Source organism: Tachysurus vachellii, chromosome 25 (genome assembly GCF_030014155.1).
Source record: "Tachysurus vachellii isolate PV-2020 chromosome 25, HZAU_Pvac_v1, whole genome shotgun sequence".
Classification (NCBI taxonomy): domain Eukaryota; kingdom Metazoa; phylum Chordata; class Actinopteri; order Siluriformes; family Bagridae; genus Tachysurus; species Tachysurus vachellii.
Window position 1 is genome coordinate 8,726,358 of NC_083484.1, and position 72,089 is coordinate 8,798,446.

Consider the following 72,089-nt stretch of genomic DNA (forward strand, 5'->3'; position numbering starts at 1 on the left):
GGATGCTCGTATCTCAAAAATTTGCTCGTATATTAAGACAAAAATTTGGTCGAATCACAGCTCGTATCTCAAAAAATTCATATGTCAAAGCACTCGTATCTCGAGGCATCACTGTAAATGACAGATTTTCAGTGAAATATTCAGATTTCATTGGGTACTGGAGCTGAGTTAACGGTCATACCTACATCACTGTCTAACAAAATCAAGCTTTCCATGACTCAGGAGCATATCGCTGCAAATGGTGCTTGGGCGGGATTACATTATGACACCTGCAGAGAATGATAAAGACAATCACAAGTGTGAAGAAATTGTCACCATTCAGAAACAGATCAGCATATCAAAGAAACACCACCACATAATCCTGGCCTGGATCTTCAACCTGTGAGCTGGGAGAAAAAACAGCTGGGTGGGCTGTGACATCAGACAAGAAGGGTTGATGCCACTAGGTACGTCAGCCCAACAAGCAGAACTTAAGGCTCTGATCGAAGCATGCAAATTAGCCCGAGATAAAACAGCAAACATATACAGTCTCTAGATATGAGTTTGGAGTTCATGATTTTGGACAGCTGTGGATACAGAGAGGATTCATGGTGCCAGCTGGAACACCTATTGTCAGGACTCTGCCCGGACTTTGGCCATGTGCCTTTTTGTTTGTTCGGTGTTCATGTGTCTGCCCCGCCCTTGTCTTTTCCTCCCCACCTCTGCACACCTGTCCCTCATGTCTGTTAATTATTTGTACTATTTAGTTGAGCCGCGTTGCCTTGTGCAGTGCGGAATCTTCTGTTGTCTTTGTCTGGTTCGTCTTTGTCCTGTTTTGTGTCTTTTAGTTATAAATCCTGTTTCTGTTAAGCTGTCCTGCATTTGGGTCCATTTTTATCCCGCGTTCATGACACCTATAATGAATGGACAGCTTGTTAGAGAACTTCTAGAAGCTTTTCGCTTGCCAAGGTAAGTCACTATTCTGAAGGTAAAAGCACACACAAAAGACAAAACAGCTGAAGCCAAAGGCAATGCCGTCGCAGACTCCTGCTAAACAAGCTGCAAAAGAAAGCACTGGAAAAGAAAACCAAACAATTCAGATATCAATCAAATGCAGAGAAATTCACCAAAAGATGAAATATGGTCATGGATGAAAAATGGAGCAAAACTACATGATGATTACATCTGTCGATCTGGCACACAAACTGTTTCTCCTGAATGTCTTCTTTCCTATGTAGCTACACAGATCACCTCATTAGGGTGATAACAAAATGATCTACAGGTTTAATCAGGTGTGGAGGAATCCCAAGTCCTGCACACAAGCACAGCATGTAACAAAAAACTGTGCAACATGTGAAAAAAAACAATCCAGGAGCCAGAATCAAAACTCCACCTGTGGGAACACGAGCTCCACTTGGTCCATTCAGACATCTTCAGAAGGAATACATAACATTGCCTAAGTGTGGGAGACTCTACAACGTGCTTGTCATAATAGACAAATTTTCAAGATGGGTGGAAGCATTCCAAACAAACCCTGGCACAGCAACAAAGGCCGCCAAAATACTGGTGAAGTATAGTCCCTGGACAATGGTAAATGACCCAGCGATTGCCATTGGAGGCCAGGTGGGAAGGTCCATTTCAAGTTCTTTTGGTTTAGATAATCTACCTAGAGAGGAGGGATAGGCAGCAGTAGTGTTTATCAGAGTCCAGATATGGCAGGTCTAAATTTTCTAGGCTTTAGCTTGTCGCCTGAGGTTGAAGATTACACCATCTCTGATAAACACTGCCAAATTAAAAAGAGACAGTAATAAATGTAAAAGGTAATAAATGCTTAAATCTGAGTTCTATGGCAAGATACTTTTTGCTTTTTTTCTTGCATCTTTTAGTGCTCCAGAGGACCTATGCTATTCTGCATGTCATCAAGTTGACAACTGCTGGAAGGATCAGACAACACTCATCTGCAGAGTCAACACTACAACAGGACCATGTTCCAAATCAAAAGAATGGCATTACTCCTCATGCAAACAATTTTATTAATCAACACGGTTTTGGGTGACAACAAAAACATTTACATGCAGCTGGTTTTATATACAATTTATTTTTCTTCATTTTATTTATATGTGATCAAAAATGATCAAAGGGGGATTGAAGGATTTTGTGTCTAGTTCTTTCATGCATTATCAATGCCTGACATTCATATGTAATCAACGTCTGATGTTCCTTTGCCCCACCTGTATTTATCATATATCTGTAAAGGGGGAACCAAATGGCTGATTACATTGTGCCTGTGCCAAACCTGTAGTTAAAATAATGGCCTATCTGTAAAGCAATCAACTGATCAATATACAGGATGGCCCTTCTGTCCTGTCCATTGTAAGTTCTCCAGTAGAAGGTACAGTAATCTTAGTAATTTTATTTCAATATAAAATCTCCCTTTTATTGCCAAAATTCTGGACAAAGAAGTTGCCACACAGGTTCATGCTCACCTTAGCGACAATAATCTGGTGGAGACGGTTAGTAGCAGATCGTCCATGGCAAGGATCACGTACCAGTGAGGAATCGAGAGGTTCGGTAGACTTTTTGCCTTAAATGAATGGTTACAGTCATGGTGTCACAATTAGAATTTAACTGGAATGTTTTTTGGGAGCGCCCTAGGGTGTAACGTGCTGATGGCCTGCACCCGAGCAGAGTTGAAGTGAAGTGAAGTGAAGGACATATGGCTAAGTATGGTGACCATACTCAGAATTCGTTCTCTGCATTTAACCCATCCAAAGTGCACACACACACAGCAGTGAAAACACACACACCGTGAACAAACACCCAGAGCAGTTGGCAGCCATTTATGCTGCGGCGCCCGGAGAGCTTGGGAGCAGCCCGGGGAGCACTTGCTCAAGGGCACCTCAGTCGTGGCCGGCCAGAGACTCGAAACCACAACCTTCGGGTTACGAGTCAGGCTCTCTAACCATTAGGCCACGACTGCCCCACTGGAGTGGAAATCCTCTTGGACAACATCTCCAGAGCACTGCACACCCTCTGACTAGTAAACTACAATTTAAGTCTAAATTTTAATAGCCATCCTTCACCTTATCATAAAATTGTTACAAATTCACCCATAGCTCATCCTATAGAAACTGTGCCTGTTGTGAGTAGTAGTGAGATCAAACAAAAACAGTTCCTAAAATTCATCAATTCATGCAATCACATGGGAGCTGGGAAATGAGAGACATATGTAAAGCCCTGCTAACGTCATTTAAATGAACGAGAATCTAATTTATATAGTAAAAGTTTAAAATGTTAACTTTTTTCATGATTCATGTTAGTTGTACTATGCTTTTCCCCAGCAGGTGATAACTCTGACTGCCAGTCACAGGACTATGAATGCTTATACTGCCCTTCCTCTTCTAATTCCTCCTTTGAGGCTCAGTGCTCCCTGATTAAAATGAGCTGGGATAACATCAACGCTAACCTTGGCCCAAAGAGGAGTGGGCCTGTATCCTTGGCCCTTACCTGTCCGTGGAGGCCCAATTGGCTTACTATGCCCTCAGTGCAGAAGAGGCTCAGACACTAAATTCTAGGCCGCTGTGGACAATCCCATACCGACATGGCCTCAGATTTTCTTAAAAGGAGTCCAGGTACAAACCCACAGGCCCAGACAACTTTGAGTCACCGACCACTGGCTCCAGCTCAATCACCTTTCAACAACAGATGTGGTCAAAAGAGTTGTCATTGACATATTCCTCCGGGCCTCGCTGAACAAGGATTATAAAGCAGTGGGGCTGAAAGAAGCTACCTCCTGGGTAGCTTCATTCAGCAGGAGATGTTGGAGGCCCTAGAAAGCATGCTGGCTACCATTGACATTTGATGAGAAGCCCGAAGATAGCTGAACCTGGGCCCCACTGTACCATCCCTTTCTGTAGTCCAGAGCTAGAAGCACTGCTAGTGGGTCTAATTCCATATTTGCCTGTTCCTCTACTCCTAAAACATGGCTGGCCCTGATCCCCACCAAGAGCCCTCAGATTCATGTCCAGAAGGCGATGGCGAACCATGACCTGGTGACCACAGAAAGCATACATGGCTCGGCATGAGAGGGATGCTCAAATGTCTTCTGAAGGTGAGACACCCACTAACTCTAACAAACAGGAAACACCAGGAAACCCAGGAAGCCACATCCCACACAGAACCTGCCGACCACTTTCTTCCTGGTATGATGTGGACTTTTGTGCCAATGCACGGTCCAACGCATACTTAAATACCTAACTGTTGTTAAGATTTGCCCTCAGTTGTAGTGAGTGTCAAGAGAGTTAAAAAGGGAGAGAGATGATAGCTAAGGGGAGATGAGCTTTTGAGTTCCTCAAGCCTGTCTCTAGTCAACAGACATCTCTACTCAACAGACATTCACATGTCAGAACCATAACAATGGACTAGAAGGCAATTCTTGGGTGCTCACTGATGGGAACTAATAATTTTATTAGTACTGTAAAAAATGAAGCAGAAAACACACTGTTTCTGTTGGATGTGCATTTAAGACAAAAACCACCCAGTAGACTCTGAAAGCAATGTAGTGCTAGGCTCATATGGAAGAAAACTTCTAAAGAATTTAACAGTATTTTTATTTTTTTGAAAATTTGTTCCAGTGAGAAATCGCTTAGTGATTTATACCATAAAAAAGTGGTTAATGTGGTGTGAAAAAATACCACTGAGCTACAACAAAAAGTATATAATTGAACATATAGTTCATAAGACATCTAAACCCACAGAAGGCAAAAATGATAAAGACATGCTGTTTTGCAGTACACTACATTTATACAAAACTTATACACAGATACAGAAAGCACAAAAAAGTGGTGCTATGATCTAACATTTCAAAGCCTATTGTCGAACATTTATCATTATTTCTAAGGCAATAGCAACAAAACTTTAAATATGAGAAAGTGCTGCACTGGGCACATAAGATGAATTATAGAGACAAAAAAATTATGAGTTTTAAGTGGAAAACATGAAAACACAGTGCATTTTAGATTACATACTGCGCATATTCAATAATCTTAAGCAAAATTTAAAAAAAAAAAAATGCTCAGATTCAACACACATCCCTAAGCACAGCAATAGTGTTATTCATATAGGAAGATCCGGTTAGAGAAACTTGGGAACCTCAGTCAATTTATTATTTAAAAACTTCCTTTTTCCCCTTCTTTGGTCCCGTTCCATGTTTAGTATGTTGTGGCCAAAACTCTTCATCTGCTTTTGCCTGTAAAGCCCCTTCACACAAACCAATTTTTATGGTCCATGACATCACTCATCAGACTCGTATCTGTGGAAAAAGCATAAAGGAATATGGTATATCTGATAAAAACTGACATCTTAAATCACAGGTTTGTAGATTTCTATGTCTACCAACCGTTATTAAAAAGTAAATAAGAAATGCAATGCAAGTGAGAAAGTTGCACAGGTAAATGTTTTTGATAGCAGTACCATAGTAACATATTAGCATGCTTACTTATTAAATTAACTGTTATAATCTTGTCTTTCTTTTAGCTTTTTTTTTTGTTAATCATGAATATTGTCCAGATAACTATAATTTTGTGTTTTATTAGTGTGAGATTGTTCACTAGGCTTATTGCATACCAATAACATACCAGTATTGACAATAATGCATTTCTATTTCCTATATATACAATCCCCTCTGAAAGCATTGTAACCTCAAGCCATTTATCTGTTTTGCTAAACACAGCAGACATTTGGATTTGAGATCAAACAGGACACAGTAAATCAGTATTTCAGCTTTCATTCCCTGATATATTCCAGGTCTGTTAACTCTATTTGTAAACTAGTGTTTCATCCCACTTGCAGAACAGAAATTGATTTAGAGAAAAATTTTAATCAGTATAAATGAATTATTTTATCGCCACAAAGCTTGTTCTAAGATTAGTAAGGGCAATGTTGGCTTACAGTGTGTAAACCATTTGTAAACCACTGTTTAGCTGCTACTGGGGGTTGCATTTTACACCCCTGCATAATAATAGTAATAAAACAGTGTAACAAACCAGGCAACTGTCTAGTAGAATCAATAACCAGATTTATTTAGCAGGCACACAGGCAGACAAAATTTGAGGATTTTGGATGTTAGATAGATGTGTTCGTGTATCAGCAACGTAAATACAACATCCCTGCTCTTCATCCCAAGCACCATCAATGAATATTTAGCAGCAGCTTCAGCAGACAGAGAAACACATGGGTCATGAGATCGATCCTGACTTGTCCACGTTGCCAGTGAACTGTCCTCCAGTGCTTCATAGGATGATTCAAACCCATTATAGCTGATGCATGGCTTCCAAGTGTGAAAAGTTTGCAAGTTCACCACATGAAAGACAAGTAACTGCTCCAGTGCATCTGATTTTGGGTGGCTTTTTACTCTGACAAAATAATCATTGGTATAAAAAAAAAAAACAGCAATGTCGTTCTAATTGTAGTACAATTTCGATCTGTCCTGACTGGTTTCCAGTGCTGCGCTTGCCTGATCATGCATGTCTTGCAATGACAACCCTAGGGTTGGGGACTCCAGGCTCCTCTATTCCATCCCAGACATGCTGAGTGACCAGGCCCAGTGGAGCTTCTATCTCCCTGACATGCATGTGCTTTTATTGCTATCTTTTAGAATCTTATTAAATCTTTGCTGACTTTTTAAAAATAATCAACAAAGACTAAGATGTAAACTTTCCACATGAGAGACATCCATACAAAATCAACACAAAATAATCGTAAAATAATATAAATAATAGCGGTTTGGTGATCCCAGCAAGACCTCTCTGATAGATGTAGGGGATTTTAGCCTTAAACATTTCAAGGTGTGGTTGCCACCAGCAACTTTGGGAACATTGAAACACAACAGACCATCCGAATGGAGTATTTTGAACAGTCATCAGTGCCCTGTTGGACTGCAGCTTTAATGTTGCAGAGAAGCTTAACTGTCTTAACGTAAGTGGGATGGATTTGGAAGGGTCACTGAAAATAGCATACAGAGACAGCATTGTCATATAGGAGTTCCTATATAGTTCCTAGAACAGCGCATTAGGCACTTTATTTCAGGATCATGGTTTGTGGACAATGTCAAAATCAAAAAAGCCAGTCGATTTGGGATGGGACATCATCCACTAAAGTCCACTGTAAATCAGTGAAGTTTGTAATGTGGAGAACCTAAATGTAAACCCTAAAGTGCCCATATTTATGATTTATGCAGCTCCCTACTGGCACAAGCCTCATCAACATTTATGTTTATGGCATTTGGCGGATGCCATTATCCAGAGCAATGTACACAAAATGCTTTGAAGCCTTTACCAATGAATACATCAACAATGGTTCACCAAGTTAGACTTAGTATAATATTAGACTAATAATCTAATTTTATTTAAAAAAGAAACAGGAAAATCAAACCCGTAGATTAAGTGTTTCAGGAAGAGATAGGTCTTCACCCATCCTTTGAAGATGACTAAGCCAGTGACTCAGCTGTTTGGGCATTTAAGGAAAGTTCATTCCATCACCTTGGTGCAAGAACAGAAAAGAATCTTGATGTATGCCTGCATGGAGCAAATTTCGAACCCCTCCATGTTACCTGATATAAGCGACCTTACAGGTAGGAAGCAAACCATTCCCATGCTGCTCAACGAATTCTAAGACTCCCGAGGGTGGACAAGAGAGAGATAGGCAGACAGTTGATTATAAACAATTAGCTCTGTAGTTGCTGATGCCTGATGGATCAAGAACAGGTTTTCTTAGAATGGGAATGACCTTGCTATCTTGTTGGTAGTTGGCACATGATCTGATGCTATGGATCCATTCGTGATTGTGGTGATGAAGGGCAGGAGGTCTTGTGAGATGGTCAGAAGCATAGTGGAAGGGATTGGATTAAGACTTGACTGCAAAACTTGACTTGTAGAAACTCTTCTACTGCTATTGAAAAATGTGACAAAGGAGTAGGGGAAACCTGCCTGTGCAATGTAGGTCTGGCAGGTTTTCTCAATCTTCCTATTGTAAAATTAAGCAAAGTCTTCAGCAGTCAGATGAAACAGTTGGAGCTGTGTGAAGAGAAAATGTTATGGAGCTTACGAGGAGCTTGTGCAGAAACTTCAAGCTTTTTCTTGTAGAAGTCTTGGCAGAAGTCATATCCAAAGGGAATTTGGACAGGAGCATATTGTAAGAAGTGAGATCGGCGTTGAGTTATGATTTCTTCTACTTTGCTAATCTTAGATTTCTCCAGCCAAGGAGACATCTGACAGCCAAAGAGCAGGATAAGAAGACTCCCTGGGTTTAGTAGACAGATCTCTCTGCATCAACACAGAGTTACAGGCACCTTGCAACTTCTGTGAATACAGGTTGTTTCCCATGGCACCAGATCTGGATGGAATGTGAATGGTGACCAAAGCATGCAACATGAAAAACCAGGGGGAGAGTATGCATGGGACGGTGGCAAAAAAATGATTAAAAACTTGAGGTATAAGTAAAATGATCCTCCATTCCTAAAGAAATTCTCCACTCAAAAACATGGTGCAGTCAATCAGTACTCCTCATCAATATGTTCAATAAAGCATAAAGTCTAAATATTCAGCAGTCCTTGTTGCTTCAAAAAATAATTTTGTTTATACAATCTGCTCATATCATGCCCTTGCACACATAACATCCTGCATTAACAAGCTAATCTCACCAGCTCCCATGATACTGAATAAACAGTCTCGCAACTCTCCTCAGTGCAGGTTCAACGTAGGTTCAGTTGTTTTGGCACCAACTGTAACACTTTACCCCAGGATGGTAGTAGAAATGGAATCAGAGAACTTCACAGCTAGAGTCTTGTATTCAACAAGTTTGATGGCAGGTACACAGACAGCACACTTCTCCCATACATAAGGCAGTTGTTATTGGTAGCCGTACAAATAAAAGAAAAAGGTATGTGTATAATAAACAGGAAGAGCAGACTTATCAACCACATTGAATGCAACAAATTCACACAATTAACTACAGTGCCTTGCAAAAGAATTCATACCCACTGAACTTTTTAACATTTTGACGTTACAACCAAAAACAAAAATGTATTTTATTAGGATTTCATGTGATAGACCAACACAAAGTGGCACATAATTGTGAAGTGGAAGGAAAATGATAAATGGTGTCCAATTTTTTTTATATATAAATAAATATCTGAAAAGTGTGGTGTGCATTTGTATTCAGCCCCACTGAGTTGTAGAACCACTTTTCGCCGCAATTACAGCTGCAAGTCTTTTAGGGTATGTCTCTACCAGCTTTGCACATCTAGAGAGTGAAAATTTTGCCCATTCTTTGCAAAATAGCTCAAGCTCAGTCAGATTGAATGGCAAGCGTCTGTGAACAGCGATTTTCAAGTCTCGCCACAGATTCTCAATTGGATTTAGGTCTGACTTTGACTGGGCCATTCAAACACACGAATATGCTTTGATCTAAACCACTCCATTGTAGCTCTGGCTGTATGTTTAGGGTCATTGTCTTGCTGGAAGGGGAACCTCTGCCCCAGTCTCAAGTCTTTTGCAGACTCTAACAGGTTTTCATCTAAGTTTGCCCTGTATTTGACTCCATCCATCTACCCATCAACTCTGACCAGCTTCCCTGTCCCTGCTGAAGAAAAGCATCCCCACAACATGATGCTGCCACCACCATGTTTCACAGTGGGGATGGTGTGTTCAGGGTGATGTGCAGTGTTAGGTTTCCGCCACACATAACGTATTGAATTTTAGCCAAAAGGTTCAATTTTGGTCTCATCTGACCAGAGCACCTTCTTCCACATGCTTGCTGTGTACCCCACATAGCATCGCAAACTGCAAATGGGATATCTTATGGCTTTCTTTCAGCAATGGCTTTCTTCTTGCCACGCTTCCATAAAGACCAGATTTGCGGAGTGCACGACTAACAGTTGTCCTGTGGACAGATCTCCCACCTGAGCTGTGGATCTCTGCAGCTCCTCCAGAGTTACCAGGGGCCTCTTGGCTGCTTCTCTGATTAATGCTCTCCTTGCACGGCCTGTCAGTTTAGGTGGATGGCCATGTCTTGGTAGGCTTGCAGTTGTATCATACTCTTTCCATTTCCGGAAGATGGATTATACAGTGCTCTGTGAGATGTTCAAGGCATGGGATATTAATTTATAACTTAAAGCAGGGTTAGGTTATAAATTAATATTTATAATATTAATATTTATAAATTAAATTTAATCACAGTATAAATACAGTGATTAAATTACACACAGGTGCACTCTATTTACTAAGTAGGTGACTTCTGAAGGCAGTTGGTTTCACTGGATTTTGGTTAGGGGTATCAGAGTAAAGGGGGATGAATACAAATGCACACCACACTTTTCAGATATTTATTTGTAAAAAATATTTGGACACCATTTATAATATTCATTCCACTTCACAATTATGTGCCACTTTCTTTCGGTCTATTTCATAAAATCCCAATAAAATACATTTTTCTTTGTGGTTGTAACAGGTCAAAATGTGGAAAAGTTCAGTGGGTATGAATTCTTTTGCAAGGCACTGTATGTCATTACCATACAGCATGTAGTATATAATGTCGCTTGAAAGATTGTGAACCCTTTAGAAAGTTCCATATTTCTGCATAAATAGGACCCAAAAACATCAGAGTCCCAAAAGCAGACAAAGTGAACTCAATCAAAAAAAAAAAAATCAAACAATATATTAGACTTGCCATTTTTCTTTTTCTCACCACCCTCATCTCCTGCATTGGCCTTGCTGTTCCAATATTTTAAAGAGAACTGTTTACATAGGCAAACTGATTGTTTAGATACATTTTATATATTAAAATAGGCCTGACCTTTGTAGTCTTTTCCTGAGCTCCTTAATCTGGTCATTCTTCTTATTCAGAATCTCTTTCATGTTCTGATATGCAGCTGTTTGTTGAAACTTCTTATCTAGTTCCTATATAAAGACACAGAAAAGGTATTTTAACAAAACCATATTTTTATGTCAAAGTAATACAGTTTAAAATCATGATGATTTAAATTCTTATTTATTAATAAGATCAGTAACTTTTACATTTTGTAAACTTTTACATACAAAGTTTACATTTATTAAAAAGATCAATAACTATAGTGTAATTATACATACACTATAAATTTAATTATAGTGTTACTATATACAGTATATACTATAGTATTGTGTGTAACATGTACGGATGATGTGATGACTGACAGTTCTGATAAAGCAGTACTTATAGATATGAAGCAGAGAATATAATTATGGTGAGTTTTTAATCAGGACGATTGCCTGGGGAAAGAAACTATTCCTGTGTCTGGCAGTTTTGGTAAACAAAGATCTGTAGCGCCTGCCAGAAAGAAGGAGCTGAAAAAGGTTGTCTCCATGGAGTGAAGAGTCAGTTGTGAATTTCCTGCCTGGTTTCTGGTTCTTCTATGCTACTAGGGAGTGGGCAGGTGGGCACCCCCTAATAATACACCGCCTAGTAATTTGTCAGATTCCGTGGTAGTCTTAAAATTTGTTTAAATATGTATGTGATGAATGGAACAGAATATGTTCAAAATGTCTATGAAAATGACCCTGCTGTAACCTATGCAAACTCAAAATAAAATGAAATGAAGGAATATGATCATGTTAAAAACAGTAGTCTAGACAGTCCTTATCAATCCTTATACCAAAATTATTTTTAGGTGAATTTACTAATTTTGAGAGCTGCATGTAACAGTGGATATGACCTGTGTTCATGTTTCTCAACATGCAAATTCTACGAAAAGCACTGATGTTGGCTCAAAAACCAATAAGTCATGATGATGACAGTGATCAGTGAAGGGTGGTTTCTTTTTATGCCCAAAGGTATACAATTTATGAGAATTACAGGTGCACAATGTTAATTGATTATTATAGTAGGGCTGTAAGTACTCTCTTTGATGCATGAATGTAGAGTCCATTGGGAAATCAGAAGTTTGGGAAAAAAGCTGTGGTTTTTTAAAAGCAAAAAACAGGACACGATAAAACTATGAATCTTAAAATGTTGTTGATTATATTCACTGCTATTAAATAGTCTTTGTCACAAAATAAGCTTTTTTATTACAAGACAGGGTAGAAATTAATGCAAAAATAATTACTTTATTAGGAAAGCTACGGAATATCACAAATGACCATTAACAAAGGGACTTGAAAAACATTTTGGTTTTTACAGTTTTACAGTTATACAGAACTATATTAAATTATAATTTCAGTGTGTAACAACTTTCATAAATTATGATATTCAACAATATTCATTGTATTCTAATGTTATTGTGAGTGATTGAAATATATTTATATGGTTTCATTTTATATGCCCGAAGTTTGAACGAGTCACTGAACGACCAATGTGCAGCAGAAAAGTTTATTATTGGTTTGATATTTACAATTTCACCAAAAGACTAAAAAAAGCAGTTAAATCTATTATTAATTATGCATGACAATAATAGAAATGCTGACAATGCTAAAGAATATCGATGTAAGTTAAATGTGCAATATTGCAATACTAAATGTGCATTGAACCTAAGAAGTGTTCAGTATACCTTCTCAGCGAGGGTGAGCTGATCTTGAACACGGAGCAGCTCATGTTTCGCTGACACCAGGCTGTCCTGTAGCTCCTTCTGTGATGCAGAACTAGCACTGAGTGTCTTCTCAAAATTGATCTGCATGGCTGCCACAGTGCCCTCCAGTTTAGAGATCTCCTGAGCATGCATGGAGTGCTGTACAACCAGAATAAGCCTTCATAAAATTAGTTCGGTTTTATTTTTTATTTTTTATTATTTAAGTTTTTATTTTTTTTTAGTTCAGTTTTTTAGATTTTGGCAATCTAATTTTTGTCTGCCAAAATCTGTATTTGATGAGATGTCTGTAAAGCTTTAGCAAACCAAAATACAGAAACAAACAGGGCAATAAAAAAAAAGAGAAAACAGACGATTTGGACAGGTCCACGCTGCAGATGAATTCAAACATTCCAGTAAAACCCAAACTATCTCACCTAATTACAATAGTTTACTCTAAGAAGCAACGATACAAAGGGAAGGGAAACAGATCTTAGGTTGGATACAGACATACCTGCTGATCTCCATGAATTTTCTGAAGATCATTTAGAGTCCTCTCAGCCTCACATTTCTCATCTAGGGCACTCATGGCCTACAAAACAGCAGAGGCAGTTAAACACAATTTTATGTAAAATATTAAATTATACATAATTTACCTCTTCAGGCAGCGAGCTCAAACACCTTTGACCGATATATACAATCTCATTCCTTAAATGATCAATATAATTCCAGAAAATGTAATGTGCATATCAAGGGAACTTTACAGCTTTACTGTATGAAGGTCTACACCTCTACTTCAGCTACTTTGACCACATTATGCCAATTCCAGCATCAGGTCTGTTTTGAGTGCACTGACGGCAAATTGTATAGGAAGGCTGTACCTAAAGGCAATTCCACCAATTTGGAAAAAGTACACAGCATCAGTGACAGGCTACATCTGCAAGTGCATCAATGACATGACCATCTCCACCACCGAAACCGTGGATGACAATAAAGCTGTGTGTGCTGCTGAAGACCAGAAACTACACTTCAGAAATGGTGACAAAGTGGCCCTAAGAACAGCAAGGACCAAATGGTCCTAAGCCATCAGACAAAGCATGCACACACCCAGAGGATCCACAAGCACTTCAGAGACAGCAGCAACAGCCGGCACATGTGGCAGGACATCCAGGCTATCACCAACTACAGGGCAACTTCACCTGGCTGTGACAGAGATGCCTCTCTTCCTACAGTGCTGAACAATTTGTATGCTTGGCACAGAATGGCATTACAGTGACATTACAGTGGGTAACTCTACAGGGAGTTACCCCACAAAAAGCTGCTATGCCAGATAGCAGATGCCTTCAGTGACATTGAAGTTGTCTTTGTCTCTGAAGGTGCCTTTGACATTGAAGATGATATTGAAGATATTGCCCTGAGCATTGCAGTTATTCCAAAATGTTAAGACCACTACCATCATCCCCATGCCAAATAAGACTTCAGTGTCATGCCTCAATGACTGTTGTTCCAATGCACTCACACCCATCATCATGAAGTGCTTCAAGAGGCCTGTCATGAGGCACATCAAGACACCACTGCCACCCATACTGAAACCCATAGCTTTCCATGAAGTTCTGTTTTAGCCCCACTGCTTGTCTCCAAAAAAGTATTTATTCAGCCACCAATTGTGCAAGTTCTCCCACTTAAAAAATGAGAGAGGCCTGTAATTTTCATCATAGGTACCCATTCAAGCAATTTTTGAAGGGGGACACAAATAATACAGTCTAATTGTACTTATAAAGATATGTCCCCACAGTGAAAAACTTTGCTTTTATCATTATTATAGCATGGAGACTGCATCATTATGGTTATTTTCAAAGTTTTTCTCAGGTTCAATGATAAAGCAGATTTTTCTTCAAAACTATTTATTTATTATAAATTTATTATTATATTTATTTATTTATTGCATTGTTTGTGTTGTTTACAGTTAAGCCATCAACATACAATAAAATATAAACATGACTGTTATTGTGAAAAATATATATAAAATAAGTAATGTTTTGTAACAAAATCAATTATTAAATCAATTTACAGTAACTGCTCTATGCATAAAAACAACAAAAAGGCTTTGGCATGTTAGTTGCAGTGCACTATGCAACAAGCTATTGTAAACAAGCTAACGTTAACTAGATAAGTAATATTTTAATCGCTAATATAGCAGATTCATGGAAAATTACATCGGTAATCAGCATTTTTGCCGCAACTAATTTATAAATGAGTCTACAACAACTACATTAAAGAGAATCGCTTTATTTAAAGTGAATAAAATCCCCTACTTAATGGAGTTCAACATTAATTGAGCTGCAGCCACACACCTGACTCGTGTGTGCAGAGTAGGTGAGATGAACTGGGAAAGCAGGCAGTGGGTCAAATAACTGTGAGGAAGGGGAGGGGAAACGCAACTGTTTCTAAGTGCATTTTTTGCATTTGTTTTTTTTTCTACTTACACAATTATTTAGGTATACATACATATATATTTCACAATAGAGAGTGCGATATTTTTTAAATAATTTTTTTGGGACAATCCTCGGATGGGGGGGACATGTCCCCTCCATCCCCCCGGGATTTACGCCAATGCATTTAACTATGAGAGAAAGAATGGGGTAATAAATCCAGGAAATCACATTGTAGGATTTTTAATGAATTAATTGGTAAATTCCTCCGTAAAATAAGTATTTAGTCACCTACAAAAAAAGCAAGATTTCTGGCTCTCACAGACCTGTAACTTCTTCTGTAAGAGGCCTCCACTCGTTACCTGTATTAATGGCACCTGTTTAAATTCATTATCAGTATAAAAGACACCTGTCCACAACCTCAAACAGTCAGACTCCAAACTCCACTATGGCCAAGACCAAAGAGCTGTCAAAGGACACCAGAAAAAAATTGTAGACCTGCACCAGGCTGGGAAGACTGAATCTGCAATAGGTAAGCAGCTTGGATTGAAGAAATCAACTGTGGGAGCAATTATTAGAAAATTGAAGACATACAAGACCACTGATAATCTCACTCGATCTGGGGCTCCACACAAGATCTCACCCCGTGGGGTCAAAATGATCACAAGAACAGTGAGCAAAAATCCCAGAACCACACGGGGGGGGGGCCTAGTGAATGACCTGCAGAGAGCTGGGACCAAAGTAACAAAGGCTACCATCAGTAAAACACTACGCCACCAGGGACTCAAATCCTGCAGTGCCAGACGTGTCTCCCTGCTTAAGTCAGTACATGTCTGGGCCCGTCTGAAGTTTGCTAGAGAGCATTTGGATGATCCAGAAGAAGATTGGGAGAATGTCATATGGTCAGATGAAACCAAAATAGAACTTTTTGGTAAAAATTCAACTTCTTGTGTTTGGAGGAGAAAGAATGCTGAATTGCATCCAAAGAACACCATACCTACTGTGAAGCATGGGGGTGGAAACATCAAGCTTTGGGGCTGTTTTTCTGCAAAGGGACCAGGACGACTGATCTGTGTAAAGGAAAGAATGAATGGGGCCATGTATTGTGAGATTTTGAGTGAATCTTTCATCTTTCAGCATGACAATGATCCCAAACACACCACCCGGGCAACACAGGAGTGGCTTCGTAAGAAGCATTTCAAGGTCCTGGAGTGGCCTAGCTAGTCTCCAGATCTCAACCCCATAGAAAATCTTTGGAGGGAGTTGAAAATCCATGTTGCCCAGCGACAGCCCCAAAACATCACTGCTCTAGAGGAGATCTGCATGGAGGAATGGGCCAAACTACCAGCAACAGTATGTAAAAACCTTGTGGGGACTTACAGAAAACGTTTGGCCTCTGTCATTGTCAACAAAGGGTATATTACAAAGTATTGAGAAGAACTTTTGCTATTGATCAAATACTTATTTTACAGCATAATTTGCAAATAAATACTTTAAAAATCAAACAATGTGATTTTATGGATTTTTTTTCTCATCTGTCTCTCATAGTTGAAGTGTAGCTATGATGAAAATTACAGGCCTCTGTCATCATTTTAAGTGGGAGAAATTGCAAAATTGGTGGCTGACTAAATACTTTTTTGCCCCAATGTATGCTATTTCTTGGTAGAATTATGCATGAACATATTAGCTTCCACTATTATACTGATGTGTCAACAAAGCCAGATAAGAGACATCAGCTGAATAGGCAGAAATGCTTGTAGAAGCTCCAAACGCAGTAAGGTTTCTGATTACAAAGTAACTCTGGATGGTCACCTTCTTTTATCTGAGAAATATTGCTAAAATACAAAATATAATGTTAATACTTGAATGAAAAATACATGCTCATGCTTTTGTTATCCATAGGTTGGATTGTTGTAATTCTTCATTGGCTGGATGTTCCAGTAGGTGCATAAGCAATCTCCAGTTAAGAGTCCTAAATAGAACCAGAAAATTTCACTCTTATTCATCAGACTGCAATGGCTCCTAGACAAATTTTGAACTACACACTTCTACTGACCTATAAAGCACTGAATGGTATTGTGCGGCTTGCTTAGGTTTGCTGATGGTAAAGTGGGTGGACAGTCCAAGGAAGCCCGGATGTTTGTCACCATCTAGCTCTCCCTTTTAGATATGCTGTCACAGCTAGTCTTGCCAGGACCCTGCCTGCACTTTGCACACAATGTACATTATCTGTGCATAGATAATGAGTACCCTGTTGATGCTGGTTCCTTTCAAAGTTGAATCTTGAATAACATCTAGGAGTTTTTCCTTTAAACCCTTGTCTTAGACATGCTCATTATGGATAAATTTACAATAAAGTTAAAACTTTGTAATTTCTATTCTAAATTTCTATATTTCTGTAAAGCTGATTTTTAGACAATATCCATTGTTAAAATGTGCTATGCAAATAAAATTGGATTGAATTTAACAAGACCAGACCTTGGGGTTCCTGGATAGAGTGTATTCTATCAACCTTTTCTCCTGTGGAACCTGCCAGTAACCCTTGCAGTTGTCCAATGTGGAGATGACCCTGGCTCTTCCAATTCTCTCACATACCTCAGAAAGTTTACCTTTGCACAAGATCAAAGACCCAGGTGTCCTCTCTTGCCACTTCTGAACAATTATAATTTTGAATCCATTGTTCTATCCATGATGGTAAGCTTTCCTGAACCAAATACAGCAATATAGACATAAAGCACGTTACTACCACCATGTTTCAGGGATGTTATAAGGTTTTAATAGTGAAATATCTTTGTGTATTTATCTTGTATTGTTTTGTATTGTCTGTTTGCACTTTATGTGGCTAGGACTCAAGTCCTTAGCTGTATGTTGTTTTTTACCTTGTTTTATGTAGCTTTATGTTATTTGTTGTTGCACCATGGTCCTTGAGAAACGTTGGTTAATTTTAACTGTGTACTGTGTCAGCTATATATGGTTGAAATGACAATAAAAGCTTTCTGACAACTTCCTTTTCAGTATTTTCCTTTCTCCAAAAATAAAGTTACACATGTATATATGTATAACAATAACTACATCATAATATAAGCATTAACTTAATAAAAGGATCAATTGGATGCTTGCTTTAATCATGCATAATATACATGTTGAAGTTGAATTCCTTTTTATTCTTATCTTACTAGCAGACACCTGAAGGCTATGTATTAAAATTGACTTGTAAATATAGTTATTCATGATTCCTTCCACCTTGATAAAAGCATGTTGCTTCTACACTGTGTTGCACTATGGGTATGGTTTACTTTTTTTTGCAGCAAACATATCTTTTGGAATTACAAAATTGGTATTCTTTTTAAACTTGTCTAATCAGATAACTCATTTTGCCACACAGTCTGAGTGATTTACTTACTTGCATGTTTTTGTAAGTGAAAGACAGGAAAAAATATGAGAGAATGCTGTCACATAAACAGAATAATCAATTCTTTTCAGATATTACTGCAGCTCCTTCAATAATGCCTGGTAAGTCTTTGTTATGCCCTTTCATAAATTTTGTAGGGACATCATGTTCTTGGTGATCTCACTATGTTGCTCCACTTTCGCAATTTGTTGATTGTTTTTAAGGTGTTTCATGGTATGTCTAATGGTTAGGAAATGTTTCTATACTCTTCTCTTGATCAATACCTTTCAAAAAGTGAGAAGCATTGAATGCTTTATAATTCTTTGTGGACGATGGCTGTATAAGTCAGACAAAACCAAGATGTGAAGAAAGCCCTGTAGTGATCAGACCTGAAAGACCTGAACATGAGACTGAGTGTGACTGGTTCATTTTGAACATAGCCACACCACCAATTATAAAAAAGTCAGAACAATTTTTTAAACAAGGTTATTGCCACTGCTTGTTCTTGTTCTGCAACAATGTTTAGGTTGGTGGACTTGTCAAAGTAACGTTCACATGAATTCCAGGCCACACAGTATCTCAGCAAAACATTTCCCAAAGCATCTTTAAATTCAGAAATGCTCACTTCAATTGCCTTACCTGGCATTCCAATGTTCTGAGCCTAGCTTTCAGTTTATCATTCTCCTCTTGTAGTCTGGAGATTTCCTGGTAAACAAACCAGGAACCATAATCAACACAGAATCAAATTCATATGAATTTCAACAGCATACAGAAGCAATTTAATAAAAATGAGTGTTAAATTAAATATTAGATTCTTTTTGTATTAAGAGGAGGAAAATCACTTTACCTTGTTGAGCAGCTCTGACACTCCTCCCTCATTTAATGGGGCTAACTTGAGTTTGCCAGTTTCTTGATTTACCTTAAAAAGAACACCCGAGTTGAACCCTGTGGTATGTATAGTTTAGTATGTGCCTAGTCTATCTAGAAGCACATTCTACTAATTGTCTTGCTTAAAATTGGGAGATAATTGTATTGTTCATATGAAATATTTTGTGCACCTCTTTGAATGTCATTAGTATACTTAATTAACTTTCATTTCAAAGATAAATGGAAGCTTAATGACAATAATTCGGTCAATTACTACATGTTATAAAATCATGAAGTGTTATAACAAAAGTATATGATCTAATCGATCATTCCATCACCCAGAGTTTCCCGCAGCACTTTGCAGTTCGGGCGGCCCGCCTAAGCTGGGAAACCCTACCACATTAACTAGGTTGCCCAAAAAAAAAAAAAAAAATTTTGCAGCAGAAAGGCCGTCAAAAGGCCGTGACACAGCCGAAATGAGAGACAGACGTGGTCCGTCACTGTCTGGAGGATAACTAGCCAGTTGATAAAATGCGTGTCCGCAAAATTTTTAATGTTGTTTTGCACTTTCATATTTATTATATGCTATTTAAATTTTATATATAGTGGTAAATAAATAATTGTTAAATGTAGTACAGAGTCTGTGGTCAGAATCTCACAAAGAAGCGCCGACTGGCGCCCCCGGGCCCCACCCACCCGCCGAACCCTACCGCCTTAACTAACAACTTTTCTGCGGGAAACCCTGATCACCACATATTTTATTGATGGTGGAACTGTGAATATTGGGCTCTCTCTGTTATGCTAATTCCAGCATACAGAACATTCGTCAGATTCTATAAACTAGTTCTGAAGCAGGTGAAAACCTGGTCAGCAGGAGCCAGCTCTGCTCTTTAGAACTGCTTTGAATGCACTGACTGAGCACACAGCATCAGTGATCAGCTACATTGGCAAGTGCATCCCATTGGCTGCATTGGCAAGCCATCACCACATTGGCAAGCCATCACCACACGCTCCAACCAGAAGCCATAGATGACTGCTAAAGTGCGTGCGCTGCTGGAGAATAGAGACCTAGCCTTCAGAGCAGGAGACAGGCTGGCTCTAAGAACAGCAAGGGCCAAACTGTCCCGAACCATCAGAGAAGCAATGTGTGCACATGCCCAGACAATCCACATGTGGCAGGGCATACAGGCAATCAGAAACTACAAAACAGCTTCACCTGCCTGTGATAGTGACGCCTCCCACCCAGATGCGCTGAACTACTTCAATACTAGGTTTGAAGTACAGAACAACGTAGCGGCAACGATCCCTCCCGCAACGATCAGGTACTCTGTCTATCCACGGCCAACTTAAGGAGAACTCATTGCAGAGTTAACCCACGGAAGGCTGCTGGACCAGACAACATTCCTGGCAGGGTGCTCAGGGAATGTGTGGATCAGCTAGCAGATGTCTTCACTGACATCTTCAACATTTCCCTGAGCAGCAATGTTGTTCCTATGTGCCTCAAGACAACCATCGTCCCTGTGCCAAAGAAGTCTACAGTGTCCTGCCTCAATAACTATCAATTCCACTTAGACCCATTGTAAAGAAATGCTTTGAGAAGTTCGTCATGAGTCACATCAAGACCCAGTTACCACCCTCACTGGACCCCCTGCAGTTTGCGTATTGTCCAAACCGCTTTACAGACGATGCCATTGCCACGGCCCGTCATTTAGCCCTCACCCACCTGGACAATAAAGACCCTTACATTGGAAGGTCACAGACTTCAGTTGAAGAGAGGCTGAGCCTGCTAGGACTGAACGCCTAACTCTGCAACTAGATCCTGGACTTGGGAGAACTCAGTCAGGATCGAGAACAGCATCTCCAGCACCATTACACTGAGCACTGGAGCCCCTCAGGGCTGCGTGCTCAGCCCACTGCTGTTCACCTTGCTGACTCACGATTGTGTAGCAATGCACAGTTCGAACCATATCATTAAGTTCGCAGATGACATGACCGTGGTGGGTCTCATCAGCAAGAACAAGGAGTCAGTATACACAGAAAATGTGAAACAGCTAACGTCCAGGTGTAGAGCCAACAACTGAATGTTGATTAAAAAAAAAAAAAAAGGAGATGGATTTTGACTTTAGAAGACTTTAGAAGAGCACAGAGCTCTTCACATGATCTCTACAAAGGATTTGTCAATGTTCAGTGGAGAGAGACCAATCAAGAGCACCAAATTTCTTGGTGTTCATCTAGCAGAGAACTTCACCTGTTCACTCAACACCAGCTCCATTATCAAGAAAGCCCAGCAGCATCTCTACTTCTTAAAAAAGCTGAGGAAAGCCCATCTCCATCCCCCCATCCTGACTATGTTTTTCAGAGGGACCATTGAGAGCATCCTGAGCAGCTGCAACACTGTCTGGTATGGGAATTGCACCATCTCAAATCACAAGACATTTCAGCAGATAGTGATCTAAGAGAGCTAAGAAGATCACTGGAGTCTCTGTTCCTTCTATCATGGACATTTACACCACATGCTGCATCTGCAAAGCCAACAGCATTGTGGATGACCCCACACACCCCTCACACACACACTCTTCACCCTCCACCTATATATGGTTGAAATGACAATAAAAGCTTCTTGACTTGACGTGAGCTCACAAATTCCCATTTTATGCCTTTTTTCTTTAATTGTATTAAAGCAAACTACAACCCAAATTCAGAAAAAGTTGGGAAGTTATTTAAATATGAACAAAACTAAAACTAAAGGACTTTCAAATCACATGAGCCAATATTTATTTTCACAATAGAACGTGGATAACAAATTAAATGGAGAAATTTACACTGTTATCCATTTCAATTCTGATGCCTGCTACGGGTCTCAAAAAAGTTGGCATGGGGGCAATAAATGGCTAAATAAGCAAGAAATTCTGAAAGGATTCAGCTGGGAGAACATCTAGCAACTAATTAAGTTAAATGATATCAGGTCTGTAACAATCAATCATTCATTCATCTTCTACCGCTTATCCAAACTAACTCGGGTCACGGGGAGCCTGTGCCTATCTCAGGCATCATTGGGCATCAAGGCAGGATACACCCTGGACGGAGTGCCAACCCATCGCAGGGCACACACACACTCATTCATTCACGCAATCACACACTAGGGACAATTTGTGGCTCCAAGGTGAGGTCACAATGGTGAAGAAGGCCCGACAGAGTCTATACCATCTCAGACATTTGAAGGACTTCAGACTGCACACAAAAGTGCTTAGGAACTTCTACACCTGCACCATTGAGCACACAACCTGGTTTATGAGCAGCACCAAGCATAACAGAGAGAGTGGCAGAAGTCACAGGTATCATGTTAACTTGCTAAATATATGACGCCTGAGAAGGCTATTTGAAACTATAATCTCAAAGACACCAACCTTGATGTTTGTTTTAAAATCAGTCTTCTCAAATGCTGCTACTTGTTCCAGTAATTCTCTGTGAGAGACAAAATGTAAGGGATTACAGGTGGGTCAAAATAGAAATAAAAGTTGAGTTTAAATAATGATATTTGACTTTAAAACATTAATTACATATTGCATATAGCACTATATATACAAAGTATCTACAGAAGTGGGTACACACCTCACATTTTTGTAAATATGTTATTATATCTTTTCATGTGATAACAGTGAAGAAATGACACTTCAGTACAATGTAAAGTAGTGAGTGTACAGCTTGTATAACAGTGTAAATTTGCTGTCCTCTCAAAATAACTCAACACACAGCCATTAATGTCTAAACCGCTGGCCACAAAAAGTGAGTACACCCCAAAGTGAAAATGTCCAAAATGGGCCGAATTTGCCATTTTTTCTCCACACTGCCATGTGACTCGTTAGTATTACAAGGTCTCAGGTTTGAATGGGGAGATGGTGTGATCGCTCTCACTCTAAAATACTGGAAGTACAATATAATATTAAATTTTTGAGGTCAGGCACCGATGTTGGACAAGAAGACCTGGCTCACAATCTTCATTCCAAATGTGTTCAATGGGGTGGAGGTCAACCAGATAAGTGTGATACGCGTGTGTGTGTGTGTATACACACACACACACACACACACACACACACACACACACACACTGCCTTGCAAAAGTATTCATACCCACTGAACTTTTCCACATTTTGACATGTTACAACCAAAGAAAAATTTATTTTATTGGGATTTTATGAAATAGACCGAATTTCTTTTTACAAATAAATATCTGAAAAGTGTGGTGTGCATTTGTATTCAGCCCCCTTTACTCTGATACCCCTAACTAAAATCCACTGTAACCAACTGCCTTCAGAAGTCACCTACTTAGTAAATAGAGTCCACCTGTGTGTAATTTAATCTCAGTATAAATACAGCTGTTCTGTGAAGCCCTCAGAAGTGTGTTAGAGAACATTAGTAAACAAACAGCATCATGAAGACCAAAGAACATACCAGACAGGTCAGGTATAAAGTTGTGGAGAAGTTTATAGCAGGGTTAGATTATAAATTAATATTCCAAGCCTTGAACATCTCATGGAGCACTTTACAATCCATCATCCGGAAATGGAAAGAGTATGGCACAACTGCAAGCCTACCAAGACATGGCCGTCCACCTAAACTGACAGGCCGCCCAAGGAGAGCATTAATCAGAGAAGCAGAGAAGAGGCCCATGGTAACTCTGGAGGAGCTGCAGAGACCAGCTCACAGCTCAGGTGGGAGAATCTGTCCACAGGACAACTATTAGTCGTGCACTCCACAAATCTGTTCTTTATGGAAGAGTGGCAAGAAGAAAGCCATTGCTGAAAGAAAGCCATAAGATATCCCATATGCAGTTTGCAACAAGCCATGTGGGGTACACAGCAAGCATGTGGAAGAAGGTGCTCTGGTCAGATGAGACCAAAATTGAACCTTTTGGCCAAAATTCAAAACGTAACGTGTGGCAGAAACCTAACACTGCACAGCACCATCCCCACCGTGAAACATGGCAGCATCATGTTGTGGGGATGCTTTACTTCAGCAGGGACAGGGAAGTTGGTCCGAGTTGATGGGAAGATGGATGGATCCAAATTACAGGGCAATCTTTGATGAAAAGCTGTTATAGTCTGCAAAAGACTTGAGACTGGGGCAGAGGTTCACCTTCCAGCATGACAATGACCCTAAACATACAGGCAGAGCTACAATGGAGTGGTTTAGATGAAAGAATATTCATGTGTTAGACTGGCCCTGTCAAAGTCAGACCTAAATCCAATTGAGAATCTGTGGCGAGAATCTGTGAGAGCTTGAGCTATTTTGCAAAGAACAATGGACAAAAAATCCACTGTCACCAATGTGCAAAGCTGGTAGAGACATACCCCAAAAGACTTGCAGCTGTAATTGCAGTGAAAAGTGGTTCTACAACTCAGTGGGGCTGAATACAAATGCACTCCACACTTTTCAGATATTTATTTGTAAAAAATAATTGACACCATATCATTTTCCTTCCACTTCACAATTATGTGCCACTTTGTGTTGGTCTATCACATAAAATCCTAATAAAATACATTTTTGTTTGTGGTTGTAATGTGTCAAAATGTGAAAAAGTTCAGTACTCAAAAAAGATTTATATGGGCACTATCTATCTATCTATCTATCTATCTATCTATCGATACATGTATACAGTACATACATACACACAGTGGTGTGAAAAAGTATTTGCCCACTTCCTGATTTTGTCACACTTTAATGAACAGGAACACTGACCTTAACTGAGGCAATTAAGGCCTGCAGTTCTTTGGATGCCATTGTGGGGTCTTTTGTGACACCTTGGAGGAGAGTCGTCGCTGCACTCTTGGGGTAATTTTGGTCGGTTGGCCACTCATATTTTCACCATTTCTGAATAATGGCTCTCACTGTGGTTCGCTGGAGTCCCAAAGCTTTAGAAATGGCTTTATAAACTTTTCCAGACTGATAGAGCTCAATTATTTCTCTCTCATTTGTTTCTGAATTCCTTTGGATCTCGGCATGATGTGTAGATTTTGAGGATCTTTTGGTCTACTTCACTTTGTCAGTCAGGTCTTATTTAAGAGAGTTCTTGATTGTGAACTGGTGTGGCAATAATCAGGCCTGGGTGTGGCTAGAGAAATTGAACTCAGGTGTGATAAACCACAGTTAAGTTATGTTAACATGTGGGTTTGGATTTTGTTTTCCCTTAATAATAAAAACCTTCATTTCAAAGCTACATGTTGTGTTTACTTGTGTTATCTTTGACTAATATTTAGATTAATTTGATGATCTGAAACATTAAAGTGTGACAAACATGCAAAAAAAAAAAAATCAGGAAGGGGGCCAACACTTTTTCACATTGTATATACACACAAATACATACACACATACATTATATAAATACATACACACATACAAATATAATATATATGTATATACACATTTAAATATATATATATGTGTATATATAAACACACACACACACACATGCATACAGATATCCCACTAAAGCCAAAATATTTTAAGTTGGTCTTACTCACTCTCACTCATTTTCTACCGCTTATCCGAACAACCTCGGGGGAACTATCTCAGGCGTCATCGGGCATCAAGGCAGGATACACCCTGGACGGAGTGCCAACCCATCGCAGGGCACACACACACTCATTCACTCACGCAATCACACACTACGGACAATTTTCCAGAGATGCCAATCAACCTACCATGCATGTCTTTGGACTGGGGGAGGAAACCGGAATAGGGGAGAGTGGGGTAAGATGAGCCAGTTTTTACTTATGTGGATCTCCAGGCAAGGGAAATTTAGACAGAAGTACAATGAAGTACAATGAATGTTAATTTGTGATGTTCCCTATCAACTGAAAATATAAGAATGCACCTATGACATAGAGCCTTGAAAATATGACCTCAGAAAAAAAAGTGTTCATGTGACTCAACTTACCCCAGGCTAGGGGTAAGTTGATACCAGTCAGTGGGTAAACTGAGCCATTCGGGGATAAATTGACCATTCTATTTTATGCAAGTATAATACAAAAAACTTTTTTTTAAAAAGTCATTTAACAATACACTTACCTTTCCAAACAATGTTAGTTATTAAAGCTACCTCAAACAACATAAAACAAACCAATTAAAGTTGAATTTTACCTTTAATCTTTTATTTTTTGTATTGGTGAACAATAGATTTAAACATTTCTGTTAAGTGAAGGTAGCATAGCTTTCAGGAACAAGAAATATGGTTATATGCTGCATTTCTTATGCTATCAAGCCATGTCCAATCACACACATATACACACACACATGAACGCGTTTGGCAGAAAGAACGTCCCATCAGTGTGTTCAACAGTTTCACAATTTTAACTTCATTGCCCTCAAGGCTTTCAACACAGCCAATATAATGGTAACTAGGCTGCTGACTTTTGGGAAAGGGTAGAATTTCAGTGGGAGACACATATCCAGGGGAGGTGAGGAGTGAATTTACCCCACATGTTGAAGAACATGCCTGTGAAGGCAACTCAGCAGAGGTGGAGGTTGAAGCCATGGGTTGATCCTCTTCAGAAGTGAAGCACCAGCACATCAGGGTTTGGTTTGTCTGACACCATGGATGGTTCAAACTCTGCAACAGAGAAAATATCTCTGTTGTAAGGAAAAATCCTTGTGGACCTGAATCCAGAACAGATATTCCATGGTGTCATTGCTGACATGAAAGCCTCGTTCGCACATACAGGGATGTGGTATATGCTGGCTGTTTTGCCTGGGTAAGATCTCATCCAACCATCAAGAGCTCTGTTGTAATAGGTCTTGAATGGACCATAGACACTCTTGTCCAGAAGCTGCAGGCGATGAGATGTGTGGGTTGGAATTGTGAGCATAACAATCCTTTTTCTCTTTGCTAAATCCAGTGCCCTCAGTGAAATATGGGCCTCATGGTTATCAAGGAGTAGCAGTATGGGATGGTCAGAGGAGCACTTGGTATCCAGATGTTCAAGGAACTCCGCAAAGGTGTCTTCATTGATCCAACCACTGGTTCAATTTACCCCACATCATCTGGCTCACTTTGCCCCATAGCCACCATTTTGGTAAAAACGGCCTAGCTTAGCAATTCAGGCTAACCTTTAGCTTAATGATTCACATGGTTTTATATGTTGACAAATCACCAACATGTACCATACACAACTTTAGACGTAGATAAATTTGCTTTGGCACAACAGCTAGTATACCTGCAATGCAGAAAATTAACTTTAACAAGCAAATAAGTGTTTTTGTGGAAAAAAACAACTTATCTCTTGTCTCATGTGCTTCTCCTCTTCACAACAAATTATAAATTATGGAGTCCTTCAGAATGTATGGTCAAATGACACCAAATTTGCACAGTTCCCTAGAAACAGAGGGTGGGTCAACTTATCCACTGGGTCATCTTATCCCACTCTCCCCTACCCGGAGGAAACCCCCGAGGCATGGGGAGAACATGCAAACTCCACATACACATGGCGGAGGCGGGAATCGAACCCCCAACCCTGGAGGTATACGTGCTAACCACTAAGCCACCATGCCCCTAGTTGGTCTTATTCGTCTGCAAATTATTTTTCCAATAGTCCCCTGGATTGTCCACATGATCTTTAGCAAACTTCATGGGCAGGACTGTTGGAGAGTAGTGGCTTTCTCTTTGCAATTAACATTAGCCAAAGAAAGAGAGGCCTTTAGTTAATTAGAAGTTAACCTGGGTTCCTTTCTGACCTAACAGACTATTGCATGTCTTCTGGGGAGAGTAGCAATGGTCTAAAATTTCCTCCATTTGTACAGAATCTATCTGCCTATATATGTGGAGTCCAAACTCTTTAGGGATGTTTTTGTAACCTTTTGTAACCTCCAGCCCAATGAGCAACAATAACTTTATTTTTTAAGTCCTCAGAAATTTCTCTAGTTTGTGTCATGATCCACTTCCATAAAAACACATTGTGAATATCAGACTTGATATATCCCTGTTATTTAAGTAAAACAGGGCACTCACAGACACCTGATTGTGATAATTATTTGAAAACAAATAGACTCTAATTTGACCATAAAATTTGATACTAATGTTAGAGGTTCACATACTTTTGCCTCTCACAGATATATAATATTGGAACATCTTGAATAAATAAAATTACCAAGTATAATATATTTTTCTGATTTGTTTGATTTTATTCACTTTGTCTGTTTTAAGACTTGTGTAAAAATTTGCTGATCTTTTGGGTCATATTTATGCAGAAATAGAGAAATATCTAAAGGTTTCACAAAACCTTTTAAGTGACACTGTATAAACAACACACACACACACACACACACACGCACACACACACACACACACACACTCACACAGTGGACTACACACCCTCACGAGTGCAGCTTTTTAAATATAAAAACAGAAATAACAACATAAATGCCATACTTGTTGCATCTTTATGGAATAATCCATTAATTTTCTACCGCTTATCCGAACCCAGAGAAAAAAGATTAATTATTGGAATATTTTAAATAAAATACCTACCACAGACTGATCGCATGTCTGAACACCCCTTCCAACTAATACATTGTGGAAGCAAATTTTGCCTTTATTACAGCATCAAGTCTTTGTGAATAAGTCTTGATTAATTTCACACATCTGATCTTTGGGACTTTATCCCACTCTGAAGTTCCTTCAAATTGCAAGGCTATTTTCCATGATGGGATTGATGTCTGAGCTCAGACTGGGCCATTCCAGGACTTTGATTTTCCTTTTCTGAAGCCATGTCTTTGTTGATTTTGATTTGAGCTTTGGGTCATTTTCATTTTGGAATGTGAAATTCTTCTTCATTTTCAGCTTTTTGAGGACAGAAGGTTTTGTAGATCTTGGTTTTTGAAGCTATTTATTTTCCCATATATCTTGACAAGCGCCCCTGTTCCAGCTGAAAAGAAGCAGCCCCAAAGCATAATGCTACCTTCCCACCATGCACCAAACATACCTTTCCGAATTAAGGCCAAAAAACTTCAACCTGCCTTGTCAGACCATAACACATTTTTATACATGGTTTGAAGTGACTAAATTAATCTTTGGGCATAATTCAACTGGGCTTGCCTATTTTATTTTTTGTAAGAAACAGCTTCCATCTTGCCATCCTATCACACAGCCCAGAATACAGGAGAATACAGATGTTAGTCACCTGCCAGAAATTCCTGTAGTTCTTTGTGGTGCCACATTTTGGTAGCCTTTGGAAGTTTTCTCCTCATCCTCTCATAAAATTTGGAGGGTTATCCAGATTCTACAACTCAGTGGGGCTGAATACAAATGCACTCCACACTTTTCAGATATTTATTTGTAAAAAATAATTGACACCATATCATTTTCCTTCCACTTCACAATTATGTGCCACTTTGTGTTGGTCTATCACATAAAATCCTAATAAAATACATTTTTGTTTGTGGTTGTAATGTGTCAAAATGTGAAAAAGTTCAGTACTCAAAAAAGATTTATATGGGCACTATCTATCTATCTATCTATCTATCTATCTATCTATCTATCTATCGATACATGTATACAGTACATACATACACACAGTGGTGTGAAAAAGTATTTGCCCACTTCCTGATTTTGTCACACTTTAATGAACAGGAACACTGACCTTAACTGAGGCAATTAAGGCCTGCAGTTCTTTGGATGCCATTGTGGGGTCTTTTGTGACACCTTGGAGGAGAGTCGTCGCTGCACTCTTGGGGTAATTTTGGTCGGTTGGCCACTCATATTTTCACCATTTCTGAATAATGGCTCTCACTGTGGTTCGCTGGAGTCCCAAAGCTTTAGAAATGGCTTTATAAACTTTTCCAGACTGATAGAGCTCAATTATTTCTCTCTCATTTGTTTCTGAATTCCTTTGGATCTCGGCATGATGTGTAGATTTTGAGGATCTTTTGGTCTACTTCACTTTGTCAGTCAGGTCTTATTTAAGAGAGTTCTTGATTGTGAACTGGTGTGGCAATAATCAGGCCTGGGTGTGGCTAGAGAAATTGAACTCAGGTGTGATAAACCACAGTTAAGTTATGTTAACATGTGGGTTTGGATTTTGTTTTCCCTTAATAATAAAAACCTTCATTTCAAAGCTACATGTTGTGTTTACTTGTGTTATCTTTGACTAATATTTAGATTAATTTGATGATCTGAAACATTAAAGTGTGACAAACATGCAAAAAAAAAAAAATCAGGAAGGGGGCCAACACTTTTTCACATTGTATATACACACAAATACATACACACATACATTATATAAATACATACACACATACAAATATAATATATATGTATATACACATTTAAATATATATATATGTGTATATATAAACACACACACACACACATGCATACAGATATCCCACTAAAGCCAAAATATTTTAAGTTGGTCTTACTCACTCTCACTCATTTTCTACCGCTTATCCGAACAACCTCGGGGGAACTATCTCAGGCGTCATCGGGCATCAAGGCAGGATACACCCTGGACGGAGTGCCAACCCATCGCAGGGCACACACACACTCATTCACTCACGCAATCACACACTACGGACAATTTTCCAGAGATGCCAATCAACCTACCATGCATGTCTTTGGACTGGGGGAGGAAACCGGAGTAGGGGAGAGTGGGGTAAGATGAGCCAGTTTTTACTTATGTGGATCTCCAGGCAAGGGAAATTTAGACAGAAGTACAATGAAGTACAATGAATGTTAATTTGTGATGTTCCCTATCAACTGAAAATATAAGAATGCACCTATGACATAGAGCCTTGAAAATATGACCTCAGAAAAAAAAGTGTTCATGTGACTCAACTTACCCCAGGCTAGGGGTAAGTTGATACCAGTCAGTGGGTAAACTGAGCCATTCGGGGATAAATTGACCATTCTATTTTATGCAAGTATAATACAAAAAACTTTTTTTTTAAAAAGTCATTTAACAATACACTTACCTTTCCAAACAATGTTAGTTATTAAAGCTACCTCAAACAACATAAAACAAACCAATTAAAGTTGAATTTTACCTTTAATCTTTTATTTTTTGTATTGGTGAACAATAGATTTAAACATTTCTGTTAAGTGAAGGTAGCATAGCTTTCAGGAACAAGAAATATGGTTATATGCTGCATTTCTTATGCAATCAAGCCATGTCCAATCACACACATATACACACACACATGAACGCGTTTGGCAGAAAGAACGTCCCATCAGTGTGTTCAACAGTTTCACAATTTTAACTTCATTGCCCTCAAGGCTTTCAACACAGCCAATATAATGGTAACTAGGCTGCTGACTTTTGGGAAAGGGTAGAATTTCAGTGGGAGACACATATCCAGGGGAGGTGAGGAGTGAATTTACCCCACATGTTGAAGAACATGCCTGTGAAGGCAACTCAGCAGAGGTGGAGGTTGAAGCCATGGGTTGATCCTCTTCAGAAGTGAAGCACCAGCACATCAGGGTTTGGTTTGTCTGACACCATGGATGGTTCAAACTCTGCAACAGAGAAAATATCTCTGTTGTAAGGAAAAATCCTTGTGGACCTGAATCCAGAACAGATATTCCATGGTGTCATTGCTGACATGAAAGCCTCGTTCGCACATACAGGGATGTGGTATATGCTGGCTGTTTTGCCTGGGTAAGATCTCATCCAACCATCAAGAGCTCTGTTGTAATAGGTCTTGAATGGACCATAGACACTCTTGTCCAGAAGCTGCAGGCGATGAGATGTGTGGGTTGGAATTGTGAGCATAACAATCCTTTTTCTCTTTGCTAAATCCAGTGCCCTCAGTGAAATATGGGCCTCATGGTTATCAAGGAGTAGCAGTATGGGATGGTCAGAGGAGCACTTGGTATCCAGATGTTCAAGGAACTCCGCAAAGGTGTCTTCATTGATCCAACCACTGGTTCAATTTACCCCACATCATCTGGCTCACTTTGCCCCATAGCCACCATTTTGGTAAAAACGGCCTAGCTTAGCAATTCAGGCTAACCTTTAGCTTAATGATTCACATGGTTTTATATGTTGACAAATCACCAACATGTACCATACACAACTTTAGACGTAGATAAATTTGCTTTGGCACAACAGCTAGTATACCTGCAATGCAGAAAATTAACTTTAACAAGCAAATAAGTGTTTTTGTGGAAAAAAACAACTTATCTCTTGTCTCATGTGCTTCTCCTCTTCACAACAAATTATAAATTATGGAGTCCTTCAGAATGTATGGTCAAATGACACCAAATTTGCACAGTTCCCTAGAAACAGAGGGTGGGTCAACTTATCCACTGGGTCATCTTATCCCACTCTCCCCTACCCGGAGGAAACCCCCGAGGCATGGGGAGAACATGCAAACTCCACATACACATGGCGGAGGCGGGAATCGAACCCCCAACCCTGGAGGTATACGTGCTAACCACTAAGCCACCATGCCCCTAGTTGGTCTTATTCGTCTGCAAATTATTTTTCCAATAGTCCCCTGGATTGTCCACATGATCTTTAGCAAACTTCATGGGCAGGACTGTTGGAGAGTAGTGGCTTTCTCTTTGCAATTAACATTAGCCAAAGAAAGAGAGGCCTTTAGTTAATTAGAAGTTAACCTGGGTTCCTTTCTGACCTAACAGACTATTGCATGTCTTCTGGGGAGAGTAGCAATGGTCTAAAATTTCCTCCATTTGTACAGAATCTATCTGCCTATATATGTGGAGTCCAAACTCTTTAGGGATGTTTTTGTAACCTTTTGTAACCTCCAGCCCAATGAGCAACAATAACTTTATTTTTTAAGTCCTCAGAAATTTCTCTAGTTTGTGTCATGATCCACTTCCATAAAAACACATTGTGAATATCAGACTTGATATATCCCTGTTATTTAAGTAAAACAGGGCACTCACAGACACCTGATTGTGATAATTATTTGAAAACAAATAGACTCTAATTTGACCATAAAATTTGATACTAATGTTAGAGGTTCACATACTTTTGCCTCTCACAGATATATAATATTGGAACATCTTGAATAAATAAAATTACCAAGTATAATATATTTTTCTGATTTGTTTGATTTTATTCACTTTGTCTGTTTTAAGACTTGTGTAAAAATTTGCTGATCTTTTGGGTCATATTTATGCAGAAATAGAGAAATATCTAAAGGTTTCACAAAACCTTTTAAGTGACACTGTATAAACAACACACACACACACACACACGCACACACACACACACACACACACACTCACACAGTGGACTACACACCCTCACGAGTGCAGCTTTTTAAATATAAAAACAGAAATAACAACATAAATGCCATACTTGTTGCATCTCTATGGAATAATCCATTAATTTTCTACCGCTTATCCGAACCCAGAGAAAAAAGATTAATTATTGGAATATTTTAAATAAAATACCTACCACAGACTGATCGCATGTCTGAACACCCCTTCCAACTAATACATTGTGGAAGCAAATTTTGCCTTTATTACAGCATCAAGTCTTTGTGAATAAGTCTTGATTAATTTCACACATCTGATCTTTGGGACTTTATCCCACTCTGAAGTTCCTTCAAATTGCAAGGCTATTTTCCATGATGGGATTGATGTCTGAGCTCAGACTGGGCCATTCCAGGACTTTGATTTTCCTTTTCTGAAGCCATGTCTTTGTTGATTTTGATTTGAGCTTTGGGTCATTTTCATTTTGGAATGTGAAATTCTTCTTCATTTTCAGCTTTTTGAGGACAGAAGGTTTTGTAGATCTTGGTTTTTGAAGCTATTTATTTTCCCATATATCTTGACAAGCGCCCCTGTTCCAGCTGAAAAGAAGCAGCCCCAAAGCATAATGCTACCTTCCCACCATGCACCAAACATACCTTTCCGAATTAAGGCCAAAAAACTTCAACCTGCCTTGTCAGACCATAACACATTTTTATACATGGTTTGAAGTGACTAAATTAATCTTTGGGCATAATTCAACTGGGCTTGCCTATTTTATTTTTTGTAAGAAACAGCTTCCATCTTGCCATCCTATCACACAGCCCAGAATACAGGAGAATACAGATGTTAGTCACCTGCCAGAAATTCCTGTAGTTCTTTGTGGTGCCACATTTTGGTAGCCTTTGGAAGTTTTCTCCTCATCCTCTCATAAAATTTGGAGGGTTATCCAGACCATTGCAATGTCTCTTTGGTGCTACATTTTCTCTACTTATTGATAATGGTTTTGACTGTGTTCCATGTCTTCTCAGTAAATCTCACAGCTTCTCTGGCAACTCTGTGACCTATGGCTCTCAGCAGTATGCAACCCTAAACATTCAAGCACATACTACAGCAACAGCTGACATTTATATGGTTTTACTCACAATCACTTTAATTGTTGGCAGGTGTATGCCATTTACCTACAGGCCTGATTTTCAGGACAGTTAATGTGAAGTCCCCAAATGAAAGGGTGTGCAGACTTATTACCAAATATTAAATACTTCTTTTTTCTCTAGATTTTTGCTTGCATTTCCTTTGGAAATCAAGGCCCCAGAGTCTAGAGAAAGAGAGGAGAGGCACAAAATCCAAGCTGACTGAAGTCCAGTGTAAAGTGTCCACATTCAGTGATGATTTGGGGGCCCATGTCATCTGCTGGTGTATATCCACTGTTTTATTTTTAAGTCCAAAGTCAATGCAGTCATTTACCAAGAGATTTTAGAGCACTTCATACTTACATCTTTTAAAAGGCTTTATGGATATGCTAATCTCCTTTTCCAGCAAGACTTCGCCCCTGCAATGGTATTACTGTGCTTGACTGACTGTCCAACTCACCTAACATGACCCCTATAAAGAATCTATAGGTATTGTCAAGAGGAAAATGAGGGACACCAGACTCCACAATACAGATGAGCATTAACACAGTAATTTGTGCACAAGGAGCCCCAACCAAATATTAAGTGCATAAATAAACATACTTTAGGTTTGACTTTTCTGTATTATAAATCATTTCTTTGATTATCTTATGAAATGTTCTAATATTTTGAAATACTGGATTTTTGATTTTCAGGAGTTGTTACAAAAAATTATCTAAATTAAAAAAGAAAAGGCTTGAAATATTTCAGTTTGTGTGTAATAAATCTAAAATGAATTAAATTGTGGGAAAAATTGTTTTCTTGATATTCAAATTTGAAATTTGAGATGCCCCATGAGCAATCTGTACTCTACCTTGTTTGTTATGATCCACTTCCACAAACGTTTGTCATGAATATCAGACTTTATCACATGACAATTGTCATCCTATTGATTTGACTTTCAAAATTACATACTACTTCTACAGATTCACATACTTTTGCAAGTCACAGTTATTAAATATTGGAGTATTTTCCTGTCCTGAATTAAAAATATACACACACACACAATATATATATATATATATATATATATATATATATATATATATATATATATATATATCATCAATGCTATACATATATAGCTGTGACTGTACATGGGTATTTTAATACTACTAGTAATAAAAATTGGAAAAAACTAAAAAAAGAATATAGTCTATAACAAGATACTTAAATATATCTTCATGATACACAATATTTAGTTTTGCAAAGTGCAGAATCAGCATTTCTATCAAAGTTATTAACAATTATGTACCTGCTCTCCAGCTCTGAGATATCAGTCTGCAGTTTCAGGTAGAATTTCTCAGCCTGGGAAAGGAGCTGGCGAAGGAGCAAGACATTGGTGTGGGCAGTGTTGATGAGCTCCATCTCCACCTCTCCATGCACCACCACCTGCAACCCATCCAGCATATCTGACACCTCATCCACCGTGAATGTCTCCTCAACCAGTCTAGAGGAAGGGGGAGTGAGAGATTTTTATTGATATCCTATTAGCGTTTGAGATAATAAGAGAGGATGGGAGAGGTGGTGTGAGAGGGCAAAATGTAGGGAGTGGGTGAGTGAAGTAAAAAAGAACAAAAAAAAAGTGAGACTGAATGAAACAAATAACGAAGATGAGATATATATACAGTATATATATATCTCACATATATTTCATATTGGGGACAGACAGACAGACAGACAGACAGACAGATAGATAGATAGATAGATAGATAGATAGATAGATAATAAACTTGGTCTATGTAATACGATGTGGCCTCTCACCTGCTGTCTTTGAGTTCCTGAAAGCATGAGTCAATGGTCTTGAGTCGCTGTAGCCTCTTAGAGCGAGCAAAGCGCATATAATTTATGACCTCTTTCTGGTGATGTTCACTGAACCCAAAATCAGCCTGCAATATTGGAAAAAAAAGACTTGTTCATAATAATGAAAACGCCTAACATGCCTACACTGAACACCCAGTTTATTAGGCACTCCATCCCTCTATGGGTTGTCCCAAATGTCTCTATGCACAAGGGAAATTAACACTTTTTCCAAAATATTTCATGTATTAGCTTATATTATATAGGTAATCTATAAGAATGAGAAAAGAGAAACAAACAGAGTTGGTTGCAGCTACTCCATATCAATCACGTGAAAGATGTTTGGCAAAACAAAGTTACATTTTCTAAAAAGTGTTCATTTACCCTACCATTGGGACACCCTGTAAGTACACAAACTAATCATCAGGCCAGCCATAATGATAATGCTGTTATGCAGTTATGCACTGTTTCAGTTTTTGATTTCTAATAAAATAAAAAAAAAAACTGTTTGTGTTTGTCATTATTGATTTTTGTGTTTAGACTGATATTCAAAGAAATCAATTTAATCCAGATCAAACCTACAAAACAATGAACTGTGCAAAGCATGAAGTGGTCAAAATTCTTTTTAAAACCCATGTTTTAAATCTAATAATTAACTTTTGTGATGCATCAATCATTACATATTCTATTTAGTCTGATTCCTCACATGTGTGAGTACTGTACTTGTTACTAAGAAACAAACCAGATAAATACTAAAGTGCTGAAATAACGGAGAGCCCAGGAGAAAAGGCCTACTCAAAATCATGGAAAACATATTCTGGCATTTGCAGCCAATCCATGAACAACCCAAACAAGTACTAAAATGAATGCCATCACACACGATGTAATGTTTATTAGTTAACTACAGAACAGGATTTACAGTTTGCTGGAGTTGCTACGATAACATACCAGTTTATTCTGTTTTAGCCCGTAAACTATCATTAGCCTAGCAGGTCTAAGCTAGGTACTTACCATGGCACTAAGATGTAAATGCGACTTTATGCAGGAAAATACGTCAGAGTGAGAACTAGTGTGCTAGCATGGGGGAAAAATTAGGCGCTGAACTGTGAATTCTAGTAAATTATTTTCGTCTGGTATATTAGTAAATGCGAGTTTGCTACGTTATCTATCTTGCCTTTCTTCACCAGACTATTTAAGTTGCTACTGGCAACGGAATAGCGTCACCGCTCTACTACCACACAGACGGCAGAGGGCAGTGAAGCAAAAGCTGTAGAAGAGAGCACTGGAGAAGTACGCGAAGAAGTGATAAAGGACCAATAGAATTCTTTTCCGGTTCATATAGATATTATAAATAATAATATATATGGGGACCTTTAGGTTATAAATTTTACAGAACTTATTAATTTTAAAGTAAAATGAATATATCAATAAAGGTAGTGTAAGGAACATTTCCACTAATTTTATATTTAATTCTTTAGGCGGCATTCATTCTTTCTTGAAATGGCTAACTTCCATAACTTCCAGACCCTGCTGGCTTAGAAATTAGTCAATAAGCACAATTTTTCACCACATCTGTATTTTATATGGCATAATAAAGGAACCTGTATAAAAGTCTTTAATCAGTTATGGTATGACAATGTAATACTCAATGTTAGTCAACTAATTAATGAGCAGGGTTTACTTTTATCATACTAAGAATAAATAAATAAATATTCCCTTAAGACCAAAAGACTCAGCACTGAGGTAACCCCAAGTCAAATTGTTTCATTGCTAGCCCAACAAACTATCCCTTGTAGTAATATTTTGAAATATATAGGCAATAATGGCTATATTAGAAATGCAAGAAAGAAATTATGTGTCTGTGTGAACATGTGTTCAACCATGTTTTGGTCATATAAATCTCAAGAAAACATTAAGTGTAAAAGAAGTATGGTTAATAACATCTTTATTTTATTTTATTTTTTAAATTGACCCTTAAAATATTACACATAATTTACCCTGTTAAGGAATTATTTGAATGTTTCAAATAGGCTCTAGAGCACTCGTGAATTTTGTGGAGTTCTCAATCTGTGACTTCTTGTGGAAGTTTTGAGAAAATAGCACACTGGTAGGCAAGGGCAAGAGTAAAAATGTTCACAATTTATTTGTGCTGTTCTTGTGTAGCATTCTTGTGTAGCCTGAGAGAGAAAGGGCCCCAGGCATTTGTTACCCTGGGACAATACACAAAATTTTACTAATTATTAATCATTAATCAGTAGCAAAGATTATTGGTTGATTTAAACATCTACATAACAGTATAGTTAATCAGCCAACTGTAGTCAGTAAATCAAACACAACACCCTTCTAAAATAAATAAATTTTATACACTTTAGATCTAAAAAAAATACAAGTACATCTTGGCAAAATGTTATTGTGAAAGAACAATTCCAAAATAAATGAACAAGTTTCATCAGAGGCATCACGGAAAGAGCAACTGTAGTCTTTTATTGCAAACAAACATGTCAAATAATAATACAGAATCCAATTTTGGTTTTACATAAAAAAGAGTAAAGTAAAAGAATTACAACAATAATAATAATAACAATAATAAAAAGGAAGTAGAAAGAAAAAGAAAAAACAAACAACTCCTGGCCCTTTTTAATTATCAAATACAAGTCATTTTAAGTTTACAAAAGAAAAGAAAACCTAATCCGAAATAATGACATAAACAGCTGCCATTTATGAAAAAACCTGGGGGTATTACCTCTTATCGTATACTTAATTTTCTCAAGCTTCATAAAAAACGCTGTATCCTTTAGCCATTGTGAGTGAGATGGTGGGACAGAGGACTTCCACCGAAGAAGAAGGCGATGTCTGGCCAACAATGATTTAAAGCTAATAAATTCCTTTTGCATAGAGTTTAACTGAGATGCTTCATCTGGAAGTCCAAATATAGTAATCAATGGGCAGAGTTGCAAATGTACTCCCAGAATAGTGGACTTTGTACTGAAATAAACCGACCAATAATTATATAGTCGTGGACAGAAAAAAAACGTGTGTCAGGTGACATTGTAAGTTAGAGCATCTGTCACATTTGTCCTCAACATATGGGTAAATTTGACACAAACAATATTTAGAAAAATGCACCCTTTAAATGACCTTAAACTGGATAAGTGCGGGACTTTTCCCACTTTTTTTCCCCCAAACAGATTTTTAAAGTGTTAAATACAACAGAATTTTTTAACATGCAAAGAAGTTTTAATTGTATATAAGAGCAGATATAGAGTATGAGGAAGAACATGACTGGGCTTCTAACTTACACCATGCTCAATGAGGTGACTCAACCCAGCACCGTATCTCATGAATGTGTGCTGCCCAGTAATAACACTGAAAATTTGGTAGTGCCAGACAACCGCTAGACTTACATCTCTGGAGTAATGATTTATGCACCCTGGGAGATGCCCCAGACCAAATGATAGCTTTAATCATAATGAGTCAAAGAAGTGCTTAGGTAAGAACAAAGGGATTGTTAGAAATAAAAAAAGAAATTTAGGCAGAACATTCATTTTAATAGCATTAAACTTCCCAATCAGAGACAAAGGCAGACTATTCCATCTATGGAGGTCAGACTTCATTTTAGTTACAAGTGAAGTAAAGTTTGCAGAAAAAAGATCTGAGAATTTATGTCACATTAATACCAAGGTAACTAAATCCAGTTCGACTGATTTTTAAGGGCATGTCCAGATGTTTAAGTTGCAAAGCAGTTGTGTTGATTTGATAACATTCACCCTTCTGAAAATTTTATTTATATCCAGAAAAGGAGCTGAATGTATCAAGAGTGGACAAGATACCATGCAGACGATAGTCTGTGTTCGGTGCCATTCCCAATGACACCTTAAAATAAAGAAGAGGATTGTAATAAAATGGCCAATGGTTCAATGGCCAAGCCAAATAAAGATGGAGACAGAGGGCAGCCCTGAGGTGTCCCACGTTCAAATGGAAAATACTCTAAGCGCACATTGTTTGTTTGAATGCTGGCTTGAGGTAATGTATAAAGAAATTTTACCCAACTAATTAATTTATTACCAAAACCAATTTTTTTTTAATACAGCAAATAAATTCCCTCATTCTAGCCTATCAAATGCTTTTTCAGCATCCATTGAAATCACAATCTCAGGTACCTTCTCAGAATGTACTGTATGAATAATATTTAAAAGAGTATAAGTATTAAAAAAATAAATGACGTCCCTTGATAAAACCATTTTGCTCCTCGGAAATAATGCTGGGCAACACTCTCTCTAGGTGCAGAGCTATAGTTTTTGACAGAACATTTACATCAGCATTTAACAAAGATAGGGGCCTATAGGAACCACATAAAGTTGGATCTTTGTCACTCTTCAAAAGAAGAGCTATCAAAGCTTGGGTCAGAGTAGTTTGAAGCAAACCATTTTTCCAAGGATTCATTAAACATCGACAAAATTAGAAATGCAAATTTATCAACAAATTTCTTGAAAAACTCAATAGGATACCCATCAGGTCCCAGGGTTTTATTGGACTGCATCAGAGTAATTGAGAATTTTATCTCTTCACGGGACAGTGGGGCATCTAGTTTTTGTACCTGGTCAGAATCAATGGTAGGGTTTTCAAGGTTGTCCAGAAACTGATTCATAATAGTAGTATCAGCCGGAAATTCAGATTTATACAAAGAGGCATAAAACGATTTGAACGTAGCATTAATTTCTACTGGGTCTGTAACATGATTAACATGATGTAACATGATGTAACATGATTATTAAATTTAGGTATCAAATGTGAGGCAAATTGACGTTTCAATTGGTGAGCCAATAGTCGATTTGCTTTATCCCCATGTTCATAGTAGGTGCCACGTGTCTGCAATAACAATCACTCTACGTTCTTAGTGGAGATGAGATCAAATTCTGTCTTACGGTTAAGACATTTCTTAAAAAGTTCCTCGGAGGGATTGGATGCGGACGCTTGGGCAAGGATACCAATAGCAAAAGTGAGTTCTGTAAGTCTGGCCTTATGATTTTTATTATAATGAGAAGAGTATAAAATAATTTGCCCCATAAGGAAAGCCTTCAGTGACTCCCAAAGTAAAGATGATGATGTAAGTTCATTCTGATTAAAAAGGAGAAACTCATCAATAGAATTAGATGGAAATTCACAAAATTTGTTATTTTCCAACAACAGAGAATTAAATCTCCTAAGGGGGGGAGTAGATATCTGTGTGGACAGCTGAATTTCCAGAAATTGTGGTGCATGATGTGATATTAAAATACTTGGGTAATCAACGGCAGCAACAGGCCGTAACAAGCTGTTATCTATGAAGAAATAATCTATTCTTGAGTATGATTGATGAACCTGAGAGAAAAAGGTCCTTTTTAATTAAAGGATCCTGTCCAAGGGTCCAAGGGTCAACCAACCCGTTCTGGTTCATAAAGCCAGAAAAAGATTTTCACATAGCTGACTGAGATATTGGTCATGAACTAGATCTATCTAGCACTCGGTCAAGTACACAATTCAAATCACTTCCAAAAATCAACAAATGAGAATTTAAATGAGGTATGTTACTAACTAATCTGTTGGAGAATTCAACATCATCAAAGTTAGGTGCATAGACATTAAATGAATTTAAGAACACATGAATAGTACCAAATGGCCAGGACCCCATCCCCCCAAACACACAGACACAGACCCATGAACATATACAAACACCCCATAAGAAAAAAGGATAGAAGAAAAAGAAGTCTCCAAAATGGAGAAATACACCAGGGGTTAATATATCAAAAAGATATTACTTTTAAACTTTTTTAAGTAATGGCTTGCTGGATAGTATTTATGAATTATTTTGTAGGAAATTTCTTTCACTTTGTTGGAAAGAAAAAAGGTATGTGGAAGCGTCCATACTCTTTTCCAGAGGATATATCCCACTATGTTACTCCAGTAAGCAGTAAAGAACAATGAGTGAATGGCTTTATTATTGTTTTTGCCAGGAGATCTAAAGCACAGCTTACCAATGAAGTTATCAGCCAGGCTAAGGGAGGCAGGTAGTAATGGATGAGTACCTCTCAGTAAGGTGAAGGCACCTGATGGAATGGGGTCCTCCACTGTTTTCTACCCAGGAGCATTTTCAGTTTGTCTTGATTTTGGACTTGTCACCTCTGATGGTTCTTGCCTAAGACTTTTGCTCTCTGCCGTTCGTTAAATTGCCTACTTGCTTTATCTGTCGTCATTGCATTTGGGTCCCTTCCGTCCTCCCCCTGACAAACGGTTGCTCGTATTCTAGAGTGATATTCTAAGGGTCTTCCTATTCTAAGGGTCTTCCTGCTGTTCTGAGCTCGAGACTCCTGCCTCACCTGCATCTACTCATTCCTACATTCCTTCCTTGTCTCCCACTTCACCAGCTTCTCCTGAGAATCCTGATCCCAAGTTTCCAGATCAGCCCGCTTCCAGCACTGATTCTGGCTTTTTATTATGTTTTTATTACAATAAATGACTTAACCTTTTGACCTATGGCTCAACCGTGATTATTTTGAATCTTTAAAAATGATAATAAACAGGCTGCTGTAAAATAAATACTCTCTGTTCTAAGTTTAATAATAACTCAGACCATTTTAAAGTAGCTTATTTATGTTTTAAGATGATTCATATAATATTTCATATTTTAAACTCTAAGGCATTTTTAACTTTGAGATATTTCTCAACATAGGCAGGGGCAAGAGTATCACAGTATTACAGGTTCACAATGTATTTGTGCTATAGCTTTTGTTTCATGTAGCATCATGGTCCTGGAGAAACTTTGCTTCATTTCACTATGTACTACATCAGCTATAAATGGTTGAAATTACATTAAAAGCTTCTTGACTTTACTCAAAGTTTTGGCCGGTTGTGCTAGCGTAACTGTGCTCTCCAGATCAAGAAGCCAGGAAACAGATCGGGCATATACCTCCACAGTATAGCCATGGTTCTCTGGGGGCTATGGAGGCATGGAGATCATAATAGGCCAGCTGGACATCTCCGCCAGCGCATCGGTCCGATCCTGTTTCGACCAGCTCTCCCGGTCCATGGTGCGTGGTGCACAAAAGTGTCCAGGAATGCCTCGATGTCATCTGCCTCCATGGGTTTCATGAGCTGCCGCTGACCATCACAGCTGGGATCAGGACTGCCGATACCTGTGAGCTTCTCCTCCAATTCAAGCAGCTCTTCGGTGGTGCTCTTGACACTTTTGGCCAGCTATTTGGTCACTGCATGCTGATGCAGGCTCGACTGCAACAAATGCTGGAGGACATGCACCACGCTGAGCCCAGAGGTCTCTTCCGTGTCACTTGCACAGCACAGAGACGGTAGGGGTTAGGTGCAACTTTCTTGGCTGGATTTTTACACCTCGCCTTGCAGCTTGATTCAGTGGCACTGACTGTGGTGCTGAAATGCTGAAGAATGTTGTCAGCGGTGCAGTCCATGGTGCTACACTACTGCTGATTTCTCTTAGCGGTGGATTTTCTGGGGCAAAGGTGTGGCAGTGCAGGTATATAATAATATATATCGTGCAAATGTGTGCATTATGTTCATTGTAAGTATGAGTAACCAAGAAATATGGTATATATATAAATTAAAGTAAAGTAATAAAATAAAAGTAAAAAACGTAAATTTGTGACATTAAATTGCTCTCACTGGGTAATAAAACTTCCTGGTTAACATTCTGCACTAGTCAAAAACAGTAATAATATTAGGGGTTTAGCTATCAGGATTAGCTATCAAATTTCTGCCTGATATTCTCTGCCTGATATTTCAGTGAAATTATTTATGAGTTTATTGCTGATGCATATTGACTGTCTGTTTTCTACAGTGGTTTTACTCCTAATTCATTTTGCTATAGTATTAAATAAAAATGCAGTATCAATTTACTTATTTTTAATTTTGCATGTATCGTTATACATGAGTAAGCACTTCTACTTCAATGATATTTTTTTATTTACTGAGCGACGTTCACTGACGTCATGTATGTCACAAAGTACAGCATCTTTCTGAATGAAGCTACCAGAAAAATCTTTTCAATATGAATGTCCCTTGTGTGGTACTGGATTCATGTCAGGAAACTTGTAAGTACATGTTTTGTAATCTACCTTTTGATTTAATAATAATAGCTACATTATATCCTTTGAAGATTTGCCTTTAGATTTAATAATAATAGCTTTATAATATCCTTTGAAGAACATGTTTCATTCTATGAATGTCTTCTTTGTTTGTTTTTTTACCGGTAACTTGCAAAGCCCGATAAGTGCGCCCATTATTCAAATTACATTTAGTAGTGTAATGTTAGCGTTCTTTTAGTCAACAGCAGTCGTATTTTTAAAAAGTTTATTTGTTGTTTTCTCAGACTAGGCAGTAAGAAGGACTCAAAAGTAGGACACCAATGTCTTTAATGATCTTGGCAGATTGAAAGGCAGAAAATCGGAACAGGAGCAGCACAGTAATCCTAACACAGGCAAGCAGATCAATTTAGGCTAGGCCAAAACACAGAGTAATGAACAGTCCATAATCTGTTACACAAGAAGGCAGGGTTAAAGCACAGAGTAAACAAGAGATTTGTTAAACCCCCTTATATGGTAAATGCGATTTTATGTTTCCATGCAACTATTAATAAACTTGCGGTAAGCTGTACCTTCTATCCACGGTTAAGTATAGGCTAGTGACAAAGTTAGCAAGATGTTTGAAATTAGTCTCTGAGGTGCTGCATGACAATTTCTGTTCAAATTGAGTTCTGAACTCAAAATAACTTTGCTTGCTGGTTCATTGTTAATTTTTGCTTGTCTTTCAAGGATGTGCACAATGTTAACATAAAGCACACTGTAGTGCTTTGTGCACTAGCAGTATACTTGCATGAGGATGACTCACAGTTCTTTAAGACTTGGAATGTAAGAATTCAGTGCACTCACCAAGTTGTTAGGATCAGTTTTTGTGCTTAACACAGTTGTTTAGTTTTTAACCCCATTAACTAAATACCTTCTTTCTGTACAATACCTTCATGTATATCAGTTTTATTTCATGGTTCTTTTGCATATTCTCTATGTATGTTCTTATATAATTTTCAAATTTATAAGGGCCAATTCTGTGTAAACTAAAAAAGTTCTGTCTGGTTCAGTATTACAACCATATTAATTTTACTTTAATGAGTAACTGGTAGCACTTGCACTAAGAGGTTAAGAAAGAATGTTGATAATCATTAAGCTTCCAAAGTTCAAGAAAACCATACCATACCCATGGCAGAATGAGAGTTGTGTTGAAGAAAGGCTCAGAGAAGACAATAAAGATTAAGGCACACAAAACCAATTTATAAGCACTATAGCTTGGAGAAGTGGGAATGGGCCCATATGTTGAAAGATAATGGAACATTTAGACAGAAAGGTAACTAGGTAAAACATTTAGGGGGTTTTTACACCTGGTCACTTCATGCGTTTTCTGTGACCGGATAGCTATCCGGTCGTAAAAAGACCAGGTGTAAATGCCCTCCGAAACGGTTTCGAGACGGATATAAATCCGATCACTCAAACCACTTCAGGAGGTGGTCTGGGACACATTTCAGATGAAACTGGACAGGTGTAAATGAATGTGGTTGTTCAAGCCACATACGTCAGCGCTATACTCCTCCCAAATGGAAGTACGTCACTCGCTGGTGACTCGCGAGTCGTGCATCACGCCAGAAACAAATATGTTTTCCCACCAGTGCTGGCTCCGATCTTTCACCCAGGTGTCTCTTGGGTCTTAAAATGCACTGCTGCCGCCAGTGAAAATGCAGCAAACAGTAAATGATGTTTTTTCACTCTCTCTCTCTCTCTCTCTCTCTCTCTCTCTCACTCTCTCACTCTCTCTCTCCATGCCACTCCCAAGCTCCCAGTATTGGTTGGAGTCTTGTCACCCGGTGGGCACTTTGTCTGGGATAGATCTGCATGGTCAGTCAGTGACTCATAAGATTGCTGTGCATGGGGCAACCCGGAGACTGTCATGCCTTCTTTGCTTCTTTGAACCACTGTTGTGTCAGTCAACTGTATGATTGGATCTTCAATCATTTGGCAAGTCAAAATGATTTTTTTATTAACTGCTGTGTTTATTTTGTTCTTCTTTTACGATGTGTCATCTTTGCTGACACTGCTAAATATATGTGACACTATGAACAACTTGCCTCATTGTACTAACAGTGGACATTCAAAAACACCACCAGCTTTTCTAGCATCTGTGCCTTTCTATCTACTGCGTCCTGTTTGTCTGTTGCATCGCAACAAGAGGCACAGGAGATGTGGAAAGGAAGGAGTCATTCTTAAACACTAGTTTTCACATCTAGGATGCACTAGCTTCTCCTCTTTGCCCAGAGGATTAATGATATTATGCGTGCCCTCAAGCAGCGCTTGATGATAGTCTTTCAGATATGGTGGCCAAGAAGTGCAAAACAATATAACAAATCCGGAAACAAAATAACAATTTCGAAAACAAAATAACTAATTAGAAAACACAATGACAATTCAGAAAACAAGACATTTCAGACAAACCGGAAAAGGTAGGTATAGTTTGTGAATGGAAGACTTACTGCTGATTGGACGATATGTATACTGAATATGTATATGTTCACTGAAGATATTCAGCCAGTAGAAAAGTGTGTATAACTTTATTTCTTGTACATGTGTGGACTTCTCCGTTCAAGTTAAATCTAAGAAAATAAAAATTTTCATTGTTATGCAAGAAAAGAAAGAACATTCATACAGTATGCTGTGATTCTTAATATGCTGAAAGCATATCATGGCATTAAGATTAGTTTGCAATCTCTAAAAATACACCTGAAGAATGCAGGTATGTTTCAAAGACAAAACTAACCCAGATTAAATGATGTAAGGAGTGCTATAAGATCAGAACTGAGTGGACTAGGAGAGTTGTTTGGTTCCATTTTGGGCTCTGTTCTATTTCCTCTGTACATGCTGCCACTAGGGTTGATTATTTCAAAGCACAATGTTTCATTTCATCTGTATGCAGATGATATACAAATCTACCTGACAGTTGTGCCAAACTCTTCTGATGCGTTTGAATCCATCCACAGATGTTTGCATGATATCAAACTTTGGTTGTCACAGAATTGTCTCTGCATAAACAAAAGTAAAACAGAATGTATTCTGTTTGGCACGTCCAACCTTCCCAGTTTTGTTGCTGCTGTTCATGATTTCTTGGCCCCTCACCAAGCAGTCAAAAATGTATTAATCTGTTTATTACAACAGATTAAATTTTCAGACACACATTGACTCTGTTGTCAAGGCAGGCTTTTCCCATCTTCGCCTCCTCGTAGAGGTCAAGCCCTTTCTGAATCTAAGTGACCTGGAGAAACCCATTCATGCTTTACAGCTTACGGCTTATTAGCATACGGCTAGATTATTGCAACACTCTTTATGTTGGAGTTAATTAAGCTTGTCTGCATTGTCTGCAACTTGTGCAAACAGCTTATGCTACAGCTTGTATGCTGACCAATACTTCCAAACATCACATCACACCAATCCTGCATTCCCTCCACTGGCTACCGGTACAATTCCGAATTGAGTTTAAACTTTTGATGTTTGTTTTTAGTGCAATTAATGGCCTATCACTGTCTTATCTATGTGAGAGTGTATGTTTTTTTACCAACACTGTAGAGCTTTATGTTCCACTGACCAAAACTTACTAGAGGTAATTCAGTTGAGGTGTAAACAATAGAGTGATCGTTCTTTGAGTGGTCGAGTGGTCGGCCCTAAACTCTGGATTACATTCCCTCTGAGTTATGTGCTATTACAGACATGCCTTTGTTAAAAGGCAAACTTAAATCTCACTTATTTAGAATGGCTTTTGTTTTATAATAAATGTCTTGGTTTTGCTATTTTATTGCCATTTTATTGTAACTGTTATTATTTGTTATTTATTTATTTTTTATGCTGTGAAGCACTTTGGTTCAACTTAGGTTGCTATAAGATGCTATATAAATAAATAATTGATTGAGTGCTTGAATTTGGCAGGAAGGAATTAGTATTGGGTCTATGGTGTCCAGTGTCTGGTTCCTTCTGAGCCTGGTTCCTCTCAAGGTTTCTTCCTCATATCATCTCATGGAGTTTCAGGGAGGGATATGGATATATGTTAGAGATATATAGATGTTAGGATCCAGTGTTTATTGCAAAAAACAGAAAAGAAAACAGTAATCAGAGGCAAAACCATGATAATAAGCAGAATACCAAATAGACAGACCATGTAGCAAACAAATCCTACAGACACAATCCAGAAGCAGCCTGAAATTCAGAAACAAAGAAAAAGGACATACACCTACATACATGACATCTCATTCTAACATTCACACATAAATTATAATCACACTTCCACAGTCAGAAACAGTCTCAGACCTTTATCTCTTCTCATTTAAAATGTGCCTTAGATATGATATGTGCACTGTGCCACATCATCATGTTAAACATACATTTACGTCTGCTTCTGCAGACTGAATCACCAATTGTCTCCCTGAAATATCATCCATGATTGGAACACCATTGTAATAGAAAATGTTGTGAATAACAAAAATGAACATTGAACATTCTGTACCAAGACACTCACACACCAAAAACTAGGAACAGCAAAAAGTAACAAAGGGGAACTGAACTGTTCCCAGTTGCACACTAGGCTGAAGAGACAAGAACATTGCATAATAACGGAGACTAACGGAGTGACCGTTGCACTGCTTGTGCAAAGACAAGATCAGAGGAAGGCACGCACAGTGGAAGACACACACACACATACTTACAAACCTTTTGTCTACCTCCATGTATAAAAAGACTACGACCTTACATCCAACTCAACTCACTGTGTTCAGACTTAGGTCAGGACAGACTGACTTCACACTTGCAAGTGTATTGAATAAAGAAGTTTGATATTCCACAGGACTCTGCTGCATCCTTCTCTGCAACTTAGAAAAAGTTCACTTGAACTATTATCTTTGATTAATAGAATAGAATTTCCACGACACCATCTGACCCTACAGAAGTAGACCAGGCAACTGATTACTTAGAATCAAAGTTTCACTACACCCTAGATATTGTAGTGCCACTTACAAGGAAAATAATTTCAGAGAAAAAACTAGCATCTTGGTACAATGACTACACATGGACCTTAATACAATCTATTAGGAAATTAAAACATGAATGGCATGAAACTATCTTATTAGCATTTCAGTTAGTACGGCAGGAGAGCCTCCTGAGCTCTAGAAAATCACTTAGTGCTGCTGGATCTGCACTGTAAAAATTGACAAGTTCAGACTACTCAAAACATTTGTGGAAACCGATTACTTAAGATTTTTTAAGAAAACGTAATTAAAAATTATATGTAAATTTAACTTAATTTTTTATTTCCTTTTTTTTAAAATATTTAAGTTCATTGCGATTGGACCAACAGTTTTCTATCACCACCAATCTTCAAAATATCTTGTTTTGTGTTCTTCAGAAGAAAAGGTCATGCAGGTTTGAAATGCTTTTTCAGTCATGCGTCTTTTGTTTATGCAGAAAATGGAAAGTCATCGTTTACTCACCAACTTTAGAGTCATGGTCGACTCATTGACACATCTTCTGTTAAGAGGGATGATGTCTCTACCCATGCTGCTCAAACATCTTTATTCTCATCCACATCCACAAGCTACTCAAGCTCCATGTTGTGTTAACAAGAGGACTCAACATCCTCAGCAATGTTTTGATAAACCTTATATTAAAGTGATTTTTGATACAGCATTATTAAAATTTTATGCTCAGCATTGGGCCTTATCATTGCATGTATATGCGTCCTTTATTCCTTAGTATGTGTGTGTGTTTGTGCTGGTGACTGTTTGCTTTTCATTAATGACCTGTGCCTATGATCTTGTTTGCTTTCCATTACTGACCTGTGCCTATGATCTTCTTTTTTCTCTAATTCATATTATTTTACAGGAAAAAATTCCCACAACATCCCAGTTCACAAAACACTCTATACCCATGAACCCTCCAGATATAGCCTTTACCTAAGAAAGGCTATTCATAAAAAGCTAAACAAATATTTTTCCAGCCTGGACTTTACCAGTGAGACCGTTTGAGTCCTGAAAACTAAAAGGCTGTTCCATAACTGTCCTGTAAGGAAAAGATCTTCCCCCGGCTGTAGCTTTTTGTACTTGAGGTACTTCTAAATAGTCTACACCTTTTGATCGAGGCATGATGGGTCATAAAAAAACAAAAAACAAAAGATTGGTCAGATACTGTAGCATGAGGCCATTAAGTGCTTTATATGTCATTAATAGTATTTTATAAGCAACGTGAAATTTGACTGGGAGCCAATGCAGTGTGGATTAGATGGGGTGATGTGTTCATATCTTCTGGATACAGTTAGGACTCTAGCTGTTGTGTTCTGGACTAACTGGAGCTTGTTTATGCTCCTACTGGAATATCCAGACAGTAAAGACATTACAGTAACCCAACCAAGAGGTAATAAATGCATCAACTAATGTTTCTGCATTAAATAGTGACATCATATTTTTTTATCTTAGCAATATTTCTGAGATGAGCTACCCTAGTGATATTATTTATGTGAGGTTCAAATGAGAGGCCATTGTCAATAATCACACCAAGGTCTTTTACTGCTCCACATGATGAAATAGAAAGACAATCAGAAAGTTTACTTCTGGCTGCCTGTGGTCATAGCAAAAGCACTTCCGTCTTGTCAGAGTTAAGCAGAAGGAAGTTATTAAGCATACACTGTCTGATGTACTTTTATAGAATCTTAAAGTTAAAGAGGAATATTGGCCTGTAGTTGGACAGGATTTTTAATCAGAGCTTTGATAATCACTAGCTTAAAGGATTTTGGCACATAGCCAGTGCTAAAGGAAGAATTTATTGTTTTTAGAATGGGTTTTATAGCTACTGGTAATACCTGTTTAAAGAAGCATGTGGGAAAGGGATTCATGTATGTAGGTTGATTGAAATTAAAGAAGGAAATCAGTGAAATTAAAGTTTCTTGAAGGGGAGTAAACAGTCTATGTGCTGATCAAGAACAGAAATATTATCTACAGCATTATCCATCAAATTGCTTGGTATTAAATGAATGGTCTTGCCTGATGTTTTCTGCCTGATGTTATAAGATAAGATACATTTTTCTACTGAAATAATTGGTAAATTATTAAAGGTTACTAAAACAAGTGTGTTTATAGATTTTTGCTCGGGAAACAGTCACAGTCTCTATATTGTGAACCCTGGGTGACGACTCAATGCAGCTAGCAGATGGTCAGACTAGCCTGCTTGTCTGCTCCCTGGCCCTTGTTCTAGATTGTCATCAATTAACTTGGCATGTTCTTAAACTATGTGCTATGCTGCAAGAAATAGACCTGAGTGGGATGAATAACATCCCATCTTAACAGGCTAGGTGTGCACTCAAAAATGCTCAAATTATCTATGAAATCTAAATGGACCACCTGGACATCAACCCTAACCTGCTGTAAGCTACATTGCCATGCCGCATTGAGATGGGGCCAAAGCATACTACAGCATTGGACAGAGCCTTCGCTAAGTTACAAACCTCTTCAATATTACTCTTAGTAACCTCCAGAGGTGTAAAGCGTACCTGAAGCATACCACAGTTGAGTACCAGTAAAAATACCTTACTGCAAAAATGACTTCATTACAAGTCAATAATTCCATTATGACTTGAGTAAGTCTTAAAGTATCCAGTTTTACCAGCACTTAATTATTTTACTCAAGCTGAATGTAGGCTCAAAGATGCACTAGACCTCAACACCAAGAAAAATGTCAGTTAAAAAAAAGTAACAGATCATTTGTGAGGTTTGATTTTCTTTAATAGAAATAAAATTGAACACCTCTATATTTCAATAAATCTAGATCAAATCTGTTTGGTCACTGTAGAATGAAACACGGATCAAACAGTTAATCAAGCTCAACTGTTCAAAAAAGGCATGAAACAATTTTTCAAATGATTCAGTACAATTGACTGAAAAATAATTTGAATAAATAAATGAATGAAATCATTTTAAAGTAAAATCAAATATTAAGAGCTGACTGTGATTTATCCCTCAGTTTCAGAGGGAGGCAATATCTTCTGCCTGTGAACAACTTTAACAAAATCTGGTTCATAGAATTTATTCATATTATTTATTTTTTGACCAAGAACAATATTGCCATTAGGAATATCAGTGTTATAGATCAAGCTGAATGGAAAGTATTGTAACTGCTGTTAATTATCTGGCTATGAAGAGGCAAATTGATAGGTCTCACTTCAAATATTTATTCATGTGTGTTTCACAAACCTAAAATAATAATTTCAGTCAAATTTTATGACAGGTCTTAAAATCTGTAAAATCAAGTTTCTCAAATCTTGAGAAATCAGCAAGAAAGACAGCCAACACAATAGAGAAATTCACAACCATAAGACAAAGAGGAAAAATATTTCCATATTTATTTGACTTCTGTCAGCAGACAACATGCATACCAAATAATAGTTCATTCTTTGCAAATCCCATTATCATACGCAATAAATTAATAAACAAAATAGAACATGGTGACAAAATATGGCTTAAGTAAATGTAACTACAATTCACAGCTCACTTAGTTAACTAGCTACATGGCCTTTTCTTATTATAAAGGACTTAGAAAAGTGACATATTAAAAAATAATTTAATGAGATAAACAATGCTTAAAAACCATTTTAAATCCTCAGGTGGTTGGTAGCTACATAATAAAAGGTACAGGTTTTGCAAACAATTTTCTACAACACACTATAATCAATGCACAGCTTTAAAATGCTGGCTATGTAATAATACACCAAGAAATATTTCAGGCCTGGGAGTTTAACTGTTTAAAGACTGAAGGCCAAAAATCTACCTAATTATATCACTGCTAACTATTTAATTGAAGTAAAGTTAGACTAAATATTGAAAGTGTGTGTGTGCTTGTTTGTAACTAGGTAGCTTTTACCTTTTACACACACACACACACACACACACACACACACGTGTATACACACAGTGTCACAAGTTTGTTAAGCCCTTCGAAAATTCTACATATCTGCATAAATATGACCCAAAACATCAACAGATTTTTAGAAGTCCTAAAAGAAAACAAAGTTACTAAAAGTAGCAATGGTCTTAAATTTACTCGATTTGTAAAAGAATCTGTCTGACTATATATTTGTGAAGTCCAAATTCTTTAGAGGTGGTTTTATAACCTGTTCCAGTCCAATGAGCAATTTAAAATCTCCATTGTTTGTGCCATGATCCATTTCCACAACACACACAGTGAATATCAGACTATCAGATATATCCCTGTTTTTTAAATAAAACCAAGCACTTACTGACACCAGATTGTCATCCCACTGATTTAAAACAAATGGACTCTAATTTGGCCTTCAAATTAAATACTAATCCTAGAGGTTCACATACTTTTGCCATTCACAGATATACAATATTGGAGCATTTCCTAAATAAAAAAAAAATAGCAAGTATAATATATTTGTCTGATGTGTTTGTTTGCATTCACTTTGCTTTTAGGACTTATGTGAAAATCTGTCTGATGGATGTTTCTCATATTTATGCAGAAATATAGAAATTTCTAAAGGGTTCACAAACTTTCAACATTGTGTACACACACACACACACACACACACACACACACACAAACACACACAATGCTAATCTCATGTTCCAAGAGACTGGAACTCCAAGAAACTTCTTCAAAATGCTGATTTTATTGTTAACCATCATTTTTGTACAGTCTTGAATTACTTTAATGATGAATATAGATTGGCTTTAAATGAATCCATACTTCATATTCCCAGTGTGTTCAGTGCATACAGTAAATCTAATTTTAATGCAGTGCATTGACATTTGCATAACCTACAGGCATTCAGAACAGACAGATATAGACTAAACACATTCACAGATGGGAAGAGCTTGATTAACCTTCTTGAATATGTGAAGACATCTTTATCAAATTTAAAAGTCACAAAAAAGGCTTTGAGCATTAACTGCTGCCCAAACCATATACAACATTTCCTGTGAGAAAAGTGCAATTAATTTGAATGGCTTATACAAGCTTGCAAAAAATGTAATTTAGTGGCAATGGTAATACAAAATTTTGAGAGTAGAAAATTTAGTACAAGGGAGATGCATCCTATTACATCCTTACAACTAGCTTGAAAGATATCTGTTTGCATGTTGACCATATAAGCTAAGTCTGTATGTAAAGGCCCCATTCATTTGTTGTACTTCATATGTAACATCAAGTCAGTACACCTTGCATATCAACCAGTCTCTCGCCTCATTTTTTACCACACACACAGAAACCATGCATGGATGATAATTACATCATGACAATTGCTTAAAAAAAAACTATCAAATGTTGCTGCTTTTAAAGCTTTTTAACATTATTACATTGTGTTTTGTTTTTAGCAGGGAAAAAGTCCTATCCTGATTCTTTGTGTGTTCAAATCTCATACTTATTCAAGATCTAGCCACAGTAGTGCACCAAAGAGTGCTCAAAAACAATTTGATAGATGGATCCTGGACTAAAACAAAATGTCAAAGAACCTAAAACAGAATGAATGATGAAGGGGGACTTTTACAATTTGCTAAGCAAAATCCTTTTTTTAGCCCTCTTCTTGCCTCAACAGAAAAGACAATCAATTTGAATTCATGTGACCTCAATGATACAACTTATATATACACACACATTTCCTGACCGTATAATTTTCAACGACAAACAAAGATATATAAATCTCTTTTAAAACAATACAGCAGTAAGTCAGAGATCAGGAGTGATTAAAATGTACTCAGTTTCAGAATGTCTGCATTGTTATCTTTGTTTGCATCCATGCACCTCCCCTGTGTTAATCAAGCTTTTTATCTGCTTCACTCTTTTCAACTTGCTCTTTTTCTACCTCATCATCCTCTCTTGGGCCCTTGAGCTGTGCAGCCATGTGCCTCACATCTATTTCCTCCTCATCCTCATCTGTTTGTCCTTCTCGCTTTATTAGGTCTGTATCATCGTCTGACTCAGCTGTGCATATGCCATAGCACATCAGGCTAATGACACCTAATGGCAAGCCAAAGAGAAAACAGGCCAGCACTGGAGAACTGCGGAAAACAGACTGAGACAAACACACATACAGACACATTAATGTAATATATTATGAAACATTAATGTTGCATTGTTTAAAACATGGCCACTCATGCATCTACACATACAAGGGTGCACCTTAAAATACAACACCAGAAAATGAGAACAAAAATAGCATCAAACTAAGCTGGTAGTAATTTAAGCTTAAGAAAGTCTCTTAGTACGGTTAGATCAGTGTATTTCTCCACCCTAATTGAAGAAAACAATAACAATCCCAGAGCTGTATTTAATACTGTAGAAAAATGAATTAACTATGAATACAATCACTATAGAAAAACACACACAATCAATATGCAGCAGCAAAATCTTCATGAATTGTTACAATGGCAAAAAATATCAGTAAACAAATTTGATAGCTAACATTGAGACAACAATATTAATACAACAGTTAAGCATTTAGTATGCCTTGCTCCCCTACGTAAGACAAATTGAATTTTGAAAATTTAAAATTTTCTTCTTCAAAATCACCAACTTGCACACAATCACTTACCTACACTTCACTTAACTTCAGAAGCAATTGAACCCCGTCTAAAAATCACCAATTCTTTCCTTATCACTGGCTATGTAACTAAATATTTTTTTACGTAGTTATCATATTTATGAATAAAATTTATAAATATTATATAATATATAACATGAATTTTTTTCAAACAAGTCAAGCTTAGACAGCTATTAACAATAAAGGAAAAATGTCTAATTAAAAACAACAGGGGTTTAGCACTTGACTTGGAAGCCTAATAATAAAAAATACTAGCAAGACAATAGGGTTCCACGTGCCCGGGCCCCTAATAATGGGTTTCATTTATGTAGTGCATTTCTAAAACCTCAAGGTAAAAAAAAAAAAAAAAAATTAAAGAAATATATACCAAATACATTCTTTATTACATCTCCACAAGATTTTGTGTGTCAATGATTTTGAAGGGTCTTCTACATATACCTCATTTGGGTGCATTTCCTTCCCTTCACAAGAAAAATCCAGATGACAATAATTTTGATTATTAAGGAGCCAAACATTGGCGGTGCGTAGGTATCATATGAACACTAAGAACTGCAACAATTCATTTATTCCACATCATTTAAAGAACTTTTGCAAAATTAATAGTTAATTTTTCCTATAATTCCATGCAATATTCTGAAGTTAATGCACACCATCAAGTGAAATTTAAATGTACTTCCTCTCAAATCTTGGTTTTTGGCTCAAAGTCATGTCAAAGTAACGTCAAAGTACAGGCCATACAGTAATACAACTCTGTCCTGGGTGAAAACATATACTTCATAAATAAAACTACAAATCACTCCCGAACCCTTTTGTCTAAAGTTATGGCTCTGGTTTCCTTAACTTTCCTGTGACTGTCTAGGCAACAACTGTATTCATATGTAAGGGTGCTTGGTCCATGAAAGTGCTTCTTGCAGATAGCACATTGTTAACAAAACTATTAAAAATCAGGAGTTTAATGTAAACACTGTGTTTAACAGAGACATAAATTCTGTGAATTTGCAAAATTCGTTTCAAAACTAGTTGTTTCCCTTGACAAATCATTACTTGTATGAGAATTTAATATTTATTTTGGTATTTTAGAAGATGCTCTGAGAACAGCAGTTGTTTCCATCCAAAATTTAGAATATGTTAATCGGAATGTAATAGAATCCAGTCATCACAGAGGTCACAGTCTTAATCTAATTCTAAAATTTGGATTAAATATAGTCACAATACCACAGACTGAAGCCATCTCAGACCATCACATTCATGGGCGTAAATCCCGGGGAGGACGGAGGGGACATGTCCCCCCCATCCGAGGATTAGTTTTACTTTCTTTTGAATTACTACTGATTGTATTATTGACTATTATTTGTGTCCCCTTCAAAAATTGCTCATGAGACATTTTAGATTTATTGTCCCCCCCTACTGTTAAATGAAATTTACGCCCATGATCACATTGTCTAACTTAAAATGTGTCTTAGACATGATATATGCACTTTGCCACATTACTGTGTTAAATGTACATGCTACTAACGAGATGTTCATCAACAGACACAATAATGAGAGAGAAAAAAACATGCATATTGGTATAATGACCAAGTGCACCTATTTGAAAAACTTTTATTCAATACTATTACAAAATTAACTAGGACTAAAATCACTGTGAAAACACACAATATGCATTCCGCAACAGAAATAAGTTTATACATTTTTTAATGGCGAAATTGAGAATATCAGGAAAAATTCACTCTGTTAATTTAAAACCAGACAATTTGATAGCCAGTCATTTAGATAATAATATTACCCATCTGAAGATGGGTTCCCTTTTGAATTTGGTTGTTTTCAAAATTTCATCTTCATGTCACCTCAGGGAATACAGCAATTATTTGAAATTTTAGTCATATTGATTGACTGGTTGATTCTTACATCCATTGGAATTTTAAAGGAATGAAATCTATTTGTATGTGTGGTTCTATGAAACTGAATAACCTCATCTGAAAGACTGTGACTGAAACATAGTGTAAATAGTTTTTACCTTTTTTATCCATAAAGAAATCTCATTAACCAAAATTAACCCATACGTATTGTGTCATGATTAATTGAGGTCATCACTCACCATGATGGTGGATCTGGCATCATAGACCACACGCTTGAGTCTCTGGAAAAATCCGTCCCCTCCGTAAGCCTGTAAACACCAAGAAAAAAAAGGTCTTCTAAATACTTTTTTAATGCTTGCTGAATAAATTTTTTCCTCCATTACAGCTAAGGTCAATGTTTTAATTTACCAAGTGATGGTGATAGTTGAAACCGTGAATTACCTAACAATTACCAAATATCTTCTGTTAAGATATTGATAATTCAACTATATAAAAGCTATGTTCTCATATTATTGTCAAAGATACTAGATAAAGTAACCATTAAAATATGGGCGCTTGGCTAAAATCCAATATTTGTTTTGAATATCAAATATTATCATCAATATTATCAAAAAGTCATTCTGAAGGACTTTTCTGATATCCAAATATGGCAGATACAGAATTAAAACCTGCTGAAGAATTATAGAAGCGAGTTCTGGTGGTACTGATATCTTAATTTTAAATTTAGGTAAATCATCAATTTTATTACTGATAGCTTTTCCTAACTTTTTTCCTAAATACTTTGAAATACTATATTGAATAGAATTATATATTGCATCTTGCATTATTTCTTGTAGTTTCTATTCTGCCATGTGTTGACAGTTTATTAAATGCAAATATCAGTAAAAAAACAGACTTTTAAAGGAAACCCAACATTTTTCAAATGGACTTAAAATTATGCATGCATAAACTGTTATTCTAGTGCTATATGCATTCTGAACATCAATAACAGGGAACAGGCAACAGGGTTGGCACCATAAAGAAAAAAATTAAGATTCAACACATTAGCTAATATAAGCATATGGCATCCTGGACATGTGTCAGTAGCACGCAGCGGCCACTCCCTTTTTAGAGAATTTTCTCTCAGTACATGGCAGTGGTTTTCATGCATACGATGGGAAATTCATACGACGGGAAAACAAGTTGGATCTATTTTACACAAACATTCCCGACACGTATCATGCAGAGCCCAGACCTACGTGTGTGTTCCTACGTGCCTCAAGACAACCACCATCACCATGCCATAGAAGTCTACAGAGTCTTGCCTCAATGACTATCGTCCTGTTGCACTCACACCCATTGTAATGAAGTGCTTCAAGAAGCTCCTCATAAGGCACATCAAGACCAAGTTACCACACTCACTGGACCCCTGCAGTTTGCGTATCGCTTAAATCGCTCCACGAACGATGCCATTGGCCCGGCCCTTCATTTAGCCCTCACACACCTGGACAATAAAGACACTTGCGTTCGAATGCTGTTCATAGACTTTAGTTCAGCATTTAACAAAAATCACCCCTCAGCACCTTGAGAAGCAGCGCCTGCTGGGACTGAACGCCTCCCTCTGCAACTGGATCCTGGACTTTCTGACTGGGAGACCTCAGTCAGTCTAGATCAGGAACAGCATCTCCAGCACCACTAAACTGAGCACTGGACTCCCTCAGGGGCATTATCTTGGATGGCAAGACCCTGCAGCGGATTGTGAGGACAGCTAGGAAGATCATTGGAGTCTCTCCTCTATCACGAACATTTACACAACACACCACTCACACACAATCTTCACCCTCCTGCCATCTGGAAAAAGGTACATCTGGGAAAAAGCATTTGGCCCTCACAACCAGACTGTGCAACAGTTTATTTTCACATCCATCAGTCTCCTCAATAACTGAACTGTACTGACTATAATACACACATGCACACTTAACTGTATGGACTGCACTGACCTACACCAAATACACACTCTTCCAATATACAACCATGTACACAGCTCCACCTATATCAAAATGTGCTTTTGCGTTTTACAGAATATAAACCCTGTTTTTGCTCTTTGCACATTTCATTCAATTGCTGTTTTGCACAATACATTACATTACATTACATACAATACCTCATAACTGCTGCTACTATATAAAATGCTCATTCCCGTATTTCTGCACGTGTACTATAGAACATACAGTAGGTACCCTGCTCAGTGCTGCTTTTCTGTACTGTCTTTTGTGTAAAGTCTTGCATTGTCTTTTTTCCTGCATTGTTTGCACCAGGTAGCACAGATGCCCTTATCCAGATTTGGCGTACAGAAGTGCTTAAAGGTAGGGTCTCCGATTTTTGAGAAATGCTTCAGAAAACTGAGTTCGGCCAAAAAATAAACAAAAAAGAAAACAAAACTGTAGCCAATGAGCAGAAAGGGGCGTGTCTTGTCAATATGCGGTGGAGAGAGTGTTCAGTGTGACATTAGCAGAAAGCGGTTTTAACATTGACATGGAGGATAAAAACAAAGAAAGAAAGTGAAGAAAGGCTTACGATAAGGCAAGAAGTAGGACCCGTGTTAATATAGGTTCAGCTTTCCAGCGCTGGAGAGAACTGAAGGAGCGGGAAGTCGTAGGAAGCCGCATATTCACAGATTCGAGACTCTCGGGTCAATAACTCCTGAGCTAAACGCTGTTACTACATAAAAAACACCTCTTTTCTATCGTAGTAATGTAGAGAGGCAGTTACAACCGCATTATGCTAGTAACAGTTTTTAGCTCAGGAGTTATTGACTCAGGAAACTCGAATCTGTGAATATGCGGCCAAATTTACTTAAGACGCCGAGGTCGCTTTTTTCCTTCTCGATAGGTGAGTAACGTTGGTTTTGCTTTGTTTCACAGAACTAATATATGCCGTCCTTTGCATGATTATGCTTGTGTGTCATTTTTGCTTGTTTGTTTATCTGCAATCGTATTGTTCTTCCCTTCAGCTATGATAAAGACACATTTCTTTCCATTAGTTGCCTGGGTTACGCATGTGTGTGTGGGCAGAGCTATCAATACAGGGGTGGGACCCAATTGGGTTAGGGGCGTGTTTGTTTTGGCGATTTCAAATGTCAACATTGGATATTATTATTGGATACATTAACTCTGGTTCATTAGGTTACATACTTAAGCTACCATAAGTCTAAAACATTGTTCAAAGTTTTTTTTTGTTTGCTTGTTTTTATAAACATACTGTATATGCAACAAACAGGGAAGGAATAAAATGGTTAAAATGACAATAAAAGCTTCTTGACTCGACTTGAACATTTAATCTAGTATTCTTCAAATCAGTCAAGAAACCATGCAATGGTGGTTCCACATAAAGTTCTTCTCGGTAGCAGAACCCTTTACAGATATATGTTACACTTTACAGATATTTTTCATTTTAGGACCATCTAGGGTTATTCCCATTGCAGTAGCAATATTTTTAGTACATGCTTTTAGAAATATGAATACAATCAACCCATCCATCTATCCATCCATCAATTACAAAATACAACTTCAATACAACAGCATCACTGTGTTCTGGGAAATTGCTGCCCATACAGCCAGAGAAAAAATAAATAAATAGGCCTAATTATCAAAGACAAGAAAGAGAAGATGTGCATTCTCATTGATCTGGCAATTCCATCTGACCACAATGCCTCCAACAAGATCATGAGATGTCCAAGAAGAAAAAACTGGAAATAAAGAAAATAGAAAATAAAAGAAAAAATATACAGCAAATTGATCCCACATCCACTTCAGAACATTGCAATTCATAAAACAGCTCACATCTTCTGTAAATGATGTGGTTTTCACTTGCAAACACAAAAACAATTAGTGCTGCTGCTTGTGGTTTTGACTGGATTTCTCATAGTCACTTAAGAAGGTAATCTCCACTTGTTAAAATTTTTTTTTATATTTTTAAATAAAAACAGATTTAGCAGAAGGTTTAACAGAAAATAAATTAAGATGAATGAACTCATTAAAAGGGACAATGAATGAGTGGTACCATAGAAGAGGTCATAGTAATTCGAATTAATCTGATATGAAAGTTTTTAGCTATATTTGCTTATTATTTGTATTAGCATTATAATCTGTCAGGATAAAGTTTGTTTATTTATACAAATTGTTAGAAGCATGCATTACCTGAGCTGTGCCCTCCAGAACACTCTTAATGAAGGTGATCAGTTGTTCAAGCCTCTCAATTGGCTCGCTGGGCAGGAAGTATTGCTCATTAGATGTGTTGAGAACAACGAAAGATGGCACAGCTACCTCACTGCATTGCACACAAATAAAAAGCAGCATGACATTATTACTGTTTTTTGTATTATACTAGTGATTATTATACTAACTCTAGAGTTACTCCTCTGACCAATTATTTAACATCTTTAACCTGAAAAACACAAAGTCTAAAGCAATGTTATATTATTAAAAAAAACTCTCACTCTGTTTAAGAGAAAGCTTAATAATGATATAGAGACACTAAATTACTACGTATAATATTGTGAGCTGGGTGCTCAAAATAGTGTATTTGTGTTTGCAACACAATCCTTCAGATGCACTTATGCATGTACTATAAGCTCACAGTGGCTGTTCATTTCAGTACTGCTAAAACAGCAAGCAGCTTGAGTTCTAGCACATTTGATTATGCTGATTATGTCTATTGTCATCACTGGGTACCACAGGGCACTCATAGAAGGAGGAATAAAGAAATTAAAGAATAAAGTGACAGAAAAGAAATACTCACCCCATGATGAAGCTATTGATGTAGTCATTACCATCCATATGACCAAACTGGAAATCCCTAAACATTTGGAAAGAAAGTTAATTTTGCCTTTGAGATTCATCACTGCATTGTATTGTTTAGTATTTTGAGTCCACACATTATGTTCATAACTTTATTAAGATAATAATTCCTTTTTATCCTGTTAGTTGGCAGCATTTTCTTTCTTCCATTTTTTCTATTATACAATGCACAATCTGGCATGTCCTTTCATTGATATGTTAGTTTTCAAGATTCACAAGATTTTGATAAACAAGCTACAGTATAACTCTCACAGGCCAACACTACATTATGCTGATGTGGACTTAAAAACCAGTAGATGCTGGTGGATTGACCATTCTTGAGCAGCCTAATTTTTCCTTGACCTGAACTCATCCTTAGTGGAGAAAATTCTGAAATGTAAAAAATGCTCAAACTGTCCCTCTCATATTGCTTCATTTATTTTTTCTCTTCATCTACCAGTGGAATTCATCTTTGTGATAATGACAGACTGTGCAGGGAGAGATTATTTGAGAGAATATTCTATTCTGTATCATTTTTATCTCGCTGTTGCCTTTTTTATTTTATAGAGATAGAAAAAGTGCACATGAAAATATTTAAGAGGAAATGAGAGGCAATGACTACCCATGTTATAGGCTGTCTATGCTGATTCAAAGTAAAACCACCTACTTTGCCCCCATCATGTTAGACTACATGAAAAAATGAATTCCAATAAAGCGGGATAAACACAAGAAATGTTCTGATAAAAATCAATTGTGTTTCAAGTGAATGTCTTCCATCTTCTTATACATTAATTTGTAATCATACAGGCCAATCCTCATGATAAATTAATATTCCAATTAGTCTGTCCGTCTCAGTGTCAAGTTTTTGAGTCTGCTTTATTTTCATTCCTCTGAGAATTGAAAACAAAGCTGGCAAATTAAATGAAACCCTAATATTGATAGACTGACATCTTATTTCACGTTACCTGTAGAAGTCATCCCTGTACTCTCTTGAAACTCTCTGTATGAGAGTCTTTAATCTGAGGAAACAGACAGAGAATTCCTAAGAGGCAAATTGAATTTTAAGGTATGCACTAACTATCTATATCTATATATAAAAAAAAGCTTGACAAGAAAATCTGTGTCTGTGAGAAAGTCTGTGAGTGGTAGTTCCTATGAAAAGAAAAGAAATACCTCAAGCTTTTCTCTGGTGAAATCTTATCATCAATGACAGCAATTGCTACTAATTTACCTGTAAGAAGAAAATGTAAAGTTTTAAACCATTCTTTTCCATTCTTTTCAATTAAATTTAATCATCTACATGAGAAATCTTTTCATGCTTCACTAATAAAGGTATTAAAGAGAACTGATGAAGCATCAGGGAAATTATTTGCATTAACATGTTTTTGTAATGTTGGAATTTTAAAGAATTGCGTAAGTCAGACCCCTTGTGTCCTTGAGATATAAAATCATAATTCTAGTGAGCAATATACTTTAATAAAAAATGCTAAAAAATGCTATAAAAATGCTAAACAATAAATAAAAATATAAATCTTAATTATACCCAGATAAAACAGTTGCTATGTTTCCAGTCTTCAGTGCTAGAGGTGATAAGTATCCATTTCAAGTGAAATGAAGCCAAGTAAAATGTTTGTCCCATAATGTCCTCAACATATAAGAATGTGGCCTCTTTCCCCAGTTTCCATCCTTGTGGATGGGTCTTGTAATAGTGTAGCACAGAATCAACTATGCACAGTGTTTGCTGGGGATGTGCTGGGGAAGTCAAATATGACTTAGCCCCCCACCACTCCAGAATACCAGTAATACAAGACACCTAGGCAGGTCTTCAATATAGTGGATAAATTAAAGGTCAAGAAATCCAGCTAAAGATTTCACCCATGCTTTTCTTTTGTTAGGGAAAGATTATAGTTTGTGAAAAAAGAGACGAGCCAGTTATTAGTTTCAAGGAGCCACAGGAAACCATCATAATTGGAGTGGAGAAAAACACCCTATATGCATTGGCACAGTCCATATCTATTGGCTAGGTATTTGCAGAAATGTGACATTTACAACAGCAATTCCGAAAACAATTGAACCCTTTTCACTGATGAAGGTCAGGTGAAATTCATTGGGTCATTAGAATGGAGTGCATGATGAAATCAGCATGAAAACATGTTTTAGTGAATTACACAACACATTCACCTGATGCTCTTCTAAATGTAGCTGTCTTAAGTTCTTTGGTTTTGTCTTGTTTTGCTTTCAGTTTTGCCTTCAGCAAGTGAAATCCATAGTCAACTGGTTTCAGATTTAATCTCCATTGATATTAAAGTTGAAAGTATGCACTTTATTTATTAGTTATAAAAATTAAATGCTTCTGTATATGCTTCTTTTATCATTGAGAAAGCCAACGATACTGATTTATTATCAGTAAAAACTAGCTGTGAAATTAGAGGCAAAAGGTACTTTACAATTTATACAGGCATACTGTCATTTATTATTTTAAAACTAAAGGCTACATTGTTTTGTTCATTTGTTTATTTACGTATTACATAAAATAGTGAATACAAATAAGTGCACTATACCAGAAAATTTTGTGACCTACACAAACAGACCACAATATTAACTATGCAACCTGTCCAGATTTGATTATAGCTGCATTACATTACACTAGTTACACTCCTAAAATTATTATTTTAAAATCAATATAATGTGTGTTGTGATGCAGGACAATACCAGTCTCCCCCAACTCATACAGTGTGAAGCCATCAATCTGCAGGTAACTTTGGAAACGTTCTCTGTTCACCCATGATGCCAAGCTGCCATCTTCATACTCTAAAAATCCCAATAAAAATAGATTGAAGATTATAGACCTGCAAACAAATCGCAATCAGCTCTACTAGTTTGACAAGGCATAAACAATAATTTCTATGTGAAGCACAGTGTTATATCAAATGAAATTCTCACTCAATAGTGTCAATAGAAAATTCTGCCTACAAGTTTATTTTTCTGACAAGGTATTTGGCCTCAATTATCATGCGGGATTTCATAAACTGTTCATACAACTGATGATGGCGGAGCCTGCATCACCGCTTACCAGCGGCAATGTTTTGCTCCTCACACAATTGCAGGCAGAGCAGCTGACGGACCCCAAAATGTCAGCAGCCAATTAGAGCAGCAGCTATAGCTCTTCAACCTCCTGGAGAAAGAGAGAGTTTGGTGGGGTGCAGCACTTTCTGGAAGGTATGGGAAGGTTCGTTAAATAAACTAATGTGCATTTACATGTCTCCTTCCACCACCGTGTTTGACTTTTGGTATGATGTTCCTTTGATGAAATGTTAGTTTTATGGCAGATGTAATGGGACATATGCCTTCCAAAAAGTTTAACTTTTGTCTCATCAGTACACAGAATATTTTTGCCCAAATCTTGGGGATAATCAAGGTGTTTTATAGTGAGAAAAGTATTTTTCCTTGGAACTCTCCCATGGATGCTATTTTTGCCCAGTCTCATTATTATTGTTGAATCATGAACACTGACCTTAACCGAGGCAAGTGAGGCCTTTGGTTCTTTAGATGTTATTCTGGGTTCTTTTATGAGACCCTAGATAAAGTCATTGCTCTCTTGGGGTAATTTTCATAGGCCTCCCACTCCTAGAAAGGTTCACCACAAGTTCTCTATTTGAGTATAATGACACTAACCGTGGTTGAATGGAGTCCAAAAGCCTAAGAAAGGGCTATGTAACTCTTTCCAATGGTGATTACTTTGTTTCACATCTGTTCTTGAATTTATTTATGATGTGCATGATGTGTTGCTTTTTGAGATCTTTTAAAATGTTTCACGTTGTCAGACAGGTTCTGTTTAAGTGATTTCTTAATTCAACAGGTCTGGGTGTGGAAAGTGAAATTTAACACAGCTTCCCAAAAAATGTGGTTCAGCAAAGTTCATTCATGATTTAGCAAAGGGGGATTCCTTTTTCACATAGGGCCAGGTAGGTTTGGATAGCTTTTTTCCTTAATAACTGAAATCATTCAAAAACAGCATTTTGCATTTACTCTGGTTATCACAGTGTTATTTAAAAACAACAGTACTGTAGTACTCTATGGCTTTTGACTTCAGTTCTTCTATGAAGCTGTCTCTCTGAGCTGAAGTTTACTGATGCTCATGAGTCTGGTAATGGATATAAAAAGATCTCAAAAGAATTTGTCCGAAAACATTTGAAAGTGGAGAACATTTAAAACAAATGCATGGCCAGGGAAGTCTCCAAAAACCCTAAAATGTCATCACAGAACCTACAGAAATATTGCTACAGTTGATGTCAAAGTGCATGAATCTACAATCAGAAATAGACTGAAATCTTTAATCATCATTGGAGTTGTGCAAGGAGGAAAACTTTGCTGTCTAAGAAAAAAAAAGGGTAATACTGAAGTTTGAGAAAGAAGACAAAGGCCAAGACTTCTATAATGTGTTTAGAATAGAATAGTGAAAAGAATAATGTGCTTTTGACAAAAATAAATTATTTGCAGACTTTAACAGAGGGCATGTTTGGTGTAAACCAAATACAGCATTTAACAAAATCCCTCATACCATCTATGAAACATGGAGGTGGAAGTGCTCTGGTTTGTGGATGCTTTGCTGCAGCAGGACCATGCTAGCTCATCATCATATTAATTCTACATTCTACATATACTGTATCAGAAAGTGCTTGAGGAACATGTGGGCCCATCTGTCAAAAGACTGAAGCTGAGGTGGAACTGGTCCTTGCAACATGACAAAAAAAAATTCTGTGGGGTGATTTGAAGTGCAAGAAATCCCTCAAACATCATACAGCTGAAAGAATTCTGCCATTGAAGAGTGGGGGGAACTTTCTTCCAGCTGATGTCAGAAACTAGTAGATGAGTACAAGATACATCTCATTTAGGGTTATTTCAGCCAAAGGGGATTATTATTAGGACTATTAGGAGATAAGGTGTCCTATCTTTTTCTCAGTTCTTTTTGTTTAATAAGTGAAAGTTTTTTTTTGTTGTTGTTTACAAGCAATTACATCACTTTCATCTACAAGCACAGTAAATACTTAAAAAAATATGATTTTCTTGCAGGGTCATATACAATCTGATCAAAAGATACGGAAACTTTACTTGCAGTTGTTACTTGCATGTACTTACAGATATGTAATGCTCAATAATTAAATGACGTATAATATATTTGTCTGATTTGTTTGAATGGGTTCACTTTGTTTACTTTTAGGACTTGTGTGTAAATCTGTTGATGTTTTGGTTCATATTTAGGCAGAAATATAGGAATTTCTAATAGGTTCACAAAATGTCAAGCAACATTGTGCAGAGCATTCATAGTCCAGTCAGGATCTAACTAGAACTCCGTAAAGGCATAAAAGTACTCTCAAGTCAGCACCACATTTAGACTTTTGAACATTAAAACATTTTTTCCTCTGGATTTTCAGGTGTAGAATACAGGTAAGTTTGTTGTCAAAAACAAGTACTAATTTTACATCTTTCAAAACTTTGATGGGTTCTCTGTCCAAGAATAGCTCTGATGTGAGGACAACAGAGGAAAAATGCATTTTTAGTTTGTTTTAGAAAACTTAAATCCACTTTTAACTGACCATTCAATTATATTGTTTATGCATAACTGTACTTGCTTTTCGATTAAATTTTAAAATGTCCCCCTATTATGTGTCGATGCATAGATCCTCAACACATAGATTATAAAATGTATTGGGTTTTATAACATTTGCTGTGGTTTACTGAGAGTATGCTAACACTCTTGTCTGTCTGTCTGACTTCCTTTCTTTCGTCCATCAAACCAAACAGGGCAGTCTGTTTTTGATGGTATTGAACAAGTTGCGGCACAGTGGCTTAGTGGTTAGCACGTTCGCCTCACACCTCCAGGGTTGGGGGTTCGATTCCCGCCTCGATTCCCGCCCTTCCTGCCTTGTGTGAGGAGTTTGCATGTTCTCCCCGTGCTTCGGGGGTTCCTCCGGGTACTCCGGTTTCCTCCCCCGGTCCAAAGACATGCATGGTAGGTTGATTGGCATCTCTGGAAAATTGTCCGTAGTGTGTGATTGTGTGAGTGAATGAGAGTGTGTGTGTGCCCTGTGATGGGTTGGCACTCCGTCCAGGGTGTATCCTGCCTTGATGCCCGATGACGCCTGAGATAGGCACAGGCTCCCCGTGACCCGATGTAGTTCGGATAAGCGGTAGAAGATGAGTGAGTGAGAGAGAGTGAACAAGTTACCTCATGTCCTTCTTCACAATTACACCAGATATTCTTGTTTTTACATCCAACAGAACCAAGACCAAACCTCTGGCCATTAAAACATCTCAGAGGATTAGGAAAGAAGAACATAACAGGAACACTTAAATATCCTATTCGGAATCGTTCCGGAGGCTGCAGCTGTTCACTATAACAATATGTGCTACAGTTTTAATTGTTTGGTCTGCTCTTTTGATTATTATTCTCTTTACATTTATTATGCCTTGATGTGTTATTTCTGAGTTTTTTCCAGCTTCATCCATGTCATGTAATGCTATGGTTCTTATTATTCCTTTACTGTTGTTTAGATTAGGGTGACAGATGGCTTTTATTGGAATTAAAATGTATTGGCTGTATTGGCATGCATTAGATTTTCAGCATAGGTTTTCTTTGCACAATCCACAAGGATTTGTCTGGAACTCAATTTTGTAACAACTTTGACCATTCCTGCTATACCAGTTTGGTAAATTTACATCCCTTTTCCCCAGGAGAATACACACTCACCATCATAAGTGAAATGGGTCCCATCCTTAAATACAATCACAGAGGGCAGTTCAGACATCATCACATACTGCTGGGGAAAAACAGAATTTGGTTACAAAATAAACAAAAAAAAAAATCACAAAAGAAATCATATTTGTCACATGAATGAATTCCATTAAATAAAGCACAAATAACCATTGCCTTAAATGTGTACTTTATGGTATGATACACTGACAATCAAAACAATAAAACAAGACACCATATCACACCCCTACAAACAAAAGGGGTTAAAAAAACAAATGGGGAAAAATAAATAAATTTAAAAAAAAAACAAAAAAAAAACATTAATGTATGCATCAATATTTCTTGTATGAATCAATCGTTAAGACTTTGCTCATAATTGCAACTGTCCTGGTTGTCAAAATGCATTTTACTGTAGACACAAAATAGTATTATTTATACAAGGAAGAATTCCTTTTAAAGATAAATGCATGAGGGCAATGCAATACACTACAGAGGAATAGTTCACTGTTGCATAAAGGACCCAAATTAATGACAATTTAAGCATGAACTCAGATCTCACCTCAGGTATGATGTCCTCAGAGGCAGAGAAAAAGTAGGTGTAAACAATTAGTTCAGAAGCCACGTCTATGTAATGCTCCTGAAATCACAAAACGGTAAAAATAAACACATAATGACAAATTCCTTTCATGGTCCTCTAGTGAAAGTAACAATAAGTGTGTTTTAGAAAGTCTATTTCTCTATTTTTTATAAAATCAGAAACTCCTACATAAACATCAAATTAGCATATTTTTTCTTAACAGTGAACAAAGAAATCTCGCTAAAACAACAGTTACAGACCTTGCAGATCATCTGATCATCCATGTTAAACTTTTTGCTGATAGTTTCTTCTTCTTTATTCAGAAAGTTCATTTTGTTTGGTTAGTTCATATTTTGACAGTGACAAATGTATTGCTATTTTATCTGTCCACCAGTGTGAAAACAAAATACACAAAATAGGCCTCATCTTAGGGCTGGACGATATGGCTGAAAACTGTCACGATATCAGTGTTTCATATTGGTCGATATCGATAATTATTGATATTTTTATGACCCATTTAAATAATATAAAAAAAAAAAATATTACATTTAAACATTTTTATTTTAAACTTAACCTTCCTCTGATCATAATCCCCTCAGTTATTAATACAGAAATGTCAACAACCATGGAAAACTCAAATAATTAAAATGTAAACATAAGTCTAAAGTCACAATGAACACTTAATTATCTCTTAACATTTAAGGTGCAAAATGAAAGAAAATGTAATAAATGCTTAATAAAGTGTAATAAAATAGTGCAAAGTGTTAAATATAAACCTAGAGAAACCTGAGAATTTAGTGCAAGTTTAGTGCTATTAAGTTCACTATTATTGAATATAATTTCCATAATAGTGAAGTTCTGGAATTATTTTCATATTAAAAAAATTCATACAAATTTTTACAAAAAGACATTTCCCCCAAATAATGTTGTAGTATAACTATCAGGACATCAGTGATGTGTGAGCTGAATTTGTTGACAGTACAGTGTATTACAGTGAAGTTATTGACAGTTTTTTTAGTATTCACTTTTCGGGTTTTGAACTTTGCAGACGGTCCCTTGAATCTGTCTCTTAGGTATTCGCAGAGACTTCTGTATTTTATCCACCACAGAGGAAAGCTGATTTTGAGTAAAATTGGGTTGTAGCTGCCTCTCTACATTACTACAATAGAAAAGAGGTGTTATTTGTGTAATAACAGCGTTTAGCTCAGGAGTTATTGACTCGGGAAACTCAAATCTGTGAATATGCGGCCAACTTTACTTAAGTACTAGCTGTTCACCTTCTGGTGAAAAAAGTGTTTTAAAATATGTGCAGTGTTTTGTAAACATAAATAAAACTGAGATAGACTGAGATACATCTGTAATATAAAAAACAAACCTGATACAGTAACATTGTTTGAAATATAAAACCTGCAGAAATATGAAAAAGTAGCTGGCTCATTTTCTGCTTATCAGTCGCCGGTTACTGAAGAAGAATCCAGCAGAACAGCACAAGACAACGATATGGCGCAACCAAACGTGATACTGTTACATGATTGGCTGTTAGCATGTCACTCCCTACGTTGCTAGGTTGCCAGAGAGCAAGTGCCTTTGTAAATGCAACCAAACTTGCTTTGCAACCTCTGTTTTCTTCGGACGAAGAATAAAATGTCCGATCAAGAACTTAAAAGAATGGTAATAAAAATTACATAACCTTTTTTCCCCGCAAAAATTTTTTTAAAAATTAACGTTTTATCGAACACATTTTTTTATTGATATCGATCACGTGTCTATTGTGATACATATCGTTATCGTTTTATCGCCCAGCCCTACCTCATCTCCACTTCATTTGTACCTGCTGCTGTTGACAACTTTCCAGGCAGGGTCAAAAATTGTATGCAGACTCACTGACTGATTGACTAAAATCATCCACTAACAAGATAATAGGTCAGCAACTGCATAAAAT

At 37.4% G+C, this 72,089-nt stretch overlaps 2 protein-coding genes across 4 annotated transcripts in view; both read right to left on the reverse strand.

Moving 5' to 3' along the window:
* Nucleotides 1-4,642: 4,642 nt before the first annotated feature.
* lztfl1 (leucine zipper transcription factor-like 1) lies at nt 4,643-37,727 on the reverse strand. Its single transcript, XM_060862049.1, has 10 exons — nt 37,457-37,727; nt 36,410-36,534; nt 35,901-36,095; nt 22,669-22,726; nt 19,242-19,313; nt 19,034-19,099; nt 13,086-13,163; nt 12,557-12,733; nt 10,831-10,934; nt 4,643-5,290 (listed from the first exon to the last, which is right to left on the reverse strand). The coding sequence occupies exons 1-10, from the start codon at nt 37,457-37,459 to the stop codon at nt 5,272-5,274; spliced, it is 897 nt and encodes a 298-aa protein (XP_060718032.1). The 5' UTR covers nt 37,460-37,727; the 3' UTR covers nt 4,643-5,271.
* Nucleotides 37,728-54,248: 16,521 nt separating this feature from the next.
* The window catches only part of tmx3b (thioredoxin related transmembrane protein 3b), a 41,657-nt gene continuing 23,816 nt past the window's right edge, over nt 54,249-72,089 (reverse strand). For 2 of the 3 annotated variants that reach the window (XM_060862338.1, XM_060862340.1), the window contains exons 8-16: nt 70,130-70,207; nt 69,568-69,637; nt 65,529-65,627; nt 63,990-64,047; nt 63,782-63,835; nt 62,779-62,835; nt 62,178-62,307; nt 58,239-58,307; nt 54,249-55,612 (exon numbers count right to left, since the gene is read on the reverse strand). In XM_060862338.1, the coding sequence (XP_060718321.1) occupies nt 55,352-55,612; nt 58,239-58,307; nt 62,178-62,307; nt 62,779-62,835; nt 63,782-63,835; nt 63,990-64,047; nt 65,529-65,627; nt 69,568-69,637; nt 70,130-70,207 (876 nt within the window). In that variant the 3' untranslated portion in view covers nt 54,249-55,351. The remainder of the gene's footprint in view (nt 55,613-58,238; nt 58,308-62,177; nt 62,308-62,778; nt 62,836-63,781; nt 63,836-63,989; nt 64,048-65,528; nt 65,628-69,567; nt 69,638-70,129; nt 70,208-72,089) is intronic. The other variant, XM_060862339.1, reaches the window with a different exon arrangement.

What these genes read in the sequence shown, in the direction of transcription:
- lztfl1 (XM_060862049.1), bottom strand. An exon ending in TCAGAACATTGGAATGCCAG is followed by an intron (nt 13,164 to 19,033) that starts GTAAGGCAATTG and finishes GCTGTTTTGTAG; the next exon opens with GCCATGAGTGCCCTAGATGA. An exon ending in AAATTCATGGAGATCAGCAG is followed by an intron (nt 12,734 to 13,085) that starts GTATGTCTGTAT and finishes CTGGTTGTACAG; the next exon opens with CACTCCATGCATGCTCAGGA.